Source organism: Rana temporaria, chromosome 12, assembly GCF_905171775.1.
Source record: "Rana temporaria chromosome 12, aRanTem1.1, whole genome shotgun sequence".
NCBI classification, from domain to species: Eukaryota; Metazoa; Chordata; class Amphibia; order Anura; family Ranidae; genus Rana; species Rana temporaria.
In genome coordinates this window covers 16171324-16243412 of record NC_053500.1, presented here as the reverse complement: position 1 = coordinate 16243412, position 72089 = coordinate 16171324, and the positions used below count along the sequence as shown (strand labels likewise).

Genomic DNA, 72089 nt, shown 5'->3' with positions numbered 1-72089 from the left:
ATTTTTGACATGTCAAATCGCACCAATTTGAACCAGGGCTTAAACTTGTAAACAAAAAGTGCCAGAAAAGGTTTGGCCTTCAAGTGCTATTTTGATCCCTTCTCTGCCTTCCAAGGCAGCTGACCAAACAAAGATCTGTTTAATCGGCTGCTTCCCTAGCTGGGGAATGACGATTTTGAAACCGGAAGTGATGAAATCTTTGCCGTTTCCGGTCTCATTCATCATAGAGAAGGTAGAGGAACATCCGTTCCCCCACCTCTAGCTCTTCTGTGGACAGCCGACCTGACTGCTTACTGGGGCACCAGGATCCATGTGACAGGGTGGCCCACAACCCAACCGAAGCCCCCACTGTGTGATGCCCCAACTGTGTGATGTTCTAAAACTTAGGCCAGTCCTGTTGCTATTTCGAAGCCCACTAACCTCTGTGTCTCTCTTGTCTACAGCTCAGGAAGCATCCGTGTGACCAATGGCCTTATCCCTTGTGGCCTGGCTCAGGAGGCGGTGAGGAAGAACGTCAGTGAGACCAAGACTGACTCCAGCGCCTCCGCCTGACCCCGCTATGCATTCCCCCTCCTCACCGGAAAGACGCTGGGTGATGGAGCCCATTCCCCACCCCCCATCCCCCACAGGCTGATCCCCCCCCCCCCCCCCCCCGTAGCTTTTGGTCGTCGCTTTTTTTTTTCTTTTTTATGGTTTTTATACAATGAAAAAATAAATAAAAAGTAACTTGTTTTTATTACATCTGTAACACTGAAACATTCTTAAATTTTTTTTGTTCCCCCTCCCCCACCTACGATGCCTTGTTTTTGTTTGTAATTGTCTAATAAAGTTTGGCAGCCTGTTAAAGACTGTTTGTGTAATTTTTCATGCAATTAACCCCTTAGTGCAGGCACCTCTTGGCCCTTTTAAAAGGTATCAGACACTGGGAGGCGGGCACTTGACCAATGTGATTGGCTGTCGCAGTGATCACATGGTCGGAAAGCTCCCGATCGCTACTGTCTTTGTTACCCACTGGTAACTGCGGCGGGTGCGTTAGGGTTGCCACCTGTATGGGAATGACCCGGACAGTTCGGGTTTTGACAGTTTCTGTCCTCCTGAAACCCGGACATACCTCCCAGCCACTGAGGAAACTTGGTGGGGGGTCCATACCTCCAGGCCACACCCCCCCCCATATCCTTCCATTCAGTGCCGCTTTTTTTTTTTTCTCCTTTCCTTTTTTTTTTTTTTTTTTTCTTGCTCCAGGCCTGGCTGCCGTAGGTCAGAGTGGAGGAGGGCATTGCAGGAGACAAACGCATGGTCTGTGTTGTGGGTGCTCAGTACTGGTGGGAGCAGTGGGGTGGGCAGAGTGTAGGTGCTGGGAATTCGGGTACCTCATGGGGCTCCAGCAACCATTTCTGCCCCATTGGTCTGGTTCCAGACAAGTGGAGTGGTGTGTGTGTGTGTGTGTGTGTGTGTTTTTTTTTTTTTTTTTTAAGCTTTCCCATGGTGCTAGCAGTGGGTAAGCGGGTGCTTCCACAGCTCCCTGGAGGGTATGTGCGGATTACTCCTTCTGACTATGTGTCTGTCAGTCCGAGCTCCCCACCACCTTTCCAATGTTCAATGTTCCGTCATAGCACAACAGCTGATTTTATGATCCGGTTATTATTGTGTCGGTGAGACTGTTCTGTTGCGGCGCCCAGGAAGAACTGTGCATGCACTCTACGTCCTACCACAACACCTGATTTTACAGTCCGCTGTGAGACTGTGTTCTGTCGAGGTGCCAGGGTTGTATGGCACATGCGCCATACAGTACTGCACAACAGCTGATGCGCACATAGTATGCGCACATAGTAGGAGGTATCTCTTGCTGGGAGATGCGGCAGATGTCATTTCACGGGCACAATTGAAACCTATACAAACAGTGGGGGGGGAGAGAGACCGTAGTTCTCAAATTGTGCCTCGCTGTTGCGGAGCGGCTTTACTGTGTGCTGATGGTCCGGTTTTGTCTGTGTTGCAGGGCGGGTTTACTGTGTTGAACGGCTGGTTTTGTCTGTGTTGCAGGTTCCAACAAAAAAACAGCCCTTCAACACAGCCACAAGCTGCCCTCCAGCAGCAGCGATGCACAATCTGAGAACTATGCCCCCCCGCTGTTTGTATGGGTTTAATTGTGCCTGTGAAATGGTATTCCCCGTCGAGATCCTTCCTACGATGTGCGCATGCGCCATGGTTTCATCAGGGCAGCTGTTCGGCAAATCAGCTGTTGTGCAATCCCGTACGTTGCATTCGCAGTACATTCCGGGCACTTCTTGACAGAACACCGGCACCCGCACAATAGCCGACTGAAGACGTTTTTCAGTCAGATTGTGCCAATCTACTCCTTTTGTCACTGACATCCTGTAAGCTGAGATGGAGCCGTTACATGGGTTAGAATGATCCATCCCATGGACGAATTGGCATGTTGGAGGTCCCAGAGTTCTCCCTTACATCAGAGTCTGCAGAGTCCCCCCCTTACAGTGTAAGGAAACTCTGTGGATTCAGAAGTAAAAGGGGAACTCTGTGGATTCAGATGTAAAAGGGGAACTCTGTGGATTCAGATGTAAAAGGGGAACTCTGCGGACTATGTATAGTTTTATACCATAAACATTGCTGTGCGCTGCTAAAGTGTTCGGGTTTGACTTGAAGAAAAGGTGGCAAACCTACCTATAAAGCGCCTTGTTCAGACACTTCCTGTTACCAGGTGCCAACATTCTGCCCTTGTATCCCAACTATGTCCCTTGTCACACTGGCGCCCCCTGGAGATGAGAAGTGTTTTTTTTTTTTTGCAATCGGCATAGGAATGGTCCAGAGTTGTCACCATCATGAAACCAGTCCTGAGAGGCGCCATTATACAGACATCACTGGAGTGCCTGCAGTTAGGTAGTGGCTGCAAGGGGATCAGCAAAGGATGAAAAATAAGGTGAAACAGTATTTTATTAACACAAAAAATTGGCAGCTGTTCCTGATACACAGAGAACAGAGCAAACACAATGTTATTCAGTTCTGTGTTCCTGGCTGGGCTCCCCGGGTGAACACAGTGTGCTGGCTGGGCTCCCCGGGTGAACACAGTGTGCTGGCTGGGCTCCCCGGGTGAACACAGTGTGCTGGCTGGGCTCCCCGGGTGTAAACAGTGTGTGCTGGCTGGGCTCCCCGGGTGTAAACAGTGTGTGCTGGCTGGGCTCCCCGGGTGTAAACAGTGTGTGCTGGCTGGGCTCCCCGGGTGTAAACAGTGTGTGCTGGCTGGGCTCCCCGGGTGTAAACAGTGTGTGCTGGCTGGGCTCCCCGGGTGTAAACAGTGTGTGCTGGCTGGGCTCCCCGGGTGTAAACAGTGTGTGCTGGCTGGGCTCCCCGGGTGTAAACAGTGTGTGCTGGCTGGGCTCCCCGGGTGTAAACAGTGTGTGCTGGCTGGGCTCCCCGGGTGTAAACAGTGTGTGCTGGCTGGGCTCCCCGGGTGTAAACAGTGTGTGCTGGCTGGGCTCCCCGGGTGTAAACAGTGTGTGCTGGCTGGGCTCCCCGGGTGTAAACAGTGTGTGCTGGCTGGGCTCCCCGGGTGTAAACAGTGTGTGCTGGCTGGGCTCCCCGGGTGTAAACAGTGTGTGCTGGCTGGGCTCCCCATGTTTATACAGGTGCTCCCCGTCCAGGGAGGGGGTCATGTGATCTCCATCTGCATGGGAGAGAGCACACTCCCTATAGGCACAATAAAAAGCATCTGTTCTAAAGGACGCATGGAGGAAACATTCTGCATGCACAAATAACTGCACATTATCACTTCTAAGCTGATAAATAATAACGATAGAAAATAAAAGAAAAACAGGACGGCAATAAAGCCAGGGCGCGTTTGGTCAGGGATCCCCCTGGCAACTTCCCCCCCCCCCTTTTTATTTTTTATAATTTCTTTCTTATATGATTTCAGTTGTGGATAAAGGAAGAAAATGTTAGAACCTCTGTCAGTGGAGAGATTTCATTGTACTTCCTGCTTGGGTGACCATGCAGGAAATGAAGGGAAATCTGCCCAGTGGGGGGCACAGCAGAACTGACCTAGGTTCATATGTTTCCTGACAGATGGGATTGTATTGCTGTCTGTGTCTCCTTCAGAGAGATTCAGCTAATTTCCTGTACAGGTGACCACACAGGAAGAGAGGGGAGGGGGTTTTGCATACAGTAATTAAACTCTGTGGCTTTAGATATACATTTGACTCTATACAGTACTTGTCAGGCTGTATTTTAATGCAGACCACCCTAGGTAACGCCTGCATGATTGGAAGAACTCAGAGGTAGCCATTTCTGTCCAGGAGAGGAGCCGCTACGACTGTGCAAGACTGGAGGGAAGGCCGGAGGAGAAATCTGAAACAGCTATGAAGAAATTTGGAGACTGTGACCTCATGAAACCGGAATAAGCCCGGTGTCCCCGGTGGAATTAATCCTGCAGCTGCTGTCTTGGCGGCACCCAGCCCCCCAACCCTTCCATTCTCTTCCTATCGTGTCTCCATTCAGAGTGCCCTCTAGGTGCTGCTTCCATATAGAACAGGGATATGCAATTAGCGGACTTCCAGCTGTTGCAGAACTACAATTCCCATGAAGCATAGCAAGACTCTGACACCCATAAGCAAGACACCCAGGGGCAGAGGCATGATGGGACTTTTTGGGTGGGGACGTTTTGCAACAGCTGGAGGTCCGTTAATTGCATATCCCTGATATAGAACGTCCACCCATGTATCAGAAGCCTGGGGATCCATAGAGCAACCAGGCAAAGAGAACTTTCAAAAGGACGTTTCAGTAATGGCAGCCTAGGAATATTGGTGGAGGAGCACTGTGATAGGACAGGTGATCTATGGGGAGCACTGTGATAGGACAGGTGATTTATGGGGAGCACTGTGATAGGACAGGTGATCTATGGGGAGCACTGTGATAGGACAGGTGATCTATGGGGGGGCACTGTCATAGGACAGGTGATCTATGGGGAGGGCACTGTGATAGGACAGGTGATCTAGGGGGGCACTGTGATAGGACAGGTGATCTGTGGGGGGCACTGTCATAGGACAGGTGATCTATGGGGAGCACTGTGATAGGACAGGTGATCTATGGGGGGTAGTGTGATAGGACAGGTGATCTATGGGGGGGCACTGTGATAGGACAGGTGATCTATGGGGGGTAGTGTGATAGGACAGGTGATCTATGGGGGACACTGTGATAGGACAGGTGATCTATGGGGGCACTGTGATAAGACAGGTGATCTATGGGGGACACTGTGATAGGACAGGTGATCTATGGGGGGCACTGTGATAGGACAGGTGATCTATGGGGAGGGCACTGTGATAGGACAGGTGATCTATGGGGGGCACTGTGATAGGACAGGTGATCTATGGGGGGCACTGTGATAGGACAGGTAATCTATCTTTTTTCTTGCTTATTTTTCTACATAGAGTTTGGTGTACATAGGAGAGAACAGGCCACGCCCAGGCACACTGTTATGTATTTTGTTATGTATGTTTGGATACAAAGTGTTCTCCTCCCTCCTGTCGGGTTAATAAATAGAGCAGTTTAGAAGACATGGCCCCAGGCCCTCCCTGTATTCTTGCGACCTTTGTCCCACTTCCTATTCTGGATCCTCATGCAATATAGACACAGGGAGGTGTAGGGGGGGATCCTGACAGGCGGACGGGACTCGTGGGGCGACACAGGGGGGGACTGTGACCGCTAAAATGGACGCATATAAAAAAAAAGCATTCATACTTGAGCATTTTATTCGCAAAATCTCACGTTACGAAACGCACACAAAAAGAACGTGTGTGGGGCCAATCTACTGTTAACAACGCCGTAAATGCAGCAAACAGATGTTCCCTCCTCTAATTGACCCTCAGGATCTGAAGGCACGTTTTCCATCTTGAAGGTCTAAATCGGGGGTCGGACATTTGGCGAGATCCCAAATATCACCGCGATCACATTTATATCCTATCTCCTTACTGATCCCCCTTTTTTTAGGACTATGTGCGCCTACGGAGCCAATGGCACGTTTTGGGAAAGGGTTCAGGGACTTTCTTTCCGCGTTTCTTGTGCATAGGGCAGCCCATTGGAATCAACAGGCTGCCCTACGTGCAATACGCAAAGACACAAACCGCGCTCGGGCGCCCCCATAGGGGGAAAATATGCCTAAAAATCAGTGGCGGCTGGTGCTCAACATTTTTGGGGGGGCGCAAACAAACTGAAAAAAAGGGAAAGTCCAGAGGGGGGGATCTGAGACTGCTGGAGGAAGAAGAAGCTCAGCCCACCAGAATCCACTCATAACAAACTAAAATAGGGTTTAGGGCGGATTGGGGCGTTCCGGGGTCACCTGCTCAAATGTTTGCTGGATGGAGGTGAAGTATTTATTCTGTCTTTGCTCCACCACTTTCTAAAGCAAATAAACCTCGGTGTGCTCAGGTTTTGTTTATCCAATCAGGTACACCGAGTTACTTAATGGGCACAACAGGTGTACAGACCTTCGAACTCAGCACAGGGATCTCACCAATAGCGCCCCCTAGAGAGGGAGAAGAAAACTGACAAATGATAGAACGCTCTGCTTTGTACTGAACACTGAGGAATCAGTTTTGGGTGGAGTGCTCCTTTAACCACCGGGCATTTTCACCCCTTTGCTGCCCAGGCCAATTTTCAGCTTTCAGCGCTGTCGCACTTTCAATGACAATTCCGCGGTCATGCAACACTGTACACAAACAGCATTTTTATAATTTTTATAGAGCTTTATTTTGGTGGTATTTAACCACTTAACCCCCGGACCATATTGCTGGTCAAAGACCAGAGCACTTTTTGCGATTCGGCACTGCGTCGCTTTAACTGACAATTGCGCGGTCGTGCGACATGGCTCCCAAACAAAATTGGCGTCCTTTTTTTCCCACAAATAGAGCTTTCTTTTGGTGGTATTTGATCACCTCTGCGGTTTTTATTTTTTGCGCTATAAACAAAAATAGAGCGACAATTTTGAATTTTTTTTTTATTTTTTACTTTTTGCTGTAATAAATATCCCCCAAAAATATATAAAAAAAAATTTTTTTTCCTCAGTTTAGGCCGATACGTATTCTTCTACATATTTTTCGTAAAAAAAAAAAACGCAATAAGCGTTTATTGATTGTTTTGCGCAAAAGTTATAGCGTTTACAAAATAGGGGGTATTTTTATTATATTTTTATTATATTTTTTCTTTACTAGTAATGGCGGCGATCAGCGATTTTTTTCGGTACTGCGACATTATGGCGGACACTTTGGACACATTTTTGGGACCATTGGCATTTTTATAGCGATCAGTGCTATAAAAATGCATTGGATTACTATAAAAATGCCACTGGCAGGGAAGGGGTTAACACTAGGGGGCGGGGAAGGGGTTAAGTATGTTCCCTGGGTGTGTTCTAACTGTAGGGGGGGTGGCCTCACTAGGGGAAATCACTGATCTTCTGTTCATACATTGTATGAACAGAAGATCAGCATTTCTCCCCCTGACAGGACCGGGAGCTGTGTGTTTACACACACAGCTCCCGGTCCTCGCTTTGTAACGAGCGATCTTGTGTGCCCGGCGGCGATCGCGCCCGCCGGGCACGCGCACGGGAGTCGGGGGAGAGCGGGGGACGCAAATAAATAATTATTCTTCATAAATTTAGACCAAAATATATTCTGCTACATTTCTTTGGTGAAAATAACCCAAATCAGGGTATATTTTTTAGTTTGTAGGAACGTTATACAGTCAGGGCTGTCTTAATGAGAGGACACACCTGGGCACTGCTCAGGGGCCCCAGTTGCATGGGGGGCCCCTGCACTTTCCCCAAAGCAGCAGGTCCTTGAGCCCACGCTGCCCCAAAATTGTGGGCCCCATGATGGCACTGAGGGTGAGAGATACACAGGGGAAGCAGTCTGCCTCCTACCTACTTGATGTCTGTTTACCTGCACTGTCATCATTGTAGGGGCCCCAGAGCATTACTTTGCCCAGGGGCCCATGATGCTATTAAGACGGCCCTGTATACAGTCCACAAACTATGGTATATATCTGAAAATCGATCAATCCTGATGTACTGACAATCTAATTTCTTGAGGCCTGAAAATGCCAGGACAGTACAAATACCCCCCAACATGACCCTTTTTTGGAAAGTAGACAGTCCAAGGTATTTAGTAAGAGGCATGGAGATTTTTTTAAATTGTAATTTTTTTTTGTCACAAATGTTTTCACATACTGTCACTAGTGCAGTACAGCATCATCATATAACTGGTGTGGTGGTGATTAGGAATACTGACTGGTGACAGACAGAAAGTAAAAAATAAATAAATGTGCTTTAATAATTTGTTTTATTTTTTATTACATTTTTCTTATTTTATTTTTTTATGACACACTATGACCAGAGCAACACAGTGTTACCATAGTAACAATGTAGTATTCCGGGGAAGTGATCAGGAAGGATTATTTTTTTTACACATTTTTTGCTGTTATAACTTAAAGTGGTTGTAAAGCTTTTGTTTTTTTGTTTTTTTTATAACAAAAATATCATACTTAGCTCCACTGTGCAGCTCGTTTTGCACAGAGTGGCCCCGATCCACGACTTCTAGGGTCCCCGGTGACTCTGGCGACTCCTCCCCGCATCAGATAACCCCCCAGGAGAATGTATGACTCGGCCCCGCCCCACGTCATTGGATTTGATTGACAGCAGCGGGAGCCAATGTCTGTGCTGCTATCGATCTATCAAATCAAGAGTCAAGAACCTCAGGAAGAGGAAGAGCGATCACATGGTATCGGCAGTGGCCTCGCACAGAGATCTGTCGCACACCATGGGCCGCACGCAAAGTGCATTACAGGAGGACGCTATATGACGCCCACCCAGAAAGACAAATGTCTCGCCAAGCCATTGTTTGTCTATAGGGCGGGAACTGGTTAATTTAAATACATGGATGATATTAATAGTTCACATGGTTCCACTTGTTGGCCTGGAAAGGCTCCTAAAAATGAGTTCCTCCATAAAATTCTAACTATATACCGAGGCAGCCATTACATAGGCGGGCTCTGCTTCCTTCTTACTGGTTCTGCACAGTGACCACACTTTACTGCTCCTCCCACTCGGTGAGTGTATTAGGAATATTAGGGTTGCCACCCATCTAGGATTCACCCGGACAGTCCGGGTTTGGATTCATGTGTCTGGATTTCAGTCCACCTGAAATCCTCATTAGTAGATAGTGACAGGAGGGTGCACTCTGCAGGGTGAAAAGGCTCATGGTTGCCGTATGATTGGCTGGACTAGCAGTAGCAGCGTTGTCATGGGGATGGGGACACGTGTTTGCAGTGGTGGTTGGTGGCAGAGCGGGTAGAGCGGGTAGCCCGGCGCTTCTTTTTCTTCTCACCAGCGACTGAGAGTCATCAGCACAGGTCTGAGCCCGACATTCTGTAGACACTGCTCTGTATAAAGTGCATGTTCTGGGGGTGCTGAAGGGGGGCTGACTCAGGCTTTGGGGGTTCCCTGTACAGTGAGATTTTTCTGCCATAAATGTTGTCTGTGACCCCACTGAGGAGACTTCCCAGTCAGTAAATTTGCTCTGTGACCCCACTGAGGAGACTTTGTTGTCAGTAAATGTGCTCTGTGACCCCATTGAGGAAACTTTTTAGTCAGTAAACTAGCTCTTTGACCCCCTCAGAGACTTTATAGGCCATAAATGTGGTCTGTGACCCCGCTAAGGAGACTTTATAGGCCATAAATGTGGTCTGTGACCCTGCTAAGGAGACTTTATAGGCCATAAATGTGGTCTGTGACCCTGCTAAGGAGACTTTATAGGCCATAAATGTGGGCTGTGACCCGCTGAGGAGATTTTTCTGTCAGTTAATTTGCTCTGTGACCCCTCTGAGGACACTTTATATGATATAAATATGGCCTGTGACCCCGCTGAGGAGACTTTTATGCCATAAATGTACCCTGTGATCCCACTGAGGAGTTTTATAGGCCATAAATGTGGTCTGACTGTGACCCCACTGAAGAGACTTTTCTGTCAGTAAATGTGCTCTGTGACCCCACTGAGGAGACTTTTCTGTCAGTAAATGTGCTCTGTGATCCCACTGAGGAGACTTTTCTGTCAGTAAACATGCTCTGTGACCCAGCTGAGTGGACTTTACTCAGTATATGGGCTCTTTGATCCTGCTGAGGAGACTTTATAGGCCATAAATGTGGTCTGTGACCCCGCTGAGGAGACTTTTCTGTCATAAATGTGGTCTGTGATCCCGCTAAGGAGCTTTATAGGCCAAAAATGTGGTCTGTGACTCTGCTGAGGAGACTTTTGTCTCAGTAAATATGCTCTGTGACCCCGCTGAGGAGACTTTTCTGTCATAAATGTGCTCTGTGATCCCGCAGAGGAGCTTTATAGGCCATAAATGTGGTCTGTGACCCCACTGAGGAGACCTTTGTGTCAGTAAATATGCTCTGTGACCCCTCTGAGGAGACATTATAGGCCATAAATATGGTCTGTGACCCTGCTGAGGAGAGTTTTCTGTCAGTAAATGTGCTCTGTGGTCACACTGAGGAGACTTTTCTGTCAGTAAACGTGCTCTGTGACCCCGCTGAGTGGACTTTACTCAGTATATGGGCTCTGTGATCCTGCTGAGGAGACTTTATAGGCCATAAATGTGGTCTGGTACCCCGCTGAGGAGACTTTTCTATCATAAATGTGGTCCGTGATCCCGCTGAGGAGCTTTATAGGCCATAAATGTGGTCTGTGACTCTGCTGAGGAGACATTTGTCTCAGTAAATATGCTCTGTGACCCCGCTGAGGAGACTTTTCTGTCATAAATGTGCTCTGTGATCCCGCTGAGGAGCTTTATAGGCCATAAATGTGGTCTGTGACCCCACTGAGGAGACCTTTGTGTCAGTAGATATGCTCTGTGACCCCTCTGAGGAGACATTATAGGCCATAAATATGGTCTGTGACCCTGCTGAGGAGAGTTTTCTGTCAGTAAATGTGCTCTGTGGTCACACTGAGGAGACTTTTCTGTCAGTAAACATGCTCTGTGACCCCGCTGAGTGGACTTTAGTCAGTATATGGGCTCTGTGATCCTGCTGGAGACTTTATAGACCATAAATATGGACTGTGACGTGTGACCCCGCTGAGGAGACTTTTCTGTCAGTAAATGTGCTCTGTGAACCCAGTGAGGAGTTATCTGTTAGTAAATGTCCCCCCAGCACTACACTAATTACAGATCACTCGATTGGAGCCTCTTTGGAGCCGCCATTCTCCTCCTGAGCTGCTTTTGCTTTCCCATTGACTTGTATGGTCAATGTAATGTAAGCCATTGTGAAGAGAGAAATTGTTATTTACTTAATCTGACATTGTTCTTCTGGGGGGGAGGTAACCAACTTTTTTGTCTTTTGCACATAATTAGGAATTCACAATTCATACACACAGCGTTTCCTCATGTAGAAGATGACTTCCAATGTATGCAAGCCATGAAGTCTGGGCCCCTTTCACTGATGCTCCAGGGGTCGCTCAGCCAAACCTTTGTATTTCCTTTTTTATACAATGGTGGAGGATGTCAGGATTTCAATGCTGTGTCCCCATTGGGAAGATTTTCTGGCAGTAATGCCCCGTACACACCATCACTTTATGTGATGAAAAAAAACGACGTTTTTAAAAACGTCACTTTAATTGACCGTGTGTGGGGGAAAACGTCGTTTTATGTCTTGTAAAAAACGACCAAAAAAAATTGAAGCATGCTTCAATTTTATGTGTCGTTTTTCAAAACGTAGTTTTTTACTTCACAGAAATTGACCGTGTGTAGCAAAAAACGTCGTTTAAAAAGACGTTTTTACACCCGCGCATGCCCAGAAGCTACTTATGAAGCAAGCTTCAATGGAAAAACGTGGTGGAACGTAACCTCGCTTTGCTAGAACATTGTGAGAAAAACTATGGCGTGTAGGCAACTTCGTCTTTGAAAATTGAAGTTTCAAAAAGGTCATTTTTTACTTCACAGAAAATGTCTTTTTTTTTCATCACATAAAGTGATGGTGTGTACGGGGCATTAGTGAGGGGAGGTCTCCCTGCTGAGGGGACTTTTCTGTTAGTAAATGTGCTTTGTGACTCCTCTGAGGACACTTTATAGGCCATAAATGTGGTCTGTGACCCCGCTGAGAAAACTTTTCTGTCATAAATATGGTCTGTGACCACTCTGAGGTGACTTTTCTGTCATAAATGTGTTCTGTGACCGCGCTGAGGTAACTTTTCTGTCAAAAATGTGTGCTGTGACCCTGCTGAGGAGACGTTATAGTCCATAAATGTGGTTTGTGACCCCACTGAGGAGATTTTTCTGTCAGTAAATGTGCTCTGTATGACCGCTGACGAGACTTTATAGGCCATAAATGTGGTCTGTGACCCCACTGTGGAGACTTTTTCTGTCATAAATGTGCTCTGTTACCCCATTGAGGAGACTTTTCTGTCAGTAAACGTGCTCTGTGACCCCGCTGAGGGGACTTCAGTCAGTAAATGTGCTCTGTGACGCTGCTGAGGAGACTTTATAGGCCATAAATGTGGTATGTGACCCCGCTGAGAAAACTTTTCTGTCATAAATATGGTCTGTGACCACTCTGAGGTGACTTTTCTGTCATAAATGTGTTCTGTGACCGCGCTGAGGTAACTTTTCTGTCAAAAATGTGTGCTGTGACCCTGCTGAGGAGACGTTATAGTCCATAAATGTGGTTTGTGACCCCACTGAGGAGATTTTTCTGTCAGTAAATGTGCTCTGTATGACCGCTGACGAGACTTTATAGGCCATAAATGTGGTCTGTGACCCCACTGTGGAGACTTTTTCTGTCATAAATGTGCTCTGTTACCCCATTGAGGAGACTTTTCTGTCAGTAAACGTGCTCTGTGACCCCGCTGAGGGGACTTCAGTCAGTAAATGTGCTCTGTGACGCTGCTGAGGAGACTTTATAGGCCATAAATGTGGTATGTGACCCCGCTGAGAAAACTTTTCTGTCAGGCCCCGTACACACGACCGGATCTATCCGCTGGGATTGATCCACGGATCAGTTCCAGCAGATAGATCCGGTCGTGTGTACGGCCTAGCGGACATTTCCCAGCGGATAAAAATCCAGCCGACGGATTCCCAGCGGATAAAAATTTCTTAGCATGCTAAGAAATCTATCCGCTGGAATCCAGTCCAGCGGACTGATCCGGTCATCTGTACAGACTCACCGGATCAGTCCGTCCGCTCCCATCCCTCGCATGCGTCGTAATGATTCGACGCATGCGTGGAAGTATTTACCTTCCAGGGTCACGCATGTCGCTGCGTCATCGTCGCGGCGACGGCGCGGCCACGTCACCGCGGGGATTTCGATCTGATGGTGTGTACAGCCATCAGATCCAAATCCACCAGAGGATTTATCCGGATATCCTCTCGTCTGTACGAGGCCTCAGTAAATGTGGTCTGTGACCCTCGTTGAGGAGGCTTTTCTGTCAGTAAATGTGCTCTGTGACCCTGGTGAGGAGTTACCTGTCAGTAAATGTCCCCCCAGCACTACACGGATTACAGATCACTGGATTGGAGCCTCTTTGGAGCCGCCGTTCTCCTCCTGAGCTGCTTTTGCTTTCCCATTGACTTGTATGGGGAGAAAGCATTGTGAAGAAAGAAGTTGGTGTACAGGACCTCACTGGGGGGGGCTTATTTACTAAAGGGACTGACATTGTTCTTCTGGAGAGGAGGATAACCAGACAGTCTTTTTTTTTTTCTTTTGCACATAATTAGGAATTTACAATTCATGTACACAGCGTCTCCTCCTGTAGAAGATGACTCCTAAGTCATGAAGTCGGGGGCCCTTTCACTAATGCTCCAGGGGCCAAACCTTTGTATTTCCTTTTGTATACAATGGTGGGGGTTGTCAGGATCCCAATGCTGTGTCCCCATTGGGAACATTTTCTGACAGTAAGTGAGGGATGGTCTCCCCGATACTGCCATAGATAGCAGTAAAAACCTGATGGAGGTCTAACCCCTCAATATTGTATCCAATTAAATAAAAAAGCCTCTGATACATTGTAACAATATTGATGATATAAGAACCAACCCAATAGACTCATTTATTAAGGTCCAATGAGCCAACCACTATTCTACCTCCCAGGCTCCGGAACAACCTGTGCACAGTGGGGTCCCCTTCCTTTCAAGGACCAGAAGGTGGATGTATAGTACCCACACCCTATTGGTCTTTGTGTTGTGGAATGATACCATACCATATACAGTTCTTATTGTACTTCACAACTTATCTAGAATTGTCTGCCGCTCACTGTGCATTCTCCTTCTCTTGCAGGGTTACATCATCTTAAGTGCAGCGAGGCTTTAACCATCATGGCTTCCATTCCATCTAGTGGCTCATTCACCGCAACCTACGACTACTTCTGCTGTGAGTATCTTCCACCGAGGGAGCGCGGGGTACAGGAGATAATCTCACTGTGTATTGCGTGTCTCATCTCTTCAATGGGACACAGACAAGAAGAAAAACCTGGGAAAGGCTTGAACCATTCTTTAGTACAGGGGTGGCCAACCAGTGGCCCGCGGAGCCCTCTGATGTGGCCCGCGACCTCCTGCTCTGGAATGGCAGGTTGGTAAGCCCAGACTGCAGGTTGCCAACCCGCCAAACCTCAGCATCAGTGTTGTGAATGAAGCTAGAGGTGGAGGAAGAAAGTGGCCCCATATGCCGATGCGTCCTCTACAGCGCCAGCTTTTGCCACAGGAGGAGTCTATGGCAAAGTTTATCTAACCCGCAGGATAGACACAGGTGCACTACGCTGCACCCGTGGTGTGGGTAAACCGCAGAACATTAGTGTGAAAGCAGCCTTAGGCCCCTTTCACACGATCAGCCCGACTAAATGGGACCCTCAATTCAACGCTATAGAGCGACAGATGTCTGTTTACGCCCGCCTACCTCCAATCCGAATAACAGAAGGGAATTTGTCCCCTATCATCTGGGCGGAACGGAGGGCCTATAGAGTAGCCAAGGCCTGTCATCCGCCCGCTGCGCTCATTGTGGCCCGCGACTGGTTACCAAGTTGCTTAAGTGGCCCTCGCTTTTCGAAAGGTTGGGCATCCCTGCTTTAGTATATCCTAAAAAAAAACTTTTGGTTATAGATGCATAAAGTGTTCACCATCCTGATGACTGTTCTCCCCAAGAGTGTAAGAAAATCCTACATTTTGAGTTGTCACCAGACAAATATTAGACGGGAAATCTTCCAATGGGGACCAGTAGTGGCTGGTGCTCAAAATTGTTGGGGGGGGGGGGGGGTGCAAACAAACTTAAAAACATCAATTGCAGCCACCGTGCCCATCAAACGCAGCCACTGTGCCCATCAAAGGCAGCCACTGTGCCCATCAAAGGCAGCCACTGTGTCCATCAAACGCAGCCACTGTGCCCATCAAACACAGCCACTGTGCCCATCAAATGCAACCACTGTGTCATCAAACGCAGCCACTGTACCCATAAATTGACACCACTGTGCCCATCAAACGCAGCCACTGTGCCCATGAAAGGCAGCCACTGTGCCCATCAAACGCAGCCACTGTGGCCCAGATTCACAAAGACTTACGACGGCGTATCTCCAGATACGCCGTCGTAAGTCCGAATGGCCGCTGTCGTATCTATGCGCCTGATTCATAGAATCAGTTACGCATAGATTTGGCCAAGATACGAGCGGAGTAAGTCTCCTACGCCGTCGTATCTTGGGTTGCAATAATTACGCTGGCCGCTAGGTGGCGCTTCCTTGATTTCCGCGTCGAATATGTAAATGAGCAAGATACGCCGATTCACGAACGTACGTACGCCCGTCGCAATTAGTTACGCTGTTTTTCGTAAGACATATGCCGGCGTAAAGATAAAGCTGGTCTCTAGGTGGCGCAGCCCATGCAAAGTATGGACGTCGGAACAAGCGTATCTTTTTACGTCGTTTGCGTAAGTCGTACGCGAATAGGGCTCTGCGTAAGTTACGTTCACGTCACAGGCATTGAGCCGACGTATCTTTGGGCGTAAATATGACGTGATACTGAGCATGCGCCGTTCGTTCGACCATGCATCTACATGGGGTCAAGCCTCATTTAAATACAACATGCCCCCTACCAGCCTACTTTGAATTACGCGCGCTTACGCCGGCCCATTTGCGCTACGCCGCCGTAACTTAGGACGCAAGTGCTTTGTGAATACAGCACTTGCCTCTCTAAGTTGCGGCGGCGTAGCGTAAATACGATACGCTACGCCTGCGCAACGTATAACGGCCGTACGTGAATCTAGGCCTGTGTCATCAAACGCAGCCACTGTACCCATAAATTTCCACCACTGTGCCCATCAAATGCAGCCACTGTGCCAATCAGTTGCTGACACTGTGCCCCATCAATTGCTGCTACTGTGCCCCATCAAATTCTGCCAGTGTGCCCATCAATTACCGCTACTGTGCCTCATCAAATGCTGCCAGTGTGCCCATCAAAGGCAGCCACTGTGCCCATCAAACGCAACCACTGTGGCCCAGATTCACAAAGACTTACGACGGCGTATCTCCAGATACGGCGTCGTAAGTCCGAATGGCCGCCGTCGTATCTTCATAGAATCAGTTACGCATAGATTTGGCCAAGATACGAGCGGAGTAAGTCTCCTACGCCGTCGTATCTTGGGTTGCAATAATTACGCTGGCCGCTAGGTGGCGCTTCCTTGATTTCCGCGTTGAATATGTAAATGAGCAAGATACGCTGATTCACAAACGTAATTAGTTACGCTGTTTACGTAAGACATACGCCGGTGTAAAGATAAAGCTGGTCGCTAGGTAGCGCAGCCCATGCAAAGTATGTACGTCGTAACAAGCGTATCTTTTTACGTTGTTTGCGTAAGTCGTACGCGAATAGGGCTATGCGTAAGTTACGTTCACGTCACAGGCATTGAGCCGACGTATCTTTGGGCGTAAATACGACGTGATACTGAGCATGCGGCATTCGTTCGGCCATGCATCTACATGGGGTCAAGCCTCATTTAAATACAACATGCCCCCTACCAGCCTACTTTGAATTACGCGCGCTTACGCCGGCCCATTTGCGCTACGCCGCCGTAACTTAGGACGCAAGTGCTTTGTGAATACAGCACTTGCCTCTCTAAGTTGCGACGGCATAGCGTAAATACGATACGCTACGCCTGCGCAACGTAGAACGGCCGTACGTGAATCTAGGCCTGTGTCATCAAACGCAGCCACTGTACCCATAAATTTCCACCACTGTGCCCATCAAACGCAGCCACTGTGCCAATCAATTGCTGACACTGTGCCCCATCAAATGCTGCTACTGTGCCCCATCAAATGCTGCCAGTGTGCCCATCAATTACCGCTACTCTGCCTCATCAAATGCTGCCAGTGTGCCCATCAATTGCCGCTACTGTGCCCTGTCAGATACTGCCAGTGTGCCCTTCAATTACCGCTACTGTGCCCCCCCATCAGATGCTGCCAGTGTGCCCATCGACTCTAATCAGGCACTTCCAAAAAACACCCTGCTGTAATTCAGGCGCCCGGCTCCCGAAAAGGGGCCGGACACCTGAATAGAGGGTGTCAGCAGCGACCATAGATAGATTCATGCAATGCATAAATCTATCTGTGGTGATAGAGCTGTGCAGGGGAGAGAGGGGGCGGCGCTCCTGCGCCCTTTAGTGATGGGGACACTAGTTCTGGTGACAACTAGTGTTCCATTGATACTGTTTTTTTTTATCGGCGAGTACGAGTAGCCATACTCTGCGGTGTGATTTGTGCCAATACAAAATAAACGGCGCAAATCACACTGCAAATAATTTCCATGCGATTTCCCTCACAGCTCCTGTGTGTATCGAAAAGGAAAAAGCGCCATCTAGTGGTCAGTTTATTAAAAATGTTAAAACTCACATAAATACATATCTGGCCAAAATCTGCATAGGTGTCCCGGTGGTGATAGAAAATCAGATTTCCTTTTTGGGGCTATAGGACAGGAAGGGGAAATCTGCAGATAGGCAAAAAAGAAAACTGATAGGGATTATAATCCCCCCCCCCCAAATATCTTAGAGTTCTAAACGACCTAAAATAAAACTGGATACCTGATCCCTTGTAGGAATCTAGCATAGCGCCCCCTACTTTGATGAACTTTAGAGTAATATACAGGCAGCCACTAGAGGGAGCACATACAAATATGTGCTTATAATATGATAACAGCAATATGGTACAGCAAGCATGTAAAAATCAGATAACCCAGATCAGGATAAAGGTATTGCCTACATGGAACCTCAGGGCCAGATTCACAAAAGGGATACGCCGTCGTATCTCTGTTTCTATCTATGCGGCTGATTCATAGAATCAGTTACGCATAGATATCACTAAGATCCGACAGGTGTAATAGTTTTACACTGTCGGATCTTAGGATGCAGTACCGCGGCCGCCGCTGGGGGGATTTTGCGTCGTAAACCAGCGTCGGGTATGCAAATTAGCAGTTACGGCGATCCAAAAATGTTTTCCCGTCGTTATGTCGTCGCAAGTGTTAGTTTGCCGTCGCAAAGATAGGGCACCTTTTACAAAGTGTAAACTTAGTACACCATGTAAAAGTATACCCGTCTTTCCCGCGTCGCTTTCGATTTTTTTTTTTAATTTTTTTTTTTTCCCGGCGCAAGTCTTTTTTACCCGTCGCGATTCACAAAACGTCGGCGCGTCGTAACTTCGCGCAAAGCACGTCGGGAAATTTGCGACGGGAGCATGCGCAGCACGTCCGGCGCGGGAGCGCGCCTAATTTAAATGGGACTCGCCCCATTCGATTGGGCCCGCCTTGCGCCGGACGGATTTAGGATACACCGCCGCAAATTTCCAGGTAAGTGCTTTGTGGATCGGGCACTTAGCCAGAAAATTTGCGGCAGTGTAACCTAAATCGGTTACGTTACGCTGCGCCGCCTGGCTGTGAATCTGGCCTTAGTGCTCCTCCCACCCATAAACCAAATAATAATTTCCGGGGGACTCCCCTTTACATGTATTTCTCAAGTAAGATAACAGAAGTGGGAGTAATAATCACACACACAGCTCCTCATATCACACATTTTATAGACACCAATACTGAAATATTAATACTTGTTCCTGATACATGACACTTATCTATAGGAAGTGTTTCAGGTTTGGATGGAGGGTGGAAGGGTTAGATCGTCTGTCAGGTTATTATTGCTGTCTGTGTCCCCACTGGGAAGAGTCACCCTCTCTATTAATCCTGGTGACCATTGTCTCTGGGACTAAAACTGATGAGAAATGCACAATTGAAAGTTGTCACCAGAACAGGAACAAAGGGGTACTCTTCCGATGGGGACACTGGGCCAGATTCATCAATAGATACGCCGGCGGATCTCCTGATCCGCCGTCGTATCTGTGAGACCCGACGGTCGGATCTGTGAGATCCCACGGTCGGAGCTATGCGACTGATTCATAAGAATCAGGTTCCGCATAGATCTCCCTTAAATCCGACAGGTGTAAGTGACTTACACCAGTCGAATCTTAGGCTGTAATCTCCCGCCGGCCGCTAGGTGTCGTCGCTTTTTTTTTACACGTCGCATATGCAAATGAGGAGAACCGCCGATTCACGTCCGTATGCCCGCCCGTCGCTCTTTTTCAACGTCGTTTGCGTTCGGGTTTTTCCGGCGGATAGCTACACCTGCTAATATGAGGGGTAGCTAATGTTAAGTATGGCCGACGTTCCCGCGCCGATTTTTAAATTTTTTACGTCGTTTGCGTAAGGCGATCGGGAATCCCGATGGCCGCAATTGACGTACCCGCCGCTAACAATGACGTCCTAGCGACGTCATTTGGAGCATGCGCACTGGGCTTTTTCACCGGCGGCGCATGCGCAGTTAAATCGGCGCGGGAACGCGCCTGATTTAAATTGTACACTCCCCCTAGCCGCGGAATTTGCATTCCGCCGGGGGGAGTTATGATCCAACGGTGCAATTTGCGAGGTAAGTGCTTTATGAATCATGCACTAGCCTCGCTAAATTGCACCGGCGGATCGTAAACCAGGTAGATCTAGCGGATCTAAAGATCCGCAGAGCTACATGAATCCGGCCCAGTGGCTCTGGTGACGACTGTCTAGGAGTGGATTTCCTCTCACTTTTGATTCTTTTCCTCTCACTTCCTGTTGTGTTTCTGAGACAGGAAGTGAATGGAAATCCCCCTCCAGGGGGACACCAGGACAAATAGAGAGTGTGAATCCTCAGAGTGGGGACACAGACAGCAATAATAATAATCAACGGAAAGAAATGTTGGCTACACAATAAATTGGCTCAGTCATTCAATCAGAAGCTCTATAGATATACAGTATGTGTATGTATATATGTATATACAGTTTATATACAATAAACGATTGTAAAGTCGCCTGTAATCCTGCTGCATTCAAAATCTACTCCACACCAGCTGAAATTTCACATCAGCCTGACAGCTGGCTAAAACGAACTGCAGTACAGACAGCCTCAGCTTCCATGTGTGGATGAAGCCAAGGGTCTGGCCAGCGATGCGTGCATGTCATGCCCATCAGCCATGATGCTCACTTTAGGGCCCATTCACGCTTGTGCGTCGCGGGAACACGCGCTAAATTACATACCCTACAACAGTGAGCAGCGTGTTGCGGTGCCATTCTTTGTGAACAACACCCCAGTGTAGGTGTGAATGGGCCTTAATGAGGCAGGGTCCGGACACAGAGTCACAGGCCCAGGAGATGTCACTACGCTCCGGTCTGGATGCAGAAGGAAAATTCATATTCAGGTAATAGGTATTCTGGATGCTCGAAGGAAGGGAAGTGTTTTTCTCTTTTGAGGGAAGTTGCCCTTTAATTGTCCATGCAGAGTCCTAAAAAAAAGTTTTTTCCCTGTCCTGCCATTGGTCAGCAGGCATTCTTCTTCTTCTTCAGCTTGGCCACGAGGCCTTTGGGCTTGATGGGTTTGGGGGACTCCTCTAAAGGCTCGTAGTTGGCCAGGTTGTCTATGTTGATCTTCTTTGAGAAAAGTTGCCCTTTAATTATCCATGCAGAGTCCTAAAACATTTTTTTTCCCTGTCCTGCCATTGGTCAGCGGGCATTCTTATTCAGCTTGGCCAAGAGGCCTTTGGGCTTGATGGGTTTGGGGGACTCCTCTGATGGCTTGTAGTTGGCCAGGTTGTCTATGGTGATCTTCTTTGAGCGAAGTTGCCCTTTAATTGTCCATGCAGAGTCCTGATTTTTTTTTCCTGTCCTACCATTGGTTAGTGGGCATTCTTCTTCAGCTTGGCCAAGAGGCCTTTTTACTCCTCTGACAGCTCGTAGTTGGCCAGGTTGTCTATGGTGATCTTCTTTGAGCAAAGTTGCCCTTTAATTGTCCATGCAGAGTCCTAAAAAAAAAATCCTGGCCTGCCATTGGTCAGCAGCCATTCTTCTTCAGCTTGACCAAGAGGCCTTTGGGCTTGATGGGTTTGGGGGACTCCTCTGACAGCTCGTAGTTAGCCAGGTTGTCTATGGTGACCTTCTTTGAGCGAAGTTGCCCTTTAATTATCCATGCAGAGTCCTAAATAAAATATTCCTGGCCTGCCATTGGTCAGTGGGCATTCTTCTTCAGCTTGGCCAAGAGGCCTTTGGGCTTGATGGGTTTGGGGGGGGGGGGGCTCCTCTGATGACGTCTCGTAGTTGGCCAGGTGATCTTCTCTTTTGGATGAAGTTGCCCTTTAATTATCCATGAAGAGTCCTAAAGAATTTTTTTTTTTCCTGTCCTGTCATTGTTCAGCAGGCATTCTTCTTCAACTTGGCCAAGAGGCCTTTGGGCTTAATGGGTTTGGGGGGGCTCCTCTGATGACGGCTCGTAGTTGGCCAGGTGATCTTCTCTTTTGGATGAAGATGCCGTTTAATTGTCCATGCAGAGTCCTAAAAAAAAAAGTTTTTTCCTGGCCTGCCATTGGTCAGCGGGCATTTTTCCTCAGTTTGGCCAAGAGGCCTTTGGGCTTGATGGGTTTGGGGGACTCCTCTGACAGCTCGTAGTTGGCCAGGTTGTCTATGATGATCTTTTTTGAGCGAAGTTCCCTTTTAATTATCCATGCAAAGTCCTAAAAAAAATGTTTTTTCCTGGCCTGCCATTGGTCAGTGGGCATTCTTCTTCAGCTTGGCCAAGAGGCCTTTGGGCTTGATGGGTTTGGGGGGGGGCTCCACTGATGACGGCTCGTAGTTGGCCAGGTTGTCTATGGTGATCTTCAGTTCTCCGAACGTCGGCCTCTTCTGCGGATTGGCGTTCCAGCATTCCAGCATGACTTTGTGGATCTTCTCCGAGCAGTTCTCTGGAATGCTCAGCCTTCTGCCTTTCTTGAGGTACTGAAGCAGTTCGGAGTTGGGGACACCTGTGGGAAAGAAAAGGGGAGGTCAGTTATGGGGTGGAGCCTCGGCTTGGGAGGAAGGTGCTCAGACGGAGCCAGGCAATAGATGGTCAATATCCTTCCCTTCAGCAGATACATGAATAATGCCGATGTAGGAAGCCTGAACTAGTTTTCCACTCTTCTCACATGGATCACATTGCTTCCCCTGACATTGCCCCCATCTATCTTCCTCTCTAGAAGCAAAGCGCCATCTTTGTTCAGGCATCCTCCAGGGTCACCATCTATTTCCCGGACTAAAATCCCTCCCCTTTATGTCAATTCTGATACCTGTCTTATTCTTTAAACTAAACTCCAGCCTGTGTGTACACACCTCACCCTGTTACACTGTACAGTCCCAGCGAGTGATCAGTGGGTAAAGATTGCTCCTTCCTCCAACAGACTGATGACATCATTATCCCAGACTGCACCTAATCTAGGCACACTTGGCTGGACCCTTGAGAACTACTACCCAAAACAAGACAACATGGGATAGTCCCCCCCCCCCCCCCAAGGGGTTTTTAAGCAGCAATGTTAATTGATCAAAAAACAGTAGTTAATTATAAAAAGTCTTTATTGTAACAATATGAAATTGAATGTCATGTTCCAATTAAAATATGAGCTCTGGTTATATAAATACAATACATATTCCACATTCCACAAAGTAGCGATGGGGAATTATTGACAACGCGTTTTGACCCAAATGGCACGGGCAGGCAGAACGACGTGCCCGCACGCCGCTGCCTTTCCGCAAACCCCCCCCCCCCCCGGTACATGCGGCGGTCGCTAAGCCTCAGGGAACGTTCGCTCCCCAGAGCTGAAGAACGGGGAGAGCCGTATGTAAACACGACTTCCCCGTGCTTCACTGTGGCGGCTGCATCGATCGTCATCCCTTTTATAGGGAGACACGATCGATGACGTCAGACCTACAGCCACACCCCCCTACAGTTGTAAACACACACTAGGTGAAGCATAACTCCTTCAGCGCCCCCTGTGGTTAACTCCCAAACTGCACCTGTCATTTTCACAATAAACAATGCAATTTAAATGCATTTTTTGCTGTGAAAATGACAATGGTCCAAAAAATGTGTCAAAATTGTCCGAAGTGTCCGCCATAATGTCGCAGTCATGAAAAAAATCGCTGATCATCGCCATTAGTAGTAAAAAAATATCCCCTATTTTGTAAACGCTATACATTTTGCGCAAACCAACCGATAAACGCTTATTGCGATTTTTTTTTACCAAAAATAGGTAGAAGAATACGTATCGGCCTAAACTGAGGAAAAAAAGAATTTTATATATGTTTTTGGGGGATTTATTATAGCAAATAGTAAAAAATATTGAATTTTTTTCAAAATTGTCGCTCTATTTTTGTTTATAGCGCAAAAAATAAAAACCGCAGAGGTGATCAAATACCACCAAAAGAAAGCTCTATTTGTGGGAAAAAAAGGACGTCAATTCTGTTTGGGAGCCACGTCGCACGATCGCGCAATTGTCTGTTAAAGCGACGCAGTGCCGAATCGCAAAACCTGGCCTGGGCATTTAGCTGCCTAAAGGTCCGGGGCTTAAGTGGATAATTACCTGGATAGGGGTTCATTCCCCGGGACATGATCTCATGTAAAAGAACGCCAAAGGACCAGACATCAGACTTTAGGGTGAAGCGTCCAAACTCCAGGGCCTCGGGGGCGGTCCACTTGTACGGCACCTCCTTAGAATGGGACATATAGAAGTCGTCCTTAAAGGAGAAAATACAGAAATATTTAGAGGTGGCCTTCAAGCAGGGTGAGGATGTTAGAATTTTTCTTATTTTTAACCAAACGTGACACCATCGTAAGATCACTTTGGCCCCTTTACACTGGTGCATTTTTGCCGCGTTTTTGCGGTAAAAATAGCGCTATTAAAACGCTCATAAACCGCTCACCATGCCCCCTCCATTGAAATGAATTAAAAAACGCTGTAAAAACGCGGTAAAAACAGAGCGTTAAAATCGCGGTAAAACACCGCGATTTTACCGTGTTTTTACTGCGTTTTTAATTCATTTCAATGGAGAGGGGCATGGGGAGCGTTTTAATAGCGCTATTTTACCGCGAAAACGCGGCAAAAACGCACCAGTGTGAAAGGGCCCTCAGACATGTGCGGTTTGTTTCGTTACCATTCGAAATTCAGACACGTTTTTCATGATTCAGATGTATCCAAATTTCCGAATTACAATAGTAAACGAATTTAAATGAATCTGAAATAACAAAATGAAATTCGGCCGAAATTTGAACCAAATTTGAAAACTAGAATGGAATAGAATAGAAAATAAAAGAATAGAATAGAAAATAATGTAATCGAATAGCACAATAGAAAAAAAAAAAAAAAAAAGAATAGTAGAAAACATCAGAGTAGAATATCATAAAACAGAACAAAATAGAATAGAAAATAAAATAATAAAATACAATAGTAAAGAATAGAAAAAAAAAAAAAGAATAGAAAATAATAGACTAAAACACATAGGGCCAGATTCACAGTCGAAATACGCCGGCGTATCTACTGATACTCCGGCGTATTTTCAAATTTGCCGCGTCGTATCTTTAGTTTGAATTCATAAACAAAGATACGACGGCTTCTGGCTTCGATCCGACAGGCGTACGGCTTCGTACGCCTTCGGATCGTAGGTGTAATACTTCGGCGCCCGCTGGGTGGAGTTTGCGTCGTTTTCCGCGTCGGGTATGCTAATTAGCTGTTTACGGCGATCCACGAAGCTACGCGCGCTCGTCGCCGTCGCTAGCCGGCTTTTCCCGTCGTAAAGTTACGGCTTCTATTTCATGGCTTATATTTAGACCGGCCATGTTAAAGTATGGCCGTCGTTCCCGCGTCGAATTTTGAAATTTGTTTTGCGTAAGTCGGCCCGGGAATAGGAAAGGACGTAACGCACGTCGACATTCAAAAAATTACGTCGGTGCGACGTCATTTCGCGCAAAGCACGGCGGGAAATTACAAAACGGAGCATGCGCAGTACGTTCGGCGCGGGAACGCGCCTAATTTAAATGATACACGCATCATATGAATTAGGCGGGCTTGCGCCGGACGGATTTATGCTACGCCGCCGCAAGTTTACAGGCAAGTGCTTTGTTTATCAAGCACTTGCGCTGAAAACTTGCGGCGGTGTAACGTAAATGGGATACGTTACGCCGCCGGAATTGTACATGAATCTGGCCCATACATCCAATTTCCGAATTACAATAGTAATGAATTTAAACAAATCTGTAATAATGAAACAAAATTACAATTTTAATCAAATTTGAAAACAAGAATTGAATGGAATAGAATAGAAAATAAAGGAATAGATTGGAAAAAAAACCTCAAACAGAATAGAATAGAAAAAAATAATAATAGAATAGATAAGATCTGAATAGAAGAAATAGAAATAGAGTAAAACAGAACAAAATAGAATAGAAAATTTATAGAATTTCCTAATGACAATAGTAACGAATTTAAACAAATCTGAAATAATGAAATTTAATTTGGCCGAAATTCATTTTTTTATCTAATTTGAAAACAAGAATAGAATAGAATAGAATAGAAAATATTATAATCGAATAGAACAGAATAGAAAATAAAAAATAATAGAATAGAAAAAGATCAGACTAGAATAGAGTAAAACAGAACAAAATAGAATAGAAAATAAAATAACAGAATACAATAGTAAAGAATAGAAAAAAAGAATAGAATAGAAAAGAATAGACTAAAACACATACATCCAATTTCCGAATTACAATAGTAATGAATTTAAACAAATCTGTAATAATGAAACAAAATTAAAATTTGAATCAAATTTGAAAACAAGAATAGAATAGAAAATAAAGGAATAGATTGAAAAAACTCAAACAGAATAGAATAGAAAAAAAATAATAGAATAGATAAGATCTGAATAGAAGAAATAGAAATAGAGTAAAACAGAACAAAATAGAATAGAAGATTAATAGAATTTCCGAATGACAATAGCAATGAATTTAAACAAATCTGAAATAATGAAATTAAATTCGGCCGAAATTCATTTTTTTTATCTAATTTGAAAACAAGAATAGAATGGAATAGAATAGAAAATATTATAATTGAATAGAACAGAAAATAAAAAATAGAATAGAAAAGATCAGACTAGAATAGAGTAAAACAGAACAAAATAAAATAGAAAATAAAATAATAGAATACAATAGTAAAGAATAGAAAAAAAGAATAGAATAGAAAAGAATAGACTAAAACACATACATCCAATTTCCGAATTACAATAGTAATGAATTTAAACAAATCTGTAATAATTAAACAAAATTAAAATTTGAATCAAATTTGAAAACAAGAATTGAATGGAATAGAATAGAAAATAAAGGAATAGATTGAAAAAAAAAAACTCAAACAGAATAGAATAGAAAAAAAATTATAGAATTGATAAGATCTGAATAGAAGAAATAGAAATAGAGTAAAACAGAACAAAATAGAATAGAAAATTAATAGAATTTCCGAATGACAATAGTAACGAATTTAAACAAATCTGAAATAATGAAATTTAATTTGGCCGAAATTCATTTTTTTAATCTAATTTGAAAACAAGAAAAGAATGGAATAGAATAGAATAGAAACTATTATAATCGAATAGAACAGAATAGAAAATAAAAATAATAGAATAGAAAAAGATCAGACTAGAATAGAGTAAACCAGAACAAAATAGAATAGAAAATAAAATAATAGAATACAATAGTAAAGAATAGAAAAAAAAGAATAGAATAGAAAAGAATAGACTAAAACACATACATCCAATTTCCGAATTACAATAGTAATGAATTTAAACAAATCTGTAATAATGAAATAAAATTAAAATTTGAATCAAATTTGAAAACAAGAATAGAATGGAATAGAATAGAAAATAAAGGAATAAATTGAAAAAAAAATAGAATAGATAAGATCTGAATAGAAGAAATAGAAATAGAGTAAAACAGAACAAAATAGAATAGAAAATTAATAGAATTTCCGAATGACAATAGTAACGAATTTAAACAAATCTGAAATAATGAAATTAAATTTGTCCGAAATTCGTTTTTTTATCTAATTTGAAAACAAGAATAGAATAGAATAGAATAGAAAATATTATAATCGAATAGAACAGAATAGAAAATAAAAAATAATAGAATAGAAAAAGATCAGACTAGAATAGAGTAAAACAGAACAAAATAGAATAGAAAATAAAAGAATAGAATAGAAAGAAATAGACTAAAACAGATTAGAATAAAAAATAAAAGAATAGACTAAAATAGAAAATAACAGAGCATAATTAAATAGAAAAAGAGAAAATAAAGGAAGAGAATAAAATAGAACAGAGTGAAATAGAAATAACCTTCTCCTAAAATTCTCATATAAAATATAACAATAGAATAGTATTCTGTAGAATAGAATAGAATATATCCATCTTCCAAATTTTTAATAGAAAATAATAGAATAGAAAAAACAATAGAATAGAATGTAGCCATCTTTCTCACCGGGATAATCCTGGCTAAGCCAAAGTCGGCAACTTTGCAGATGTTGTTCTGGCCAATCAGCACGTTCCGGGCGGCCAGGTCGCGGTGGATACAATTCTTGGATTCCAGGTAATGCATCCCGTCTGTGACTTGTCCTGCGATATCCATGAGGCCGTCTAAGTTCAGCTCATTGCCTTCCCCATCTGAGGAAGAACAAAGAAGGTGAGTGACTGGCAGGAAGGACCGGAGACCCAAAACACAAAAAAGTACAAAAAAAACAAAAAAAAAACCCACCAAAACCCCCCACAAAAAAAACATAACAATAAAATACAAAAAATAATAATGAAAAAGTAAAACATCAATAAAATCAAAAATTAAAGCGGAACTTCACTCTTTCAGTCAACATAAGGCACCTAGTCTCTTGTCAGACACTATGGACCAGATCCACGTAGAACAGCGTAATTTTAAGCAGGCGTAGCGTATCGTAGTTACGCTATGCTGCCGCTACTCCAGCGGCGATCGGGTCTGCGGTCACGGAGCTTCAGACCGGGCCGCGGGCGCGCGCCCGCGACCCACGGCTGGGCACTTAACCAGTTCCCGACCTCCTCATGTACATTTACATCAGCAGAATGGCACGGACAGGCACATCCACGTACCTGTACGTCCTCTGCTAGACGTGGGTGGGGGGTCCGATCGGGACCCCCCCCGGTACATGCGGAGGTCGGGTCCGCTCGGGGAGCGATCCGGGACGACGGCGCGGCTATTTGTTTTTAGCCGCTCCGTCGCGATCGCTCCCCGGAGCTGAAGAACGGGGAGAGCCGTGTGTAAACACGGCTTCCCCGTGCTTCACTGTGGCGGCGCATCGATCGAGTGATCCCTTTTATAGGGAAGACTCGATCGATGATGTCAGTCCTACAGCCACACCCCCCTACACTAGTAAACACACACTAGGTGTACCCTAACTCCTACAGCGCCCCCTGTGGTTAACTCCCAAACTGCAACTGTCATTTCCACAATAAACAATGCAATTTGAATGCATTTTTTGCTGTTAAAATGACAATGGTCCCAAAAATGTGTCAAAATTGTCCGAAGTGTCCGCCATAATGTCGCAGTCACGAAAAAAATCGCTGTTTGCCGCCATTACTAGTAAAAAAAATAAAAAAAATAAAAATGCAAAAAAACTATCGCCTATTTTGTAAACGCTAATAAATTTTGCGCAAACCAACCGATAAACGATTATTGCGATTTTTTTTACCAAAAATAGGTAGAAGAATACGTATCGGCCTAAACTGAGGAACATTTTTTTTTTTATATATGTTTTTGGGGGATATTTAATATAGCAAACAGTAAAAAATATTGAATTTTTTTTTAAATTGTCGCTCTATTTTTGTTTATAGCGCAAAAAATAAAAACCGCAAAGGTGATCAAATACCACCAAAAGAAAGCTCTATTTGTGGGGAAAAAAGGACGCCAATTTTGTTTGGGAGCCACTTTGCACGACCGCGCAATTGTCTGTTAAAGCGACGCAGTCCCGAACTGTAAAAACCCCTTGGGTCTTTAGCCAGCATATTGGTCCGGGGCTTAAGTGGTTAAAGAGGACGCACAGGTACATGCTTGTGCCCAGCCATGCCATTCTGCCGACGTATATGTGCAGGAGGCGGTCCTTAAGTGGTTAATAAAGATTTCAGACTTTCTTTGCATACTGACTGCTGTGTGTGTGTGATTGGGATCTCCAGAATTCTGATAGGTCGCTGTGGATTACTAAAATACAGAGGGTGGTCAACTGTCCAGTAATCAATCCTTTCAGATGGGGGAATCAAGGCACTTTCAACCCACTGGGTATGGGCTGCCTTAGATGTTGCTCACGACTGATAACACTAAACCTGCCCATACACGTGGCAGTTTTCTACCAATTCCAAGCCTTGGTTGACCTCAAGTTTACACAATACACATTCATTGTTGCACACACCAGAAGGTGAAGATCCCACTCACCTCTCAGGAAATGCAGGAGGTCCCCTTTAGTGAGGAGCTCCGTCACTATATAATACGGATCCCCCACGGAGCACACGGCATACAGAGACAGCAGGTTCCGGTGGCGTAGTGTCTTGAGAAAAGCGGTTTCCTTCTGGAAGATTTCACGGTTGGTCATATCTAAGGTGTGATGGAAGAAGGCTGTGTTAGACTATTTCACGAAGGCCAAGGAACATGATTGCACACCGAGGTTTGCAGGACACACTCTGAACAACAAAAGCGAAGCAAGTCTTTTTTATTCTTCTGTGTGGGATAGAGTGGGAAGAGGTTGGAACCCTTGTCACTGGGGACACGGGTACAAGCAGAGACAATTACAACTTTATTTTTCCAGGTGACACTGTGATGGGAAGTGAAGGGAATGCCAACATTTTACAGCTGTCATCAGAACAGCAATACATGGGAAATCTTCTAATGGGGAGAAGGAGTGCAGGTGCCGTTTTCTTCTGTCTCTCTAAGGCCCCGTACTCACGACCAAACATGTCTGCTGAAACTGGTCCGCAGGCCAGTTTCAGCAGACATGTTTGGTCGTGTGTGGGCGCGAGCGGGCCGAATTCCAGCAAACATTTGCCCGCCGGGCCTTTTCCCAGCGGACAAATATTCCTGGACTTGTTTTAAAACAGTCCGCTGGAATCCTGCCCGCTCGGACATGTACGGTCGTCAGTACAGACCTACCGTACATGTCCAGGCGCCCGCCGTCCCTCGCATGCGTCGAATGACTTCGACGCATGCGTGGAAGCATTTTAAAGGCGGGCCGCCCACGTCGCTGCGTCATTGTCGCGGCGACACCGCGTCATCGACGCGGCGACACTGCGGACACGCCCCGCGTATTGTTTACGCGCGGACTTCTGTACGATGGTGTGTACAACCATCGTACAGAAGCCCTCTGGCAGACATGTATGGTGAAAACGGTCCGACGGACCGCTTTCACCATACATGTTTGGTCGTGAGTACCCGGCCTCAGTGTAAGAAAAGGACGGAGACGCCATTGGCACGCACACTAGGGTTGCCACCTGTTCGGGATTCACCCGGACAGTTCGGGTTTGGAATCATGCGTCCGGGTTTCAGATTGTCTGAGACCCGGACACATTATTCAGACCAGACTAAGTCCCCCACCTTTTCTCTCCTGCCTCTAAGTATGCTAAGGTAATCGGGGTTCTCAGAGCACCCATTACATCAAAGCTCCCCTTTACACCAAAGGCCACAGTACTCCCCCTTACATCAGAGTCCTCGCCGTACACCAGAGCATCCCTTATGTTAGAGTCCCCAGAGTTCTCCCTTACATCAGAGTCTGCAAAGTCCCCCCTTACAGTAAAAGGGAACTCTATGGATTCAAAAGTAAAATGGGAACTCTGTGGACTCTGATCTAAAGGGGAACTCTGTGGACTCTGATCTAAGGGGGGAACTCTGATCTAAAGGGGGAACTCTGTGGACTCTGATCTAAAGGGGGAACTATGATCTAAAGGGGGAACTCTGATCTAAAGGGGGAACTCTGATCTAAAGGGGGAACTCTGTGGACTCTGATCTAAAGGGGGAACTCTGATCTAAAGGGGGAACTCTGTGGACTCTGATCTAAAGGTCGAACTCTGTGGACTCTGATCTAAAGAGGGAACTCTGTGGACTCTGATCTAAAGGGGGCACTCTGTGGACTCTGATCTAAAGGGGACACTCTGTGGACTCTGATCCAAAGGGGGGACTCTGTGGACTCTAATCTAGAAGGGGGAACTCTGTGGACTCTGATCTAAAGAGGTGACTCTTGTGATTAACTTCATATGATTAGAAATGTTATTTAATAGCAACATCTATGCATACTATGAAAAAAATTTGCTGTGTGACGCTGAAGTGTTCGGGTTTGACTTGAAGAAAAGGTGGCAACCCTAACGCACACGTCCGCATGCGCGCACACTTAGACCACAATGGACTTTCCCGACCAATGCGCGTACGCAACAGACGGCGTGCACACGCAGGAGGCGTTCCTGATCCCTCCTGTTGCCTATTTAAAGGGAGCTCTGATGACCAGGCGGTGCTGACTGGTCTTCAGCAGTGCCCTGACGCCTGTATTCTCTGCCAGATTCCTGTTACCGACTTGGCTTTCCTTGACTTCCCCTCTGGACTCTGATTCCTCCTGAATACCTGGCTTCTGATCCCGGCTATCCATTTGACCTCGCTCCTGCTGATCCCTGTGTACCTCGCTGCCTGTCTGTTATCGAACCCGGCTATCCTCTGACCTCTGCATCCCGGAAGTTCCTGCTACTTGTTCATCCAGACTCTGCTAGTGGGTTGGAGTTCCCCTTAAACTCCATCGGGTCTTTCCACACCACCTTGCCTGGTACCTGCTGCTCTACCAGTGTCTTCTGTCTTCACCTCCACCTCACAGCACTACAAGCAACACTTACAGGCACTTGTGTTCCTCCTAACCTTAACCGCCATCTGTCTCATCCTCAGAGGGGTTCTGGGCTGGAGATACAAGGGAGGCCGACCTCATCATATCAGACTCCTACCAGGTACGTGACACTGAGGGTGTCCAGAGTTTGGCTCCTTGTAAGCCCTCCTGATGCTGGGTCCTTCCCCTTTGGGGGGAGATGGGAACAACCACAGAGCTTCCCGGATCATCCACCTGTTTTTTAGAAATATTCCTGGCTATGAGATCACCTATTCCATCCCTAAGTGGTACATATAGCGCTACTATGTATAATTATTTTGGTGCATAACTTAATATGCCAAAAATTTTTGATTTTTCAAATGTATCCTTTTAGAGCAAACTATATCCCTGAAGAAGACCACAATTGCACAGGTCGAAACGCGTAGGGTAATTTTACACAGTTAAACATTAAGCAATGGAACACTGTGTATAATTGTATTTGCATCACTGTACCATGCCATATGTATTGTATCCTATACTGTATATATCCATAGTCATGTGCTCCAGCCAGGAGGGGTGACATTCTCGGCAGACAAGACCCTATGTTGGGGGGAATTCTAAGTTGGTCTGGAGTGACTGATAAAGCTGAGGTGGCTAATAAGTCCAAAAAGGGAGGCAGTTCTGTGTTCATGAGAGGTGGGAGAGCCCTGGGTGCTGGGAAAACCCTATCCAGAGACCAGGAGTGGGGACTGTGCGGTGACTGGCTACAAGCATAGGCTGAGTGAGTCCGAGGAGCCCATGGCTTGGGAAACCGAAGCTAAATTTTCCCCATATCACAACCTCCATTATACCCCCTGGGTTGGCCAACTTAGGGTGAAAGGCTTGTTCGGCTTACCTTGCTTTATGGTTTTAATGGCCACCTTAATCTTCACTCGCCCCTTCCAGTAGCCTTCGTGGACCTGTGCAAAATTTCCCGAACCCAGCTTTTTCCCAAGAATGAACTCTTCTTTGGGCCTCTCCCATTCGTCTAGAGATAGAGGATTCAGGTCGGTGGCCGTTGGCTCATCCTGTGATCAGGAGATAAAGATATATAAAGTTATATACAAAGTACATGTAGGTGACCCTTGGTTCCCCTCATGGGCGGACCTTATATGTACTATAGGTGTGTCATGTGACCTGTGACTTTGCAGAGGCTCCTTCTGGGAGAGGCCTGCTGCTCTGCAGTGCTGTCTTCCCTATACTTTTTGTATTAGCTGTTTTATCATATCTTGATAGTATTGTTATAATGTTGCTGGCATTTATTTATCCGTGCCAGCACGGAAGAAAGCTGCAAGTCCTTGACTTTTGTTTGTCTTGGCTCAGGGGAACTGTGTCTTGGCACTGATTGGTGAATTGTGTCCTTGGGAATGGAATTTTCCATTAACTTCCTTCTCCATTTGCAACCTTTCTCCACCCCTTTATATGAAGAGGACACGGTCAGGGGTTGGGTGTGTTTCTTGTGGGATTTATATTGCATGTTTTTTGAGTCAACATTCATAAAGATCCTAAAGCAGATGGGTCAAGGTGATCGTGTGTCTGAAACCTTCACAAGCTAGACCAGTGTTTCTCAACTCCAGTCCTCAAGGCGCCCCAACAGGTCATATTTTCAGTAGGGTTGTCCCGATACTACTTCTTTAGGACTGAGTACAAGTACCGATACTTATTTTCAAGTACTCGCCGATACCGAATACCGATACTTTTTTTAAATGTGTCCCCAAATGCAGCCATGTCCCCCCACAAATGCAGCCATGTCCCCCCCATATGCAGCCATGCCCCCCCCCCCATATGCAGCCATGCCCCCCCCCCATATGCAGCCATGTCCCCCCCATATGCAGCCATGTCCCCCCCATATGCAGCCATGCCCCCCCCATATGCAGCCATGCCCCCCCCATATGCAGCCATGTCCCCCCATATGCAGCCATGCCCCCCCCCATATGCAGCCATATCCCCCCCATATGCAGCCATGCCCTCCCCATATGCAGACATGTCCCCACACATATGCAGCCATGTCCCCCCATATATATATACGGTCGGGGAACATTACAGCTTTCATTTGAATAGCTGTAGTGTTTCCCGCCGCGCTGCGTATAGACACTCCCCCTTGCTCGGGATTGGACAGATCACCCGTCCAATCCCGAGCAAGGGGGAGTGTCTATACGCGGCGCGGCGGGAAACACTACAGCTATTCAAATGAAAGCTGTAATGTTCCCCGACCGTATTAACCAAGCGGCGGCAGCGTTGCGGTGGTGGGGGGGCTGAGTATTCGGCCAGGCATCGGGGGCATTTGCGGGAGTACAAGTACTTCTGCAAATACTCGGTATCGGTCCCGATACCGATACTAGTATGCGGGGAACAGAGAAGCAGGGGGAAGACAGAGGAGCATGGAGGGGACCAGAAGGAGCATGGGGGAGGGGACAGACAGCTGACTCAACAGCTATTGCCTGGGAGTTTCTCACTTCTGCCTAATCTTGTCCCATGGGGGGGGGGGGGGGTACCAAACTAGCTTCCCCACTGGTACTGCCCATAAGAGTACTAGTTCCAGCCGTTCTACTCTAATAAAGCAGAATGGCTAGTGAAGGGGGAGAGGAGGTTTAGGTGGCTGAGGGGGGGGGCGGAAGTTGTCCGGCCGCAATAGGAGAGACCTGACAAAGACTGCATGCCCATACTCCTCATAAAAGCTTAGCCACTTGGGCCTTTAGTTTCATAAATTGGGGGAGAGCAGGCAAAAGCAATGCACACATAGGGTGTATTTATAAATAAAAAAATGCATAAAGCTCTTTGTCTTATGAAACTGCGTCTACATTCAGTCTGTGTGTGTGAATGGGAGGCGATGCTGAATGTTCTCAGGCTATTTGATCTCTCGCCACAAGATGGCGGTGATGATCATTGTAAAAAAATACTTGTTCATCAGCGCCATCTGGTGGCAATAATGCAGTATTTTTCTGAATCACATTCAATGTGGAGAGAAAATAGCCAATGATCATTCTATTTTGTCCCCATTCAAGTGTCTGTCTGTCTGTCTGTCTGTCTGTCTGTCTGTCTGTCTGTCTGTCTGTCTGTCTGTCTGTCCCTTAATGCTGTCTCACCTTCAGGCAAGGTTTGGTCAGCACCAGCCCCTTCATGACCGGCTTCTCATGGTAATAATCGACAAGCTTGTTCAGATCCGGGAAATACGCGCTGGTATTCAAGTGGTATTCCCCCCCGGAGTCCCGCAGGATCTTGAAGTGTTTCACCGCGTTGTCGTTTCGCACTGCGATAGAGAAATGCGCAACTTTGTTAACAAGAAAGAGCAAATTAACCACCATTGTTCTCTCATGACATTCGCTTGCGGTTCTACGTGTTATGGTAACGCACTCTATAGGGAAATCCCCCCTCTAAGGCTTTCTTCATAACATAAGGCAGCGCGTGTTTGTGCGTGTCGGGAAGGCGCGCCGTCTTGCACAAGTTCTCTGCATGCGCACAGATGTGAACGTAGCCTTAGGCCCCTTTCAGACGTGCGGACCGTATGTCCGCTTTTTCATCCGTCCGTTTGCGGATGAAAAAGGGACATACATTGGTCCCTATGTGATTGCGGGTGTCAGCGCATGAACATCCCCTGACACCCGTAATCACCCGCCTCCGCAATGATCCGATTTTGCGGACGGAAGAAAACTCTATTTTTTCTTCCGCCTGCGGATCGGATGAACACGGACAGACAGTCCGTGTTCATCCGATCCCCCCATAGGGGAGAGCGGAGAAAAGACAGGGCGGTCCCTGCACAGTGTGCGGGGACCGCCCTGTCAGCCGCCGGCTCAGCGGGGATATACGGAGCGATCCCCACTGAGCTTACGGACACACGGAGGCAGATCATTACTGATCCGACCCCGTGTGAAAGGGCCCTTATGGTGGCCATACATCCCCTGGCTGAATGTGTGGATCAGGAAAATGCCACATCATGGGCAGTAGATGGCGCCGATGATCATTGTAAATAAATACTTGGTCATCAGGCGCCATCTACTGGCAATAGTATTTTTTCCTGATTCACACATTTAACCACTTCAGCCCCGGAAGAATTTACCCCCTTCCTGACCAGAGCACTTTTTGCGATTCGGCACTGCGTCGCTTTAACTGACAATTCAACGGTCGTGCGACGTGGCTCCCAAACAAAATTGGCGTCCTTTTTTCCCCACAAATAGAGCTTTCTTTTGGTGGTAATTGATTACCTCTGCGGTTATTATTTTTTGCGCTATAAAAAAAAAAGGAGCGACAGTTTTGAAATGTGGACCTTAAAAAAGGGGTTGTAAAGGTACAATTGTTTTCCCCTAAATAGCTTCCTTTACCTTAGTGCAGTCCTCCTTCACTTACCTCATCCTTCCATTTTGCTTTTAAATGTCCTTATTTCTTCTGAGAAATCCTCACTTCCTGTTCTTCTGTCTGTAACTCCACACAGTAATGCAAGGCTTTCTCCCTGGTGTGGAGTGTCGTGCTCGCCCCCTCCCTTGGACTACAGGAGAGTCAGGACCTCTCTACGTTGCAGATAGATAAAGGAGCTGTGTGTTAGTGGGCGTCCTGACTCTCCTGTAGTCCAAGGGAGGGGGCGAGCACGACACTCCACACCAGGGAGAAAGCCTCACATTACTGTGTGGAGTTACAGACAGAACAGGAAGTGAGGATTTCTCAGAAGAAATAAGGACATTTAAAAGTGTAGCGCTCACCCCCGAAGGAGCCGCTGGTTATAGATTGGGATGGCGTGTTACCTCTGTGAGCGTCTAGGATGATGAGAGCAGCAATGATTGAGCCCTGGTTCACACTGGGTACGATTTGGAACGATTTGAGATGCGATTTGACATGTCAAATCACATCTCAAATCGGCGGCAATTGTCGGCAATGGCACTGTCCTAATCAGTGCGACGCGGCATCTGCGATTTCAAAAAGTTGTTCCTGTACTACTTTTTGCGATTTTGGGCCAGCGATTTACATTAAATTGCGGCCAAAATCGCGGCAAAATCGCAGCCGCGAAATCGCGGTAAAATCGCGCATTTTACCGCGATTTTGAATTCGCAGCAGTGTGAACCTAGGCGGAATGTCCAAACAGCAGGTGTCTTTTCTTGTGCTTTATTTTACCCAACACGGACAAATGAGGGGGAAAGAGGGACTTTGTTCCAAATCAGGGACAGTTGGGAAACTATGCCAAATCGAGGCAAAACTCGCAACCTGGCGCTGTGCCAAAATTTGGTACATGAGCTTCTTCGGTGAGTATTTGGGGCGGAGGGACAAAATGAATGGTGCTGCTCCAAAAATGAGCCACAAACACAAAAAATGCTAAAAATAAAATAAAATGGCGTGCAGCAGGTGTTGCTTCAGTATGCTTAGGTGTGAATGGAGCCTTAATCCAGTGTTTCCCAACTCCAGTCCTCAAGGCACACCAACAGGTCATGTTTTCAGGCTTTCCATTATTTTGCACAGGTGATTTGATCAGTTTCACTGCCTTAGTAATTACCACAGCCGTTTCATCTGAGGGAAATCCTGAAAACATGACCTGTTGGTGTGTCTTGAGGACTGGAGTTGGGAAACACAGCCTTAATCCTTCCAAACTCCATCCAAAAAGAGCTGACTATACAGGAGGATTCTGGATTAGATCTGTGATTGTTTGACATTCCTAAGAGAACTTTTTACTTTTCTGCATTGACTTTGCTTTTGTTTTTTGTCCTCTAGGTCTGCTGTGTATACTGCTTGGTCTATGAACCTTCCAGGCCTCCGTAGGAGAAGCGGCCATGTTGGGCTCACATGGAATAGAAGACAAGGAAGTGATGGTGGTTTAAAGTGAGTACAATAGAACAATATTAGTTTTCGGATGGATCAGTGAGCGTGTGATCAACTGGACCGGCCATAATGTACTGGATGTCATATATATATATATAAGTGTTGGGATTGTGTGTTTTATTGTTTGGATACAGCAAACAATGACACTTTGGGGTAGGGTGACCACGTGTCCCGGATTGCCCGGGACAGTCCTGCATTTTGCGGGTCTGTCCCGGGCACCTTCATTTCAGGACAATACAGTGTCCCGGAATGAAACTGACACAGCCACCCCCCAAGCCAAACTAATGCCCCCAAAAAAGGACGCCACATCACCGCTTTACTCACTGACAGTACCTGTCCTGGCCGGGAATGCCTGGAGGAGCACAATCCCCGCCCCCTGTTTGTGATTGGAGAAATCATTAATCCCCCCTCTTGTGTCCAATCACTTTGCTGTGATTCGTTACAGCACAAGCTGATTTTTGGAAGGGGGGGGTGTCGCTGAATGGTAGTTTGGAAATGTGGTCACCCTACCGTAGCTGTACGTTCATGTAATAGATACAGTGGGCGCTAGGGTGACCACATTTCCAAACTATCATTCAGGGACACACCCCCCTTCCCAAAAAACAGCTTGTGGTGTAACGAATCACAGCACAGGGATTGGACACAAGAGGCGGGATTTATGATTTTGCCAATCACAAGCAGGGGGCGGGGATTGTGCTTCTCCAGACATTCCCAGCCAGGACAAGTACTGTCAGTGAGTAAAGAGGTGATGTGGCGGCCATTTTTTGGGGGCATCAGATTGGCCCAGGGGGTGGCTGTGTCAGTTTCATTCCGAGACACTGTATTGTCCTGGAATGAAGGTACCCGGGACAGACCTGCAAAATGCGGGACTGTCCCGGGCAATCCGGGACACGTGGTCACCCTAGTGGGCGCGGCACCGCTGCCAATGCGCGTCATCGGCGGCCGCGATGTCCGCCGGCCACCCCACCTGTGATCGCTCCACAGAGAGCCAAAACAGGGATCTGTCAATGTAAACGGACAGATCCCCATTCTGTCAGGGGAGTAGAGAGAGAGATCTGCTGTTCCTAGTGGTCAGGAACAGCGATCTCTCTGTACTCCCGGTCAATCGCCTCATAGAGCAATACCATCCTTTTTTTTTGGGGGGGGGGGGCGGCAAACCGCATTCCACCCCCCGGCAATGGCCTTTGGTTCTCCTACTCTTCATCACCGGCAACTTCTTGTTCTCCTGCTCTCCACGGCAGCAGCTTCCGCTTTCACCAATTGGGAGTTTTCTCTTTTCGGCCAATCGGAAAAATGGGTCTCACACTCCCTTCTGATTGGCCGGATTGAGAATCAGTGTTTCAACAGCTAATATTTATTCGCTGTTGTAACACACCTGTGTGGGCTCCAGGTCGCCCCTAGTGTTAACCCCTTCCCTGCCAGTCACATTTATACAGTAATCAGTTCATTCTTATAGCACTGATCGCTGTATAAATGTCAATGGTTCCAAAAAAGTTTCAAAAGTGTCTGCTGCAATCCCGCTAAAAATCGCTGCCATTACTAGTAAAAAAAATTGACATAACTCTATCCCATAGTTTGTAGACGCTATAATTTTGCGCAAACCAATCAGTATACACTTATTGCGATTTTTTTTTTGTTTGTGTAGAAGAATTTATATCGGCCTAAATTGGTGAAGAATTTTTCTTTTTTTATATATATTTTTTGGGGATATTTATTATAGCAAAAAGCAAAATTGTCGCTCTTTTTTTTGTTTATAGCGCAAAAAAAATAAAAAACGTAGAGGTGATCAAATACCACCAAAAGAAAACTCTATTTGTGGGGAAGAAAAAGGACGTACATTTTGTTTGGGTACAGCGTCACACGCACAATTGTCAGTTAAACTAACGCAGTCCTGTATCGCAAAAAATGGCCTGGTCATGAAGGGGGGTAAAACCTTCTGGTCCTTAAGTGGTTAAAGTGTACAATGATACCCCTCTAAGCGCTGCTATTAATGACTGTTGTTTTTCTGCTTGTATTGAGTACATTTAAAGAGGACCTTCAGTAATTTTTTCATCTTTCCATCTATTAAATCTTCTGCTCTTGTTGTTGTTTTAACTTTGGATAGTAAAACTTTTTTTTTTCTGCCAGTAAATCCCTTATACAGCCCACTTCCTGTTTCTTGTCTGGTCATTAGCCTAGGCTTATGACATCATTCATAGCTCTCTGTCTCACTCTTGTGAGAGTTTGCCAGGAAGGGAGGGGGGATGAGTCATACGAGAGCCAGTGAGAGCTGCAGAGCTGGAGGTTTGCCTCTGTGTGTGTCTGTGTAAATCCAGGAAGTGAACAGGCAGCAGCTTCAGCTGCCCACAGTTAAAATGGCTGCAGCCAGACCCAGCGGAGGGAGATTTCTGCAGCATATTTGGCAAGTACAGAATCACAGTATATATAAAATAATATGCAACGTGGTTGAAGAGAAGCTTCAGAATGGCAAAGATGTTTTTATTACAAATGATGTCAGCAGACTGCAGTTCCTCTTTAAATACAAGTCTGAGGCTGAAGAAATACTTCCTTTTCCTGCTGCAAAGTTACAATGTACAGTCTGACCACTGGGGGGGGGGGGGGGGGAGGGAGGAGACTGAAGAAATGCTTCCTCCTGCCTGCAGCAGACTGATGACATCATCTCAGCCTAGACTAGGGTGACCACATTTCCAAACTGCCATTCAGGGACACCCCATCCCCCTCACCTTCCCCAAAAAAAGATGAGGGGTGGCGGGGGAAATGTAGTCTCGGGGTTGATGGGGAATTTGGCGGTGGGATATTTGTCAGGTGAATGTGCCACTTGCCACCAGATGCAGTGCCGCTTGCCACCCATAGCCTGCCACCAGATGCAGTGCCGCTTGCCACCCATAGCCTGCCACCAGATGCAGTGCCGCTTGCCACCCATAGCCTGCCGCCAGATGCAGTACTGCTGTCACTCCCTTTGCATGAGCCACGTGCATTACAGTAAAGGAGTGGAGTCGCTATCTGGAGAGTGAAGATCACACCAGTCCCTCCTGCTTGCCGCTAGGTGCCGGAGAAGGAGGAGGTGCCGAGGTGGGTGGGGATAGTAGCGCTGCACTAGGCGCAGGCCTCGCTACCGGCTTCACTGTCTGAGAGTAAATTGTCACTGGTTGCAAGATGCCAGGCAGCTTCAGCCCTAGCAACCAGTTCCGAAAATGTAGTTATTAGTTAGTAGGGGGTGACTGTGTCCTCTATTTCATTCCGGGACACTGTATTGTCCCGGAATGAAGGTGCCCGGGACCAGGGACAGACATGTCAATTGCGGGACAGTCCCGGGCAATCCGGGACAGGTGGGCACCCTAGCCTAGACACAGTCACTGCAGCAGAAAAACAATGTTTTAGTGATAAAAGGATGGCGTTGCTCTATGATGGGACATGTCATAGATTTGTAGAATAACTGACAGATCCACGTTAATCGTTTTATTTTTTTCTTTCAGGAAGACGAAGCCTCAGGACTGTCATGGATGTTATCCCCTTCCTTCCTATGATCCCTCCCCCATGAATTACCTGAGAGGGCGTAGACGAAGTCCTGCTTCTCGCTCTGGCGGACCAGGAAGGATCCGGTGGTGTTCCCGCCTTTCATCAGCAGCTTGATGGCCTCTGTCCGCGAGAGTTCTCCGAAGAACCATCTGGGGAGGAGACAGGTACACTTATTATACAGCAGTGTGACGGGGACTGTCTGCGTTACACACAGCAAACCAATCAGATCATCCATACCTCCCAACATTTTCAGATGGCAATGAGGGACACCTACTAACAAACGTATGTAGGCATAGGACACGCCCCCTGCCACACCCCCTTAAAGGAGAATTAAACCCAAAAAAGGTTAATTAAATCCACAAGGGATTTTTATTCTTGGATATAATTATAATAATCAAATTATTTTTATTATTACTACTAATTATAATAATTCTAAGATTGTATATTATTATTATTATTATTATTAATAAAAGATTTAATAATAATTATAATATCAAATAGTATTACAATTAATAATAATATTATTATTATTATTATTATTATTATTAATAACAACATATATAATATACCGTATTTATCGGCGTATACCGCACACTATTTTGCCTTGAAAATCAGGGCAAAATCGTGGGTGCGCGATATACGCCGATACCCGCTTTCCCGCCACGAGTTTGAATACTGCGCCGGCATATACCGAGCGCAGTACACTCGTGAATCTTCGGGCAGTCTCGGCGCCTCTCGCACTGACGTCCTGTACGTACAGGACGTCAGCGCGACAGTTGCCGAGCCTGCCCGAAGATTCACGAGTGTACTGCGCTCGGTATATGCCGGCGCAGTATTCAAACTTGTGGCGGGAAGGACGCGAGGACGCCGCCGAAGAGGACGCCGGACCCGCTGAAGAGGACACCGGACCCGCCGAAGAGGACACCCGAAGCCGCAGAAGGACGCCAGACCCGACGAGGCCGCCGATGGACGCCGCGCAAGACACCAAAACTGTAAGTACAAAAAAACAAAAAAAACTTTTTTTCCACAGGATTGGGGGCCACTTTAGGGGTGCGCGGTATACGCGGGAGCGCGTTATACCGCGATAAATACGGTACCTTTACTACTGGTTCTAATATTAATACATCTTCTTTATTATTAGTATTCTTAGGCCCCTTTCACATTAGCGGACCGTTCGTCCGCTTTTTACAAGTCCGTTAGCGGATGGAGCATCCGCTAACGTCCGCAACCATCCGCGTCCGTCAGGATCCGGTTTTGCGGACGGAAGAAAACCCTATCTTTCTCTTCCGTCCGGCGGAACGGATCGGATGAAGACGGACAGACGGTCCGTCTTCATCTGATTCCCCATAGCGGAGAGCAGAGAAGAGACAGGGCGGTCTCTGCACAGTGTGCGGGGACCGCCCTATCCGCCGACAGCTCAGCGGGGATTGCGGATGATCCCCGCTGAGCCGCCGGACACACACGGAGCGCACACAAAAACGGCCCGCTTCGTGTGAAAGAAGCCTTATTGTTGTTAATATTATTTTCAATAAGAATACAATATAACAATCTATATATATAAAACTCAACGTGTGTGTGTGTGTATGTATGTATGTATGTATGTTCCAGCATCACGTCCAAACGGCTAAAGATATTAACATGAAACTTGGCACACATGTTACTTGTATGTCAGCAACAAACATAGGATAGGTGGTTTAACCCTTACCCACCCCCATTTGCCATGGTCGGGGTTTTCCTTTAAAGTCCCATTCAACTCTATGGGAAATACATGTTACTTCATAACTTCCAAACGGCTGTACATATTTCGATAACACTTGGTCACATGTTACTTATATGTCCACTTAAACTATAGGATAGTTAATTTATCCCTTAACTACCCCCATTTGTGAGGGTCGGGGTTTTTGTTTAAAGTCCCATGCAAATCAATGGGAAATGTATGTTCCCACATAACTTCTGTACGCCTGGAGATATTTCAATAATACCTGCTACACATATTACTTATATGCCAAATAAAAATATATGACAGTTAAATTAACCCTTACCTACACCCTTATATAAAAGATGGGTATATTTATATTACTATGATTTTCCTCCCCAAAAGGTTAAGATAGGAAGACCGGGCAACGCCGGGTATTCAGCTAGTAATAAATATTATCTAAACCCCCCTCTGTAATAGGATACATTTTTTGGTGTCTCCCCCTAGAGGTGCACATATGTCAATGAATGTGATCTTCATTTTTCTCCGTATAATGGGGGCCTCCATGTTTTCTTGTATGTAGCTGGGAATTTTCTCAGTGACATTATCTGACTTATTTGTCACCTTTGTGTGTCACGTTCATTACACTTCTCCAGCTCCGCCCCCCCCAGGGAACCTGTCTGATTACTTCTCACTGAGTCACAAGAATTGTTCTCCACTCTCCAGGCTTTGTTCATCATGGGAAACCACACAGCAATTTCTTTTCCTGCTATACCTTCTTACCAGAACTGATGGAGACTCGACACACAATTTAAAGGATCGCTCCACCCTAATGTAATATGGAAGTTGTAGGTGGAGCTGGGTTTGCGGAGTCGGCCTATTTCTCATATGCATACAGCTGATTACATTAGGGTGTCACCCCAATGGTCAAACATACATGCATATGTGTGTGTGTGTATGTGTGTGTATATATATATATATATATAGGGTCAGATTCACGTAGCTCTGCGCATCTTTGTGCCGGCGTAGCGCATCTCATATGCGCTACGCCGACGTAACATTGAGAGGCAAGCTGAGTATTCACAAAGCACTTGCTCCCATATGTGCGCCGGCATAATGTAAATGGGCCGGCGTAAGCCCGCGTAATTCAAAGTAGGCTGGTAGTGGGCGTGTTGTATTATAATTAATCGTGACCCCATGTAAATGAAGCGCCGTACGAACGGCGCATGCGCGCGCATGAATGAATGAAAACTTATATAGCGCAGCACATGCGAACTTCATCGCCTCTGGGCGCTTGTTGTTCCTGTCTCCTTTGGTATCAAAAGAGATGAGTCTTGATCTTTCTCCTGAACGTCAAGTGGTTCTCCTCCAACCGAATGCTGGTTGGTAAAGCGTTCCATAGTCTAGGCCCTTGGACCGCGAATCTCCTTTCTCCTTTGGACTTGTATCTGGCTTTGGGTACCTGGAGGAGATTTTGATTGGTGGATCGCAGAACGCGATTGGGATTATGAGCTTTTATTTTTTCGCATTGATAATGCCTATGTCTATGCGTTAGACAGAGTGCTTTAAAAGTGATTCTGTCTTTTACTGGTAACCAGTGAAGGGTTCTCAGTGCTCAGAGTCACGTCGAATTTACGCCCTAGGATACGACGGCTCAATGGCAACGACGTGAACGTAACCTACGCCCAGCCCCATTCACGTACGACTTACGTAAACGACGTAATATCCGACGGCTGTTCCGTCATCCATACCTTGGCATTGGCTGCGCCTCATTTAGCAGGGGTAACTTTACGCCGGACGTACGCCTTACGTAAACGGCGTAGCTTACTGCGACGGGCGCAAGTACGTTTGTGAATCGGCGTATCTAGCTCATTTACATATTCAACGCGTAAATCAACGGAAGCGCCCCTAGCGGCCAGCGTAAATATGCACCCAAGATACGACGGCGTAGGAGACTTACGTCGGTCGTGTCTTGGCAAAATTCAGGCGTATCTTGTTCCCTGAATACGGCGCATAGATACGACGGCGCATCACAGAACTTACGCGGCAAAATTCAGGCGTATCTTGTTCCCTGAATACTGCGCATAGATACGACGGCGCATCACAGAACTTACGCGGCATATCAACAGATACGTCGGCGTAAGCTGACTGTGAATCTGGCCCATACTGTATACATACATAGATAGATCTATCAGTAGAGCAATGGACAGTGTCACTAGAGCAGTGGACAATGTCAGTAGGGCAGAGGATGGGGTCAGTAATTTTTTTTTTTTTTAATTATTATTCTTATTTACCATTTAATTTTTATTTTTTTTTATTATTTACAATATTTTCTTTTACAATCTTTTTTTTTTTTTTTTACAATTTATTAGGATTAGTGGGGGGCTGTGGTGAAATATCGGGGCTCTAAACAGAAGTTTTTTTTTTCTCTTTTATTGATTGAACTGGATGGACTTCTGTCTTTTTTCAACCTGACTAACTATGTAACCCCTGATGTCTCACTTTTCAGACAGATGAAGGGACTTAGGACAGAGATTCCACAGTTTCTTTCTCTGCAGCCAAGGGAAATCTGCGCAGCACAGGGTGGTTAGGGTGTGCCCAGGCACATCTGGCACACCCTGTGCGCATGCCTATGCTTGGATGTAACAGTCAGACCCCCCTGACATCATTCCTGACTCTGCTCTTGCTTCTGCTTGGAACTCAGCACAGGGATGGAGGGAACCCCTCATAATGGGCACAGCAGGTTTACAGACCCAGGAACTCAGCACAGGGATGGTGGGAACCCCTCATAATGGGCACAGCAGGTTTACAGACCTGGGAACTCAGCACAGGGATGGTTAGAACCCCTCATAATGGGCACAGCAGGTCTACAGACCCGGGAACTTAGCACAGGGATGGTGTGAACCCCTCATAATGGGCACAGCAGGTCTACAGACCCGGGAACTTAGCACAGGGATGGTGGGAACCCCTCATAATGGGCACAGCAGGTGTACAGACCCGGGAACTCAGCACAGGGATGGTGGGAACCCCTCATAATGGGCACAGCAGGTGTACAGACCCGGGAACTCAGCACAGGGATGGTGGGAACCCCTCATAATGGGCACAGCAAGTGTACAGACTTGGGAACTCAGCTCAGGAATGGTGGGAACCCCTCATAATGGGCTCCAGCAGGTGTACAGACCCAGGAACTCAGCACAGGGATGGTGGGAACCCCTCATAATGATTATCCTAACAGTGCAGTGTAATGTAAACTTGGTTTAATGTTGAACCCTAATTGGTGGCACGCTGAGCCCCCAACTCCAATATATAGCATCACAGATCAGTCAATTTCCACTGCTGTCTACTCAGCCTTGCAATGCCTCATGGGAATTGTAGTCTCACAACAGCTGGAGGTCCACCAGTTTGAGACCCCTGGGCTACAGGGAACATGAAAACATTTGCTTTTTATACTGCAGATTACTCTGCTATCACAGCTAATACATCAAAAGTAATACCGTGACCTCCAGGGGCACCTACCTTTCCCCTCCTACTAAACCTTCATTTTATAACCCAAAATCTTGGCACTTACGCCTTCTCCTCCACCGTCCCTTCCTCCGCTAGGTAATTGAAAGGCACATATCCCTGTTCGCCGGTTTTACCACCGATGGCGTTGATCCTGTCCACCAGCCACCAGTCCCCTGTCTTGTCCACGGCTTGGAAGAAGTCGCCGGCCTTGAAGCTGAGTTCCTCCGTCCCAGAGCCATCGAAGTCCCACAAGCTGACATACTTGTGTACCGCCATGGTCATAATCACATAACCGTCCATATGAGAAGCTCGGGTCACAATGAGAGTCCTGGCAGCTTCATGGCAGGGAAAGTCACAAGGGGATTTCCCGTGGTGGAATCGCTCCTGGAAGAAGTAAGGTGTGGAGGGCTGAAGGCCACAGGAATATGTAAATCTTACCGGCTGGGACAGTCTTAAGTAATTATCTGGGTCACCACCGGCGGAATTCTACTTCCTCATTGTCAGCGTCGTTACACCTTTCCAGAGAGGAGGGAGGAGGGGAGCAAGAAAGTCACCGGCTCACCTCACCTGCTCCAGGAGAAATTCCATACAATCTGCGTCTTCTGTAATCATAAATCATAAAATTGGGGGGTATCGAATTAAAATTCACGCAGGTCCGATCAGTAAAATTTTCTTCCAGCAGAGATCCGAATCGCATGTTTGTGAGATCTCTCAGATCCTTCCGATCAGTGTTGCCAACCCCCCCCCCAAAGTGAAATTTACTGGCAGAACGACAACATTTACAAACAGCACAGTTTTTTCTACTGGCAAAAAATCATGACATTTACTGGCAGATCCACATTCTTTACTGACACGGCAAAAAAGTACCTAAAATTACTGGTTTTAGTCCTAAAAAGTGTAAATATCAATATTTGAACTATAATCACATAGCCAATGCTATTAGCAGAGGCCCGGATTCAAGTAGATTTGCGCATTTTTTATGGAGGCGCAGGGCAACGTTTTTGCCCTGCGTCCCCGCAGATTTTACTGCGCTGCCCTTGATTCACGGAGCAGTAGCTCCGTAAATTGCGTGGGCGCGCCGGGAAAATGCCCGGCGTAAGCGCGCGCAATTTAAATGATCCGGTAGGGGGCGGGAATCATTTAAATTAGGCGCGTTCCCGACGTGCATTGCGGCAAATGACGTCGCAAGGACGTCATTTGCTTCAAAGTGAACGTGAATGGCGTCCAGCGCCATTCACGATTCACTTACGCAAAGTACGTAAATTTCAAATTTCGCGACGCGGGAACGACGGGTATACGTAACATTGGCTGCCCCTGCTGATAGCAGGGGAAGCCTTACGCGAAAACCGCCGTACGGAAACAACGTAAATTGCGTACGCAGGGCTCGCGTAACGTTGTGAATCGGCGTTAGTATGCAATTTGCATACTATACGCTGAGCACAACGGGAACGTCACCTAGCGGCCATCGCAAGAATGCAGCGTAAGATATGCGGGCATAAGAGCCTTATGCCGCGCATATCTTAGGCTGCAGTCGGCATAACGAGGTTCCTGAATCAGGAACATTCGTTAAAATTTACATGAAGGTTAGGTTACTATAACCCAGCCAGCACAGAGTTCCCCCTTATATCAGAGTCTGCAGGATTCCCCCTTACAGTGCAAGGAAACTCTTATGTAAAGGGGAATGATGTAAGGGGGAACTCTGATGTGGGGGGGCTCTGGTAAATAGAGACCACCTTCCGCAGAGTGAATACACTATGGTAAGGGGGGTTACTAATATAGAGGGGAACCTTTATATCAGTGCCCCCTTACATTATTGTATTCACGCCCCTTCTTACATCAGTGCCCCCCCAGACTGGCCTGGCGGCTCTGTCAATGACCTTTTCTGAGGTGAACCGTACAGGGCTCAGTTAGACGGCTCCAGCTTGGCGGCTCTGGTTTTATTCTATAGTCTCCTCTCCACAGTCCACACATGTCTGTCTCTTCCCGTAACCCCCATCCCGGCGGTGCTCCCACTCTTGACTCTTTTCTAGGATCCCCCTCAGAGACTGCAGACTTGATAAAAGACAAGAGATGGTCAGAGGCTGCGGACATAATACAGGAGGTGGACAAAGGCTGCGGACATGATACAGGAGATGGACAGAGGCTACGGACATTATACAGGAAGTGGACAGAGGCTGCGGACATGATAAAGGAAGTGGACAGAGGCTGCGGACATAATACAGGAGGTGGACAGAGGCTGCGGACATAATACAGGAGGTGGACAGAGGCTGCGGACGTGATACAGGAAGTGGACAGAGGCTGCGGACGTGATACAGGAAGTGGACAGAGGCTGCGGACATGATACAGGAGGTGGACAGAGGCTGCGGACATGATACAGGAGGTGGACAGAGGCTGCGGACATGATACAGGAGGTGGACAGAGGCTGCGGACATAATACAGGAAGTGGACAGAGGCTGCGGACATAATAAAGGAAGTGGACAGAGGCTGCGACATAATACAGGAGGTGGACAGAGGCTGCGGACATGATACAGGTGGTGGACAGAGGTTGCGGACATCGCCTGAAGTGGGAACAAATATCTGTATTAGACAGGTATCTGCTCCCCCTCTCCCCCCTGAAAGGTGCCAAATGGGACAACGGGGGGGGGGGGGGGGACACAATAAGCGGAAGTTCAATTTTTGTGTGGAACTCTGCTTTAAGCACTGCTAAGTAATGTCATATATAAAGGTAGAGCTTCAGAAAAATGTAAAACACAATTTAATCCAGTGAGATATGAATTTCAAACATCATTACATAAAGGAATCTGTCTTTATTCTATAGTCTCCTCTCCACAGTCCACACATGCCTGTCTCTTCCCGTAACCCCCATCCCGGCGGCGCTCACACTCTTGACTCCTTTCTAGGATCCCCCTCAGAGACTGCAGACTTGATAAAAGACAAGAGATGGTCAGAGGCTGCGGACATGATACAGGAGGTGGACAAAGGCTGCGGACATGATACAGGAGGTGGACAGAGGCTGCGGACATGATACAGGAAGTGGACAGAGGCTGCGGACATGATACAGGAAGTGGACAGAGGCTGCGGACATAATACAGGAGGTGGACAGAGGCTGCGGACATAATACAGGAGGTGGACAGAGGCTGCGGACATGATAAAGGAAGTGGACAGAGGCTGCGGACAAAATACAGGAGGTGGACAAAGGCTGCGGACATAATACAGGAGGTGGACAGAGGCTGCGGACATGATACAGGAGGTGGACAGAGGCTGCAGACATTCATCAGGAAGTGGACAGAGGTTGCGGACATGATACAGGAAGTGGACAGAGGCTGCGGACATGATACAGGAAGTGGACAGAGGCTGCGGACATGATACAGGAGGCGGACAGAGGCTGCGGACATGATACAGGAGGCGGACAGAGGCTGCAGACATTATACAGGAAGTGGACAGAGGTTGCGGACATGATACAGGAAGTGGACAGAGGCTGCGGACATGATACAGGAAGTGGACAGAGGCTGCGGACATGATACAGGAAGTGGACAGAGGTTGCGGACATGATACAGGAAGTGGACAGAGGCTGCGGACATGATACAGGAAGTGGACAGAGGCTGCGGACATGATACAGGAGGCGGACAGAGGCTGCAGACATTATACAGGAAGTGGACAGAGGTTGCGGACATGATACAGGAAGTGGACAGAGGCTGCGGACATGATACAGGAAGTGGACAGAGGCTGCGGACATAATACAGGAGGTGGACAGAGGCTGCGGACATAATACAGGAGGTGGACAGAGGCTGCGGACATGATAAAGGAAGTGGACAGAGGCTGCGGACATAATACAGGAGGTGGACAAAGGCTGCGGACATGATACAGGAGGCGGACAGAGGCTGCAGACATTATACAGGAAGTGGACAGAGGTTGCGGACATGATACAGGAAGTGGACAGAGGTTGCGGACATTATACAGGAAGTGGACAGAGGCTGCGGACATGATACAGGAAGTGGACAGAGGCTGCGGACATGATACAGGAGGCGGACAGAGGCTGCAGACATTATACAGGAAGTGGACAGAGGTTGCGGACATGATACAGGAAGTGGACAGAGGCTGCGGACATGATACAGGAAGTGGACAGAGGCTGCGGACATGATACAGGAAGTAGACAGAGGCTGCGGACATGATACAGGAAGTGGACAGAGGCTGCGGACATGATACAGGAAGTGGACAGAGGCTGCGGACATGATACAGGAAGTGGACAGAGGCTGCGGACATGATACAGGAAGTGGACAGAGGCTGCGGACATGATACAGGAAGTGGACAGAGGCTGCGGACAAAATACAGGAGGTGGACAAAGGCTGCGGACATAATACAGGAGGCGGACAGAGGCTGCAGACATGATAAAGGAAGTGGACAGAGGCTGCGGACATGATACAGGAAGTGGACAGAGGCTGCGGACATGATACAGGAAGTGGACAGAGGCTGCGGACAAAATACAGGAGGTGGACAAAGGCTGCGGACATAATACAGGAGGCGGACAGAGGCTGCAGACATTATACAGGAAGTGGACAGAGGCTGCGGACATGATACAGGAAGTGGACAGAGGCTGCGGACATGATACAGGAGGTGGACAGAGGTTGCGGACATCGCCTGAAGTGGGAACAAATATCTGTATTAGACAGGCATCTGCTCCCCTCTCCCCCTGAAAGGTGCCAAATTTGACAACGGGGGGGGACACACAATAAGCGGAAGTTCGATTTTTGTGTGCAACTCTGCTTTAAGCACTGCTAAGTAATGTCATATATAAAGGTAGAGCTTCAGAAAAATGTAAAACACAATCCAGTGAGATATGAATTTCAAACATCATTACATAAAGGAATCTGTCTTGATGTCAATCCTCAGTGCATAAGTATTCATACTGGTGGAGGGAAGGGAAGCTCTAGAGCAGGTGTGGCCAACCAGTGGCCCGCGGAGCCCTCTGATGTGTCCCCCGCGGAGCCCTCTGATGTGGCCCGCGACCTCCTGCTCTGGAATGGCGGGTTGACAAGCAAAGATCGCAGGTTGCCGACTTGCCATACCACAGCATCAGTGTTGTGATAGGAAGCTGGTGGTAGGGGAAGAAAGCGGCTTCCTCTAGAGCGCCGTCTTTTGCCACAGGCGGAGTCTATGGCAAAGTTCAGCTAACTCGCAGGATAGACATAGCTGCACCCGCGGTGTGGGTAAACCGCAACACACCAGTGTGAAGCAGTCTTATGCCCTTTTCACACGATCAGCCCGATCAAATGGGGCCCTCAATTCACCTCTACAGAGCGACAGATGTCGGTTTACGCCCGCATACCTCCAATCCGAAAAACATTTGTCCCCTTCCATCTGGACGGATCGGAGGGCCTAAAGAGTAGCCGTGACTTGTCATCCGTCCCACCTGCTCATTGTGGCCCGCGACTGGTCACCAAGTTGCTTAAGTGGCCCCCGCTCTTCAAAAGGTTGGGCACCCCTGCTCTAGAGGCTTGGAGACTCCATTAACTTGTGCAGTGCTGTTATCTAAAACTGCGAACATGCTGAGAGGTAAGAGCAGAAGGTGACCTCATCAGTGTGCTTTTCCACCATTGTCCAATCATAAGATCGGAATTTCCGTCAAGCAAAGTTAGATGTGAGCTTTTGGTCGGAAATTCCAACCGTGTGTAGGCCCCATCGGACTTTTTCTGTCGGAATAGCCACAGCAAAAATCTTCTCAAATTTTAAGACGGGAAACGTTCTTGTTGGAAATTTTCGATCGTCTGAATGCAATTCCGACGCGCAAAAAAAACACGCATGCTCGGAGTCAATTCGACGCATACTCGAAATCCTTGATCTTCATTTTTCTCAGTTTGTTGTAGTGTTGTACGTCACCGCGTTCTTGATGTTCGGAATTTTGTGTGACCGTGTGTATGCAACACAAGTTTGAGCCAAAATTCCGTCTGAAAAAAATCCACGTTTTTTTGGGCGGAATTTCCGATCGTGTGTACGCGGCATTAGACCAAGATGTATTGCTTGACTGCAGTACAGGCTTTAGAGAGGTCCAGGAATTGGCTGTTTAATACATGGGGGTGCCTGGATCACAATTTAAAATTTTAAATCATTTGGCAGGAAAGACACTTCCCATATATCTATTTTAAATGTGCGCTTAGCTGTTTCTTGGTTGCAATATAAAGTATAGTATGTGTCACAATAAAACATAAGCAGATACATAGATGATCTTTTTTTATTTGCTTTTAAGCTTTAATAAAGTGGAGATGGCACACTTCCCGGGTTTGCTTATTTCAGGGGTTGACAAATTTGCTTGGAATCTAGGAGCCAGCTAAAAAAGTTAGGAGCCAGAAAACGCACCCCGTCCCGACGAGCTTGCGCGCAGAAGCGAACACATACGCGAGCAGCGACCGCATATGTAAACAGTGTTCAAACCACACATGTAAGGTATCACCGCGATTGGTAGAGCGAGAGCAATAATTCTAGTTACTGTTGTCTTATTTTTTTAATTAAAAAAAGTGTAATTTTCCCCCCAAAAAAGTGCGCTTGCAAGACCGCTGCGCAAATACGGCGTGACAGAAAGTATTGCAACAATCGCCATTTTATTCTCTAGGGTGTTAGGATAAAAAATATATATAATGTTTGGGGGTTCTAATTAGAGGGAAGAAGATGGCAGTGAAAATAGTGAAAAATTACATTAGAATTGCTGTTTAACTTGTAATGCTTAACTTGTAATACCAACGGCCACCACCAGATGGCGCCAGCTTACACATCTGGTGGTAATAATTTGTAATACCAACGGCTCACCACCAGATGGTGCCAGCTCACAAAAAAATTATTTTTTTTTGCCCCCCCTTCCAAGCCAAGTCGCCAGGACCCTATTTCTAGGCGCGCGGGATTTGTCGAGCCCTGGCTTATTTATATATTTTGAAAATCATAAGTTATAACCCTGTACAGTATATAACTTTAACTGCAATAGACAGGCAGAACCATGCTGCACCCAAATAGTCTTGTGTTCCACAGGAGCGCGCTATCTCCAGACATATTCTCACTTTTTGTATGGTAGGAAATGCAAAGAAATAACAATTTGGCAAAAATGTAAGATTTACATAGATTAGAAATGCTTCAAAGAAGAGCCGGCTGTGATGACCAATGGTTAAAAATGTTGCTTTCCACAATCTCCTGAAATGAAGGTGGGCTATCTGGGACCTGGTGCCAACACCTCAGCATCAAACTGTAGATGTCACCAGTGCAAAGGGAAGGCTGGGGCAGTCTGTATCCTGATGTCACCTTTGTATGTACCTCCTCCAATTATTAACAGTAAATGGCCATACACCTGGGCGGTTCAAACTAAACATAATATAGCGCCCCCCTGTGTCTACTGAAATCAGAGTGTTACCTCCAGAGACAGGAAGTGAGCTAGCGTTTACCCCAGGTCCATGGCTATAATGTGGAGGTTTGAACAGAACTTGGGCGGCAGTCACTTTTGATCTTTTTAAAGCTTTAATGTAGAACTTGGAAGAAGGTAGTAGGAAAGAGGGTTAGGGGTCTGAGATACATGTAGCAGATCGCTAACAGACTCCTTGGATCCAGAAAAACTAAAATTCACAGTACCAGAACCCTTGAGCCAGCCCGGCGATACTGCAAACACGTTTTCAAATGTAGGACAAGATCCAGCTTCACAGTGTCAGAACCTTTATGCCGACCCGGCATCACTGTAAGCATGTTTTAGATGTAGGTGCGTCCTACAAACGAATCACCAGGCCCTTCTGAGAGACCAGCCTTCATCCTGGCTCTCTTCAACAAGGGTCCTCCCCTGGATTGTCCCAGTTTGGCTTGGCTTCTTCCATGTTGGGCAAGACAGCCTAAGGACCACCTCAGGATTAGAAGGCCCCAGACAGGCTTCTGGGCCTACTTGCAAATTTCACTTCAGCAGCACGTCCTCGGGCCAGGAGGGCCCGAGGCAAGTGAGCAAGCACATGACCCTGCCGAAATACAGTGCCTTGCGAAAGTATTCGGCCCCCTTGAACTTTGCAACCTTTTGCCACATTTCAGGCTTTAAACGTAAAAATATAAAACTGTAATTTTTTTTGAAGAATCAACAACAAGTGGGACACAATCATAAAGTGGAACGAAATGTATTGGATATTTCAAACTTTTTTAACAAATAACAAACTGAAAAATTGGGCGTGCAAAATTATTCAGCCCCCTTAAGTTAATACTTTGTAGCGCCACCTTTTGCTGCGATTACAGCTGTAAGTCGCTTGGGGTATGTCTCTATCAGTTTTGCACATCGAGAGACTGAAATTTTTGCCCATTCCTCCTTGCAAAACCGCTCGAGCTCAGTGAGGTTGGATGGAGAGCGTTTGTGAACAGCAGTTTTCAGTTCTTTCCACAGATTCTCGATTGGATTCAGGTCTGGACTTTGACTTGGCCATTCTAACACCTGGATATGTTTATTTGTGAACCATTCCATTGTAGATTTTGCTTTATGTTTTGGATCATTGTCTTGTTGGAAGACAAATCTCCGTCCCAGTCTCAGGTCTTTTGCAGACTCCATCAGGTTTTCTTCCAGAATGGTCCTGTATTTGGCTCCATCCATCTTCCCATCAATTTTAACCATCTTCCCTGTCCCTGCTGAAGAAAAGCAGGCCCAAACCATGATGCTGCCGCCACCATGTTTCACAGTGGGGATGGTGTGTTCAGGGTGATGAGCTGTGTTGCTTTTACGCCAAACATAACGTTTTGCATTGTTGACAAAAAGTTGGATTTTGGTTTCATCTGACCAGAGCACCTTCTTCCACATGTTTGGTGTGTCTCCCAGGTGGCTTGTGGCAAACTTTAATCAACACTTTTTATGGATATCTTTAAGAAATGGTTTTCTTCTTGCCACTCTTCCATAAAGGCCAGATTTGTGCAGTATACAGGGACTGATTGTTGTCCTATGGACAGAGTCTCCCACCTCAGCTGTAGATCTCTGCAGTTCATCCAGAGTGATCATGGGCCTCTTGGCTGCATCTCTGATCAGTCTTCTCCTTGTATGAGATGAAAGTTTAGAGGGACGGCCAGGTCTTCGTAGATTTGCAGTGGTCTGATACTCCTTCCATTTCAATATTATCGCTTGCACAGTGCTCCTTGGGATAGAAGAAGATTTTCACCGCTCCAGGTGAGCCCTATAAAGACAATCAGGGACGGTCGGATTACCAAGGTGCTGGCAATGCACGTAGCAGTAGCAATAGGAGGAAGGAGATGGACAGCCGCACTCCGAAATAACTTTTCAAAAAAGTTGTCTTTTATTTTCAAGCAGGAACATGCATAATCACCACAACCATAAACCAGGACAGCTGCTACTGCTCCTTGGGATGTTTAAAGCTTGGGAATTTTGTATCCAAATCCGGCTTTAAACTTCTCCACAACAGTATCTCGGACCTGCCTGGTGTGTTCCTTGTTCTTCATGATGCTCTCTGCGCTTTAAACGGACCTCTGAGACTATCACAGTGCAGGTGCATTTATATGGAGACTTGATTACACACAGGTGGATTCTATTTATCATCATTAGTCATTTAGGTCAACATTGGATCATTCAGAGATCCTCACTGAACTTCTGGAGTGAGTTTGTTGCACTGAAAGTAAAGGGGCTATATAATTTTGCACGCCCAATTTTTCAGTTTTTTATTTGTTAAAGTTTGAAATATCTAATAAATTTCGTTCCACTTCATGATTGTGTCCCACTTGTTGTTGATTCTTCAAAAAAAATTACAGTTTTATATCTTTATGTTTTGAAGCCTGAAATGTGGCAAAAGGTCGCAAAGTTCAAGGGGGCCGAATACTTTTGCAAGGTACTGTATATATCCTCTCACAGAATACAGCAGTGGCCAAGAACCTCCTACTGGACTGGCTGGAAGAAGAATAAGTATTCATAACTCAGTCTAGTTGTACTATCTTATACTGGTCTGTTGTACCCGTGCCACCTACTGGCGACAGTGAGAAATACACAACCTAATTGAGATGAGGAAAAGACGAGATAAACTCAACTGTACAATCAGTCTGAGCTGTCTACAGCCCAGCCAAAAACTACATTTCCATGATAGCCCCAGTTTAGGACCAGGGGGCTACAATAAGATGGAAAAATTCATAAACAGAGGTTGGCTTCAGTGAAAACCATGCTTGAAAACATCCCAGAAATATAAGCAGATGAAGTTATGGGCAAATCCACCCTATGAGAGGCTTCACCCTTGTTGGCCACTGCCAGAATATCTTGTTTGGAAACACTCAGCACATGCACAAGAATTTAACACACAAACCCATAAACAGATGATCAGACTGTGTTGGTAACTTAAAGGGGAGGTTCACCCTAAAAACGACTTTCTCTTATTACACTGGCCCCCCACATTACAATACGATTATGCCTATTAGGTTTTTTTTTATGCTGTACATACCTTGGTACAGCTAATTCACCCGTGGCTTCCGGGTTGCGAGTCCCGCGGGAGTGGGCGTTCCTAACATGCTGGTGATTGACGTTTTGACAAAAAACGAGCTCCCCCCGGCGCGTAAGCTGCGTCACGATTGGCAAAAGGAGCCGAACGGTGAGTCGGCGCTATACTGCGCCTGTGCATCGCCGTTTGGCTCCTTTCGGCAATCGTGACGCGGCTTACGCGACGGGGGGAGCTCGTTTTTTGTCAAAACGTCAATCACCAGCATGTTCCGCAACCCGGAACCACGGGTGAATTAGCTGTACCAAGGTATGTACAGCATCAAAAAAAAACTAATAGGCATAATCGTATTGTAATGTGGGGGGCCAGTGTAATAAGAGAAAGTCGTTTTTAGGGTGAACCTCCCCTTTAAGGTCATAAAATATAACAAAGCAGATTGGCACATAAATATCAGTAGGCATAAACACAACAGTAACGGTACAGCGTAATCCACAAGGGTACCTTTAAAAGTCAAATATCAGCTCATGTAAGATATAATACCTCAAATGACCAGCAGGGTTAACTAAAAGGTGGAGCACTCTATGTCACTCGAGTGTTCTTAACCACTTCAATACTGGCCACTTTCACCCCCTTCCTGCCCAGGCCAATTTTCAGCTTTCAGCGCTGTCGCACTTTGAATGACAATTGGTTCAGTGATCGCCTGACTATCCGGTGGGTGCAACCAACGACCGATTGCGCCGCTGTGCAGCTCCATCTGGGAGAAAGTCATATGACGTCCACCCCAATCGACGAGAGGCCAGCCACTCGGACATAGGCCGGATGGGGACTGATTAAACAAAGGGGCTAAGTTTAGGCCTTCAAACTCAAACTCTGTATAGAGCTCAATTCTGCCCTCAGGATAGAGTGACTCGGGCAAGTCTTTATGATGAACTTCCTGATGGCTACGTTGGAGCCCTTTAAAACTGTTGGTGCGCAGGATGTTGAAGATGAATCAATAGATGGCGCTCAACAAAGGTATCTTGTACAGGCTGGGATCAGCAGATATGTAAACGCCTTTATAGTAACGGGTACAAAGTGATGGGGCAAGCCAAAATTTAGCTGTTGGGGTATAGGAGATGTTATGTGAAAACGGCAGTCTGATGAGAAGCAAGATTGCATTTCCTGCATAGGAGTATAAAGAGGACCTGTCATGGCCCTATACATGTATATAAGAGTATAAAGAGGACCTGTCATGGCCCTATACATGTGTAGGAGTATAAAGAGGACCTGTCATGGCCCTATACATGTATAGGAGTATAAAGAGGACCTGTCATGGCTCTATTCATGTATATAGAAGTATAAAGAGGACATGTCATGGCCCTATACATGTATATAAGAGTATAAAGAGGACCTGTCATGGCTCTATTCATGTATATAGAAGTATAAAGAGGACCAGTAATGGCTCTATACATATATATAGGAGTATAAAGAGGACATGTCATGGCTCTATACATGTATAGGAGTATAAATAGGACCTGTCATGACTCTATGCATTTATTGGAGTATAAAGAGGACCTGTCATGGCTCTATACATGTATAGGATTATGAATATGACCTGGCCTTTATATGCTCTGTCCCTGAACTCCTTCAATTCTCCATTCCTCCCATACCTCATATTACACCCACCCCTCCTGCACAGGCCTCTGGCATTTCATGTATTTTCAATACATTGTCTCTGGTTCATGATCTTTTTCCATTTGGAAATAAAGATTGTCACTTTTAAATCTATTTTCACTTTTTTTTATTATTCTACTGAAACTGCGCTTCCTATGTTGATACATTGTTGTTTTTCTCATCTGGTCTGAGTTTGGGAGCAGCGGACGGAAAATTACAATGGATTTACTGTAATTTCAATTACCTTGGATACATCCATGCGTCTGGCTCTTTTGCTGTTTCTTGTGTGCAGTCTCTGACAAACTACTGTACTATGTCTGCAGTCTCTGACTGTCTCCTGTAGTATGTCTGCAGCCTCTGACCATCTCTCGTCTCATGTCCACACTGTCTCTGACCTTCTCTAGTATCATGTCCACACTGTCTCTGACCATCGCTTATCACATTGCCCCTATGGTAGGTTCAAAGTAATCTTTGACCAGGACATAGACAGGAAGGGATCACAAGACCCCTATGGTAGGTTCATAGTGATCTCCAACCAAGACATAGCTAGGAAGGGATCACAAAGACCCCATGGTAGGTTTATAGTGATCTCCGACCAAGACATAGCTAGGAAGGGATCACATAGACCCCATGGTAGGTTTATAGTGATCTCCGACCAGGACATTGCTAGGAAGGGATCACATAAACCCCATGGTAGGTCCATAGTGATCTCCGACCAAGACAACCAGGAAGGAATCAAATGGACCCTATGGTAGGTTTATAGTGATCTCTAACCAGGACATAGCCCCTATAGTAGGTTCACCGTGATCTCGACCAGGACATAGCCAGTAAGAGATCACATGGCCTGCTGGGATCTGAGAAAAAAGGTTGTCCTTCGAAACACGTCAGCCAGCAGTAGTCTTCATCATTCCCTCTGTGACCATCTGGAGTGTAATTGGTTCTGACTCGTTGCTGCTACTTGTGGAAACTGTTTACATTGTGAGCTCATCATCTACTTTTGTGAGTAGTTCCATTTTATCTTTTTTTTTTTAATAAAATCCGTATAAAGGATAATGCACTAGGCTGGGGCGCCCTTTCTTTCTTTTTCAGGGATCACATGGCCCCTATGGTAGGTTCATAGTGGTCTCGACCAGGACAAGGCCCCTATGGTAGGTTCATAGTGATCTTGACCGGGACATAGCCAGAAAGGGATCACATGGCCCCTATGGTAGGTTCATAGTGATCTCGACCAGGACATAGCCAGGAAGGGATCACATGGCCCCTATGGTTACAGCATTTCTTCATACCTGGCTAAAACTTTTGCACAGTACTGTAGAGAGAACATTGTATATACAGATATGATGGGAAGGGGGGTGACACTTACCAGGTGAAGCAGCCATCTTGTGAGATTGCGTTGGCCGGGAATCGAACCCGGGTCAACTGCTTGGAAAGCAGCTATGCTGACCACTGCACCACCAACGCGAGGTAGCATGTCTTTGGAGGGTGGAAGGAAACCGAAGTACCCGGAGGAAACTCACGCAAGCACAGGGAGAACATGCAAACTCCATGCAGATAGTGTCCTTGTCAGGATTAGAACCATTGACCCCAGTGCTGCAAAGATAACCCTCTGTGCTGCCCATATGTGGCTTCTGTTATTGGTGGTGCTGTGCTTACCACTGCACCACCAATGCGAGGTAGCATGTCTTTGGAGTTTGGGAGGAAAACGGTGAACCCGGAGGAAACCCATGCAAGCACAGGGAGAACATCCAAACTCCATGCAGATAGTGTCCTTGTCAGAATTGGAACCATGGACCCCAGTGCTGCAAGGCTAATCACTAAGCCTCTGTGCTGCCCATATGCGGCCTCTGTTCTTTATGGCATGCCCCCGCTGAGCGGGGGGAAATCAGTGATGTACACAAAGCGCTTAGGAGGTGAAGCAGCCATCTTGGGCACACTGAATGAAGCCATTCAACCTTCCAGCATGTATTTGGGCTGTAGGAGGAAACCCACACAAACACAGGGAGAACATGCAGACTCCATGCAGACAGTATCTTAGTCAGGATATGAACCAAACAACCTAGTGCTGCAAGACAGAAGTGCTTGGATTCCCTGTCATTGGTTCGATAGAATAGACTCCCAATTTAGGGAATTGATTTGGCGCAAAAAAATAGCTAGGATTAGACTTTCCACTTTACAATATAACAAGGATGAGGGAGGATTGGCAGTCCCCCATGCCAGGGCCTACTTCCTTGCCTCCCAGCTACAACAGCTGGGCGGTTGGGGGTTGGAGGACACCTCAGACCCTATACGCACACTACATACTACAGGCATTGTCCGGATTGGAGGCTGGCTATACACATTTAGATAGAGGAACCCGACTACTGTGTGTTAGGGGTTTCCTGACACTTACTCCTATCTGGTGAAATATACATTATAGAGAGTTGCATAAACTTAGTGGATTTAGAAACTGCAGGGCTCAAATACATGTCACAATTGTACAATTGGTCATTGACGTCAAGTCCTTTTTGGAAATCCAAGCAGAATTTGGTATACCACGTACTAACTTCTTTAAGTACCTGCAACTGCGTCATGCACTGCAGGTACAATCCAGGCTGACACCACTTAGGCTGACTGATCACGCCATAATACAGGGGATTCTGATGGAAAGTGACAAAAAAGACATGATTTCTAGAGGGTACAATATTATACTCAATGCACTTCAGGACCCGGTCGGCCTGCCATGTAGGCACAAATGGGAGGAGGATGTGGGGCCAATGGATGGGGAGACATGGAATCTTTGTCTAGCCTCCGCTCCCATGGTTTCAGTATCAGCCTCTCAGAGACACTCACACCATGGTGTGTGAAACACACCCAAAAACTCCACTCGGTGCCAAAAATAGTGCACACACATAAAGAGTGACACAAAATGTGCAACGGGTGTTACACTTGTCCTCCACAAGGAAGGACTTTACCCTAATCCCCCCGGGGCGTTAGGCTCCAGACGGGGACTGAGGTACTTCACATGGTCCATCTGGCCGAAACCAGACGGCCCTCGTTCTCTGGAAGGTCTGTCGAAACAGACCCATCCAAGTACTAGGTGGGGCTCCCCCGAAGGGATACCCCATGAGAGCAGGCGAACTAAGCCAGAAGGCCATGTCCACCCACTCCCAAGAGGTTCGGGGCAGGCCCGAGGACCTACACCCTACTAATCACTCTGTGACAAAATACATGTAACAAACCAACAAAAAAATACATAAAAGTGACGCACACAGGTGTAAATAAAAAGAAAGCGGGGAGGGGGCGTGGCCAAGACCGGCATGTGAGAGGACGCACTTCTCACAGCTCCTGCCTGATCCGTATACCGATCCTTCCCCGGCGTCTCTGATCCGGCTCCCTTCGACCCATCAGCTGGCTACCAAGTCCCTGCACCGCCCGGATCCACCCCCGGCCCTCTGTACTAGGGGAAAGACCCGCTGCGGAACGGCGGAGATGACGGGACCGGACATCCAAGATGGCGCCGCCGCGGCCCTCTCACAGCGCACACCACGAGCTGACAAGCCTAAGGAAGGCACCGCAAGGAAACCACCAAAGACTCAGGGTAAGGAGCAGCCGAGGGACATGCTCTTCTTTGCCCAAAAGCTCAAGGGCCCTGCTAGCACTGGGGCGGGGGGTCGGCAGATGGCGGAGGAGGTGGAGGCCGTGCAGCACAGCTAGAGTGGGGACATGAGGCGGAGGAAACACCCCATAGCTCCAGGGCAGAGGCAGACGCTGATGCTCCCCCCCCCTCGGATGATACACAAGAGAATGTGGGGCAACCGACGCTGGCAGACATACTAAAGGCGGTGCAGGTGGGCAATGCTGACATGAAGGAGCAGTTTGGGGGCCTGAGAGAGGAGGTGTCCCTTCTGCGACAGGATCTCCAAAAAGTCAGGGAGAGAGCAACCGCGGTTGAGAGCAGAGTAAGTGACCTGGAAGATAAGCTCCCACATATAGCGAATGAAGTCAGAGCGGCACATCGTATGGCCCAAGATACGCTAAGCAGAGCCGAGGACACAGAGAACCGTTTACGCAGAAATAATATACGCATTGTTGGCCTCCCGGAGAAGACAGAGGGCAGAGACCCTACCATGTTTGTGGAGAACTGGCTTATAGAAGTGTTCGGGAGGGAAGTATTCTCGCCATTTTTCACTGTGGAGAGAGCCCATAGAGTACCGGGCCGACCCCTCCCACAAGGGGCCCCCCCCCGGTCGATGCTGGCCAAGCTCTTGCACTACCGCGACAGAGAGGCGGTTCTCCGCTGCGCACGGGAGCGAGGAAATGTTACCTTTAATGGGGTCAGAGTGTCGTTTTACCCGGACTTCTCGGCCGAAGTGCAGAGGAGCAGAGCAAGATTTGTTGTCAAAAAACGCCTGAGGGCCCTACAGCTTCCATATGCCATGCTCTACCCGGCCAAGTTGCGGGTAACCGCAGAGGGGCATGCACAATTTTTCGAGTCCCCCAGGGAGGCTATGGCCTGGCTGGATCATAATGAACAGGCCCTGCGCCACCGCAGGGCTGACGCGGGAGGAGACTGACCGTGGCTTGATCCGTGACACACTGACTGTGCTTCTGCGATGGGCATGACACTTTCCTCATATTGTTGAACTGCTGCTCTGACTTTTGAATTATCCTGCTTGCAGGTCCGGTTCTCTCTTTTGTACCAGATGCCGGGGAAATATCTTCACTTTTCCAAAGCGCTAGGAAACAAACTGTGACCGTATCATGCAACCGAATAAGACTTCAGCTGAGATGTTGAGGGGAATAGTGGGCTCACGTTTGAGCTGGGTTAGAGTGCCTGATCTTGCCCTGTTGGCATTTTGCCTGACCATGTTTGGGCTCCATCTGGGCCCTCCTGGGAATTGGGACGGCTTGTCCGAATGGGGCCTGCCTAAGCACCATTGCACTATTGTTTGGGGGCACCGTTGTGCCTGGTTATATCTTGAAGTACTCATTGCCCTACAGTCCAAGGGAATATTGTTGTACCTACCGTTTCTTTCCTTTTTATTTCTTTTATTTTGGCCACCCGATAATTTGCTATCGTGTAAGACTACCCGCATCGCCCCTCATGCCCGAGTACTACTTTTGCTTCTGCAATGGAGGACACCCCCCTGATCTCCTGGAATGTTAGGGGCATGAACTCCCCCCTGAAACGCACAATGATATTTACATGTATGAAGAAATTTTACCCTGCTATCTTATGTTTTCAGGAAACGCATTTGACACATGATACCACAAGTTGTTTGAAATACTCATGGGTGGGCAGGGCTTACCATTCCACTCACACCTCCTTTTCTCGGGGTGTGAGTGTACTGGTACACAGGTCCCTGGATTACCAGGAATATGCCTCTAAAGTTGACTCAGAGGGGAGGTTTGTGTTTTTACATTGTCGAATGGGAATTTTGAACTGTATTTTGGCGTGTGTTTACATTCCTCCCCCATTTGATGCTCGGGTGTTGAGGCTCCTCTTGGAATTCCTGGAGGGTAGGCCTGACCTCCCGATGCTTCTTGTGGGGGACTTCAATAGCTGGTTGGACCCGGGGCTGGACAAACATCCGGCACCCGGGGCGAACCCTCACAGGGCCACCCCGTTGGCAAGGTTGTTACGGGAGGTGGGTTGGCTGGATGTGTGGCGACACCGAAACCCCACAGCTAGACAATTCTCATGTTTTACGAAGGCTCACGGGTCGCTATCTAGGATAGACCTGGCGGTGGGCAATTCCGCGATGCTCCCCTCGGTCTCAGATGTTGCTTACAGACCTAGATGTATTTCGGACCACTCGTACATGGTAATAACACTTACAGTGTCTCGTCCATCTGCTCTTCCCAGAGCACCCTGGAAGTTCAATGCCTTTTGGCTTCAGTTATTTAGTGCCCCGGAAGAACTAGAGGGGAGCGTCCGGAGGTTTTTTACAGACCAGCCCAGCCCAGAATCTATCCTTACTGAATGGGAATCGTTCAAATTGTACCTTAAACGTCTGCTCAGTGGGGAGGTCAATAAGGTCAAGAGGCGGTCGGAGGCTCTCAGGGAGGCTTTGGAGATGCAGGTCCACACATTAGAGACTAATGTATGTCCAGGACCCCACTGAGACAGCTAGAGGGGCGTGGCAGTCTGCTCAATCTGCGTATGAGCACCTGCTCGCCTCCACGGCCGAAAAAAAACGTTTTTTTACCAAAACTGCATTTTTTGAGGAGGGAGAGACGACGGGCCGTCTTCTGGCTCGGATAGCGAACTCTGAACAGAAGTCCCCAGCTATTGGGGCACTGCGGACCGTAGCTGGGCGACTGGTTCATACTCCCGACCTAATCATACAGACACTAGCGGATTTTTACGAACAGTTGTATCGCCCGGCTTCGACCTATAGCACTGAGGAGCTGTCCGCCTATTTGGACGGCATAGCATTTCAGTGTCTATCCCTTTCCCAGAGCTCGGAGCTGGACTCTCCCTTGACCCTAAAAGAACTACAGGAGGCAGTGGCGACCTTCCCCAATTGTAAAGCTCCAGAGGGTGATGGAATACCCATGGAGATTTATAAACAATACTCTGAGATCCTATTGCCCAGACTACTGAGGGTATTTAATGCTGCAAGGGAGATTAGTGCCCTCCCATCCTCCATGGCTAAGGCACACATTGTACTAATCCTTAAACCGGGCAAGGACCCAGTGGATCCGGCCTCATACAGGCCGATCTCATTACTCCAGTCTGATATCAAACTCCTTGCGAAAGTGCTGGCCCTCAGGTTAAATAAAGTAATTACCTCAGTCATACACCCGGATCAGGCGGGATTTATGCCCAACAAATCTACAGCTATAAACCTCAGAAGGCTATTTCTTAACATGCAGTCCAGGGCAGATAATTTGGGGAGGAGAGCTCTGCTGTCGCTTGACGCTATGAAGGCTTTTGATAGCGTTGAGTGGCCGTATCTCTGGGGGGTGCTGCGGCGATTCGGATTCGGTGAGGTGTTTATCTCCTGGGTGCGGTTGCTGTACCATCTCCCCCAAGCGGCTATCAGAGAGGCTGGGAGAGTGTCTGTGTCTTTTGCTCTGGGCCGGGGTACGCGGCAGGGGTGTCCACTGTCCCCCCTGCTGTTTGCCCTAGCAATAGAGCCACTGGCGAGTCAGATTAGGGACCATAGGGGTATCACCGGCTTCTGCTATGGAGACAGACAGGAGAAGGTGATGCTGTACGCAGATGACACGATGATCCTGTTAGGTGATACGGAGCAATCCCTGAGCAGGACAATGGAAACGGTAGTCAAATTTGGGGAGTTTTCGGGCCTTAAAATAAACTGGTCTAAGTCTGCCTTGATGCCTCTGGATGACACCCAGCTGCAACACGGAGACAGCGTGGGTGGTATCCCTGTAGCCACTACCTTTAAATACTTAGGAATACAGGTGACGCCGCGTATTGGGGAATATGGCTCGTTGAACATCTCCCCGCTGCTGGCTAGATTTCGCTCCCGGGCCAAGACGTGGAATGCTTTGTGTATGTCAGTTGCGGGCAAAGTGAATCTGATTAAGATGATTCTAATGCCCCAACTGCTCTACATGCTGCATAATTCCCCGGTGGTTATCCCCCTAAAGACCTTTAGGATAGTTAACACCATCTTTCGTGAATTGATATGGAAGAACCGCCCGCCCAGGATAAAATTAGAGCACCTGCAGCGCCCCAAGGAGGAGGGGGGGCTGGCCCTCCCGAATCCTTGGCTGTACTATCTGGCGTCGCAACTGCAGCACTTAATAGGTACCATGGTACTAGAGGGGGGGCAGTCAGACAGGGTCCCCAGCGCCTCTGAGCATATTATGCTCAGGACGGTGGGAGGAGCGTCGATTCCGACAGCACTGGAGTCCTTGGCCTTTGAAAGATCCCATAAAAACTTCCCCACCTATAGCCTAATACAGAAGATATGGAACAAAGCCAAGTATTTACAAGGGGCCTCGGGGGTCACCGAATTTAGCCCTATCTGGGCAAATGAATCGTATCCTGAACTAGCCAAACTGCAACAAGGGGAAAGGTGGAAGAGATATGGGATCCGTTATTTATCACAGATTCTGGGTGGTGGTGGTCTATTACCTTTTGAGACGCTGAGGGAGACATACCAGTTGCCAGCGAGCATGTTCTTCTACTACATGCAGCTTAGGCACGCATTTGTCGCCCAATCCAGGGCCTCAGAGTGGCATGTGGAATCCCTTCCAATCCTCTCTCAGCTCAAGAGCGCAGAAACGTCTAAAGGGTTTATATCCCAGAGCTATAGTGTACTGCTCTGCAGGTACCTTAAAAAACACCCTCTGACAGTTAGGAAGAAGTGGGAAGCGGATGTAGGCCCCCTGGAGGAGGAGCAGTGGGAGGAGGCCCTGCAGTCAGTTAACAGCTGCTCCCTAAATGTGACACAACGACTCACACAACTGTATATACTCCTAAGAGTATACTATACGCCCCACAGACTGCATCTTATGGGGGTGCGGCCCACACCGACATGCGCAAGATGTAAAAGAGATCATGGGGATTTGATACACATGCTCTGGCGCTGCCCCAAGTTGCACACCTACTGGGCGGGGGTGATAGACACGCTAAACGCGGTGTTCCAGGTCTCAATCCCATTAGACCCTAAGCAGTGTCTCCTGAATCTTCTGGATGAGCTGGAGTGGGAACCCCACACTAGAGAGGCCATCACCAGGGCCCTGTTCTTGGCCAGGAAACTAATTATGCGACACTGGATATCCGAGGAGCCTCCCACGGTTAGGGAATGGATAACTGCACTCGGTAGCACGTTAAGGATGGAAAAGGTCATATACCAGCATAGGGGTTGCTCCGGAAAATTTGAACGGCTATGGGATTCGTGGCTGGGAACGCCGGGGCTAGCCCCGAACGACCTGGTCATGGACAGAATCTTGGGCTAGAGAGATGGGTTGAGGTGTGAGGGAGGGATGCGGTCCATGGGACCTGTCAGAATGTTGTTTTATACTTACACTTGTGAATGTTTTGTACATGGCCGTGTATGGATCTGCTCTATTGCTTAGGATTACGGTACTTTGGACTGTATGTGACAAATTTTTGATCAATAAACTTGTTTTTTGGATTAAAAAAAAAAAAAAAGAAAGCGGGGAGAAGGAAGATGAGGGAGAGTGAAAGTGACCATCATGCAATACAATGGCCGGCCCTCCGGACAGGAATCAAAAATTCCTCTGGTCCCGGCCAAAAGGCTCGGCCCTAAAGGCAGGTGCTAAAAAAGTGTGTTATGGTGAAGTGACTATGGTGCCAAAACTCAAAAGTGCTGAGGGCAACACTAGTGCAGTAATGACACCTCTGAACTGGCACTCCAGATGCACATTCACTATAGGCTTTTCGGGTTCCTATCCAACCCCCCGACCAGATCAGTGCGGCACTCCGCTCCTACCAGATCGAGAGCCATTCTGGGTTTTCCCAGGGAGAGCCACCGACTATCATAGCAGCCTCCACCGGTACTAACCCTTCCAGGCCCCCATCAATCCAGCATATTTACATGGCTCACCCAGCCCCCCAGACCGTGCTACGCCATCTCCTCCTACGCTGATAGGAGCATCGCCAACAGGGCCGGTGCAAGGATTTTTGACACCCTAGGCGAAACCTCATTTTTCCGCCCCCCCTTGGCTCCACTACTGACTCCATTCCCTTTGCCCTGGCTATGTATACCCCACATTTTTAACCACTTCCCGACGGACTATATACGGCCACAGGGTGGTTCTACTTCTCTGGGGCGCCGTCATTTTACGTCCTCCCCTTTGCTTGTTTCCCGAGCGCGCAGCGGGGGAACTTCTGTGCTGGCCGTGTCCCTTGGACACACCCAATCACAGATCGCCGTGAACGGCCAATCGGAGTGGCCGTTTGCTAGGCGATCTGTGCGGCCAATGAGAGATGATCTCATATGTTTACATATGAGATCATTTCTCATTGCCGGCTCTCACAATGACAGCGTCCTGTCAGGGAGAGAGGAGACGGATCTGTGTCTCTTGTACATAGGGACACAGATCGGTCACCTCCCCCAGTCACCCCCCTTCCCCCACAGTTAGAACACTATATAGGACACACATTTAACCCCTTCCTCACCCCCTAGTGTTAACCCCTTTCCTGCCGGTCACATTTATACAGTAATTAGTGCATATTTATAGCACTGGTTGCAGTATAAATGTGAATGGTGCCAAAAATGTGTCAAAAGTGTCTGATGTGTCCGCCATAATGTCGCAGTCCCAATAAAAATCGCAGATCGCCGCCATTACTAGTAAAAAAAAAATAATAAAAAATAATAATTCTGTCCCTTATTTTGTAGGCGCTATAACTTTTGCGTTTTTTTTTTTTTTTACTAAAAATATGTAGAATACGTATCGGCCTAGACTGAGGATAAAAAAAAAATTGAAAAAAAATTGAGCTATTTATTATAGGAACAAGTAACACATTTTTTTTTTTTTTTCAAAATTGTCGCTCTATTTTTGTTTATAGCGCAAAAAATAAAAACCGCAGAGCTGATCAAATACCACCAAAAGAAAGCTCTAATTTGTGGGGAAAAAAGGACGTCAATTTTGTTTGGGAGCCACGTTGCACGACCGCGCAATTGTCAGTTAAAGCGACGCAGTGCCGAATCGCAAAAAGTCCTCTGGGCAGGAAGGGGGTTTAAGTGCCCAGTAAGGAAGTGGTTAATGACTGCTACTATTTCGCATGCAACACTTTGGTAGACTAGCTAATTGTGGAAAGTCTCACCTGTGCCAATCAAATAGTCTGACCTGTGCCCATCAACTAGTCTGACCTGTGCCCATCAACTAGTCTGACCTGTGCCCATCAAATACAGTCTCACCTGTGCCCATCAAATACAGTCTCACCTGTGCCCATCAAATACAGTCTCACCTGTGCCCATCAAATACAGTCTCACCTGTGCCCATCAAATACAGTCTCACCTGTGCCCATCAAATACAGTCTCACCTGTGCCCATCAAATACAGTCTCACCTGTGCCCATCAAATACAGCCTCACCTGTGCCCATCAAATACAGTCTCACCTGTGCCCATCAAATACAGCCTCACCTGTGCCCATTAATGCCGCTTCACCTGTGCCCAAACGCAGTCTCACCTGTGCCCATTAATGCCGCTTCACCTGTGCCCATTAATGCCGCTTCACCTGTGCCCAAATGCAGTCTTACCTGTGCCCAAACGCAGTCTCACCTGTGCCCATTAATGCTGCTTCACCTGTGTCCAAACGCAGTCTCACCTGTGCCCATCAAATAGTTTCACCTGTGCCCATCAAATACAGTCTCAGCTGTGCCCATCAATGCCGCTTCACCACTGCCAATCAATGCAGCCTCACGGGGGGGGGGGGGGGCATTGGTACATACTTGGCACTTTGGCAGATCAGTCATCAGTGAATATAAATACATTTAATACACACAAGAGATTTGCCAATTGCATTCCAATAACAATATATACACAATCTTGTGATTATCTAAGAAAGGCAACAGTTTTTACTGAATACACATCAGGTGATGGTCTTGCTCTCAGAAAACTTGTATCCCACGTGAGTGCCTGCTGTCTGCCTGTTCCTTGCTCACACCAATCCTAAATTCTGCTGTATATGCCTGTACCTGCCTCTGTCCGTGCCTCTTCTAGGCTCCAGCAGGCCCCAAGCCTGAGGAAGGGCCACTGCCAGACGCCATGCTACAAGATTGTCCCAGGATTTACTCTCCTCCACTCCAGTGTGACACAGCCAGTCCAGGAGAGCGTCCTGGGGGGGAGAGGGGGGGTAGACGCTGGACACACACAGAGCAGAGAGGGGAGGGGGGCTGGGTGGGGTGCTGGACACAGTACACTGTCAGAATGATCTCCGTTCTGAGTAAGAGGCTCAGAGTGCAGAGCGAAGAGCCGGCTGGGTGAATCCACTGCGAAAATGTCAGAGGTGGAGAGCGGCAGGGGAGGTGTTCTGCACAGTGGACACACACGATATCAGAGTGGAGATCGGGAGTGGGGGGTGGGGGCGCTGCCCTGCTTCACACATGCCAGAGGCTCAGAGGAGTCAGAGCAGCTGCCTGGTGCATAGTATTATTGGAACTGCAAGCTCTGTCTACAGTGGCCGGGCGCTCTAGGCGGCAGTGCGCTCCAAGCGGCTGCCTAGTCCGCCTAGTGGTAGCGCCGGCCCTGATCGCCAACACCAACACCGGCCAGAAGGCCAGACAAACCCCGGCCCTCTGCCTCGACCCAATGGTTCTCCATCCCCATCAGAAGGCTTTCGGCTCTACACCAGCAGGTTTTGCATATGCCACCGCCATCCCTTTCCACCTCGCCGTGTACTAGGGGCGGTTACCACAGCTCCACCTCCTGGCAACTGATGAGAACAGATAACTACACTTGATCTTAGCCAAAAGGCTGAGAGACTCTCGCACCTCTACCTGCTGCACAGGGCCTACAGAACTCCAGCCAGACTTCACAGCTGGGGAATTAGAGATACCCCTCTCTGTCCAAAATGCATAAGAGATCATGGAGACCTCATACATATGTTCTGGAAGTGTCCCAAGCTCTTTTGTTACTGGACTGGGATACTTGACATGATTTCTCAGGTGTTTGCCTTTGTCATACCCAGAACTCCTGTAGTGTGTCTGTTGGGTGCCCTGGATGAGGAGCTATTAACCCTGTCCACTCACACAGCGATTATCAAGTTACTTTATGTGGCAAGACGACTGATAACTCAACTCTGGATTACCCCCAGGGTTACCACTAGGCAACAATGGATTGACCAAGTGAACAAACTGTTGATAAGAGAGAAACTGACATATCAGCACAGAAATGCATCCCATAAATTCCACACAATGTGGCAGGCCTGGTTAGATATCCCAGGGCACCCCATCAGTTGGTCAAAGACAGATTGCTACAAGGCTAAGGGTCAAGTTAAACTGGTGGAGGGTCTGATCAAACTGATCAAATTGGTAGTTGTATAGCTCCTACAGTGAGAAAGCTGACTGTGGTTGGCTGGGCGTTACACGTTCCCAGGGCTCTGGGACCGGGTATAGTTTACTGTTTATATTTCCTATGTTGTATATGTTTCTGTTCTGTTTATATTTTATTTTTCTACTTTTTCTTTCCTTGTTTTTCTTTCTTATTTTCTTTGGTACACAAGGGCTATTGGTTAATGATC

The 72089-nt window shown here is 47.2% G+C and overlaps 2 protein-coding genes and 1 non-coding gene across 3 annotated transcripts in view; 1 reads left to right on the top strand and 2 right to left on the bottom strand.

The window, feature by feature from the left end:
- Positions 1-846, top strand: part of PPDPF (pancreatic progenitor cell differentiation and proliferation factor) — an 18529-nt gene extending 17683 nt beyond the window's left edge. The window contains exon 5 of the mRNA XM_040331696.1: positions 444-846. Coding sequence (XP_040187630.1) covers positions 444-552 — 109 coding nt within the window. The 3' untranslated portion in view covers positions 553-846. The remainder of the gene's footprint in view (positions 1-443) is intronic.
- A 20591-nt stretch (positions 847-21437) lies between these two features.
- Positions 21438-47354, bottom strand: PTK6 (protein tyrosine kinase 6). Its single transcript, XM_040329776.1, has 8 exons — positions 46907-47354; positions 41670-41791; positions 35408-35571; positions 33178-33349; positions 29885-30043; positions 27914-28095; positions 23979-24132; positions 21438-22385 (listed from the first exon to the last, which is right to left on the bottom strand). The coding sequence occupies exons 1-8, from the start codon at positions 47140-47142 to the stop codon at positions 22132-22134; spliced, it is 1443 nt and encodes a 480-aa protein (XP_040185710.1). The 5' UTR covers positions 47143-47354; the 3' UTR covers positions 21438-22131.
- A 12957-nt stretch (positions 47355-60311) lies between these two features.
- On the bottom strand, positions 60312-60383 carry TRNAG-UCC. Its single transcript has one exon. It is a non-coding gene; the product is annotated as a tRNA-Gly (tRNA).
- Between the last annotated feature and the right edge of the window lie 11706 nt (positions 60384-72089).

Coding starts and splice junctions, on each gene's coding strand:
- PTK6 (XM_040329776.1), bottom strand. CDS start 47,142: ATGGACGGTTATGTGATTATGACCATGGCGGTACACAAGTATGTCAGC. Junction 28,096..29,884: donor CCTCCTGCATTTCCTGAGAG/GTGAGTGGGATC, acceptor GTTCTTCCTCAG/ATGGGGAAGGCAATGAGCTG. Junction 24,133..27,913: donor GCTTAGCCAGGATTATCCCG/GTGAGAAAGATG, acceptor TTCTCCTTTAAG/GACGACTTCTATATGTCCCA.